This window comes from Podarcis melisellensis (genome assembly GCF_964234715.1).
Source record: "Podarcis melisellensis genome assembly, chromosome: 13".
NCBI lineage: Eukaryota > Metazoa > Chordata > Lepidosauria > Squamata > Lacertidae > Podarcis > Podarcis melisellensis.
In genome coordinates, this window is record NC_138545.1 from 41,078,003 (window position 1) to 41,133,824 (window position 55,822).

The 55,822-nt window shown below is 46.6% G+C and overlaps 1 protein-coding gene and 1 long non-coding RNA gene across 2 annotated transcripts; one reads left to right on the forward strand and one right to left on the reverse strand.

Annotated features, from left to right (window-relative positions):
* The first annotated feature begins 1,260 nt into the window (after positions 1 to 1,260).
* DCAKD (dephospho-CoA kinase domain containing) lies at positions 1,261 to 13,566 on the forward strand. The gene is made up of 5 exons (XM_081884451.1): positions 1,261 to 1,397; positions 3,983 to 4,100; positions 6,358 to 6,561; positions 8,810 to 8,897; positions 12,357 to 13,566. Exons 2-5 carry the CDS (start codon positions 3,989 to 3,991, stop codon positions 12,640 to 12,642), a joined length of 690 nt encoding a protein of 229 aa, XP_081740577.1. The 5' UTR covers positions 1,261 to 1,397; positions 3,983 to 3,988; the 3' UTR covers positions 12,643 to 13,566.
* Positions 13,567 to 15,118: 1,552 nt separating this feature from the next.
* LOC309354453 lies at positions 15,119 to 18,417 on the reverse strand. The gene is made up of 2 exons (XR_014162315.1): positions 17,720 to 18,417; positions 15,119 to 17,491 (listed from the first exon to the last, which is right to left on the reverse strand). It is a non-coding gene; the product is annotated as an uncharacterized lncRNA (long non-coding RNA).
* Between the last annotated feature and the right edge of the window lie 37,405 nt (positions 18,418 to 55,822).

A 55,822-nucleotide genomic window follows, 5' to 3' on the forward strand; every position in this document is an offset into this window, starting at 1 on the left:
AAATATGAGGGGGTGTTACTGAAGCCATTTTTTTGCTTTCAGATTTAGCAAATGGTATCAAATAAAACATCAGTTATGAATATGTGATTCTATTTCTGCCTTGGCTGGCAGCAGTGCTCCAGAGCCTCACAGAGCCTCCAATCACCTAAAATCCTCTTTTAACAGGAGCTGCAAAGGATTCAGTATTGGGTTTTATTTATTTCTATGTTTATACCTCCCTCCCTCAGGGAGCAACAACCAGAATACTGTATATGCCCCAGGGAAAGCACAACAATTTCTGCGAAGTTTGGCTGAGTGAAGGTCATCCTGTTGAGTAGATATTTAAACCCGATTTCCCCAGCCAAAGTCCATCAACATTCAAGACACCACTACACTAACTAATCTACTTGGGGCAGCGAGGGAACTAGGTGTTTTTGTGTTTGTTTTCAAGTAAGTTGTCCCAAAGCAAGAAGGGATAATGTCCCCCACAAGTCTATAGTGTTTTGTTTTGAAGTTAGACACTAGGTGAAAATACAGATTTTTACATTTCAGGACCTATCAGAAACCACACAGCTCTGCCTTAAATTCTCTCTGGACCCATCAACAATTTTAAATTCAAGAACTGGCAACAACCCTAAGTTTACCAAGGGAGGGAGGGTAGTGTGCATTCAAAGAATCTACTCTGCCACAGAACTGCCACCCAGCTGCCTCTGTCGGCTGGGATTTTGTCCCAAAGACTTTCAAGCAACCAGTCGATACGACTAGTTTATTTATTTAATAAAATTTATATACCGCTTGATTGTAGGGGAAAGCCTCAGAGCGGTTTACAAAAAAATAATAATTATCGCTTTAAAAATTCGTACCGTAATTTAAAAAACACAGAGTTAGAAACCCAATAGAATAGGGGTTTTTGTAGTCTTTGTTTGAAATGCATTCCTGTTTCTTGGTTGTAAGCATGATTTGTTTGTGTGTGTGGAAAAGTGGCATATAAATAAAATGTATGAATGAATGAGTGATTGAACAGACTCAAACAAGTTAAAATTCATACAGGCTTTCTAAATCTCAAGGTAGGCTTGTTTAAATAAGAATGCCTTTAGCAGGCGTCGAAAAAGAATACAGTGAAGGAGCTTCAGTCTTTCTCGCTGGCGAAGAGGAGCAGCTTTAAAACTAGCTTTGACCGCCTAGAAACCTTTCGAATTCTTTGCCCATTCCTTGCGCTCCTCGCCTCTCTCTCCCTCAAATCGCGACACTGGCTTCGCGCTTGGGGAAGCAGAGCCCAGCCTCGGTGGCAGCGATTGGTTGGGTTTCCCAGCGTGACTTCTCTCTGCCAATAGAAAGTCGGAAAACTTAGACACGGGTGAAGCCGACGAGAGGGTGGGAAAAAGTCTCAGTCAGCATTTGGTGGCGGAACCGAACTGGTAAGTGCGGGATGTTTTCGCGAGGATCGGGACCCTTCCTTCGCTGAACCCGAGGGCTGGGAGGGTAGGCATATCCCATGGGAGAACAAGCTTGTTCGGGTTTATTTCCTGCGCGGCGTACCGAGGGTTTCTGAGAACGTGCAGAGTTCCCGCGCCGCGTTCGCTGTTGAGCCACCGCAGTCAAGTCACAGCGCCTCTGAGATTAAGTGGAAGGGATTCCAGGGTAGCCAGACAGTTCTATCCTTCAGTACTTCTCTCTCTCTCTCTCTCTCTCTCTCTCTCTCTCTCTCTCTCTCTCTCTCTTTCTCTCTCTTTTAAATAGAAATTTTGGAGGTGTAGGTGGCAGGGGGCTCCACATCTGTGGCAGAAGACAGCAGTGAATTATATTTGTTTTCTCCCGGTTTCTCTGGAGGAATCTCCCTTTTGCAAAACTCCAACTCTGCCTTTCCAAAGTTAAATGATTTATTGCCAGTTTTTGCTGTCTCTCTCTCTTTTAAGAGCCACAGATTTCAAATACAAAGTCTGTACTGATTAGTAATGATAAGCTGGGATAAATATGAGATACTGGAGGTAGGACACGGTAACATATTGCAGGCAGCCTGAGCCATGCTCTTGTTAGGACCTAAGGTAAGGTTACCAGACGTTCCTGTTTTCCGGGACAGTCCTCGGATTTACAGATCAGTCCCCTGACAAAATCCTATCATTTCTGCTGAAATTGAAAAGTGTCCCCGGATTCATTGAAAAAAATCTGGTAACCTTGAAAGGGTTCGCCTAAATCCCTGTTTAAAAACACAGTGACTTCTCAGGGTCTCTGGCTTTGCCCTGAAATGGTATATTTTGAAACTTCATGTCATATACCTTCTTTCAGCCCATGGCAGTTTCAAATTTTAAGACGCTATAGATTTCTCTATGTTTATTATTAACATCATCACACTCCCAAAATAATAGTAATAAAATTCTATTTATATCCCGCCCTCCCCAGCTGAATCCGGGCTCAGAGGAGCTAACAACAGTTAAAATAATACAGCATTCTAAAATCAATTCATTATAAAATTTTATAAAATAAGATTTCCTGCTGCTGCCGCCACCACCACAAAATTGGCAACAAAATTCACAATCCTACCCTAATGGAAGAGTATTGGTATTTTGCCACCTTTGTAGAAATGGCAAAAGATTCTTGCATTGCAGGGGATTGAATTAGATGACACTCACAGTCCCTTCCAACTCTACGATTCTATGCTAATCCTTAGGTAATATTTCTGCTTGTTACAGAGGTGTTGTTTTTTACATTATGTGGAAGAAACCAGAAAATGTTAATCTGGTGATTTAACTCCATGCCCATTGACCAATCCCCCTAATCTTTCATATTTGCCTTGAGAGAGCTTGGGTTTTGACCTTTGAAACTCTAAATGGTTCCGGGTTAAGTTATTAAATAAAGGACTGCCTGTGTCCACCATATGAAGCTTCTCCTGGATTAAGACCGGCACTGGCTCACCTTTAAGATCCATTTAATTGGACAGCCATGAGGAGAAGGGATGGTCCCTTCCTTATGGAACTCACTCCCAAGGGATCTGTCATTGGCTGTCTCAGTATTGAAAGGCTTTGAACTTCTACCTCTTTCAAATGACATTTAAAACGTGTGCTTTATTGGTCATGCATGCTGCTGTTTTAAAACTACGGATATGCTGGTTGAATTGCATTTAAATGTATTGTTGGTTTTTTGTGTTTTTATTTTTCTTGTAACGATAGGGAGCAACTCAAAAATATAGTGATTATTTTCTCCCTGTTGTGATTTTTTAAACATCTAAATTCCAGATAAGATGGATAAAAATCAATGATTTTTTAAAAATAAAATTTAAAAATCGGGTTTTTAAAAAAAATTAAATCGGATTTTTTAATTTAAATCAGATTTTTAAAATAAAATGCTTTTGGAGGAAAAATCTTTCTAAAGATAGTTTTCTGTTTAAGTTACATTGTAGACCAAAGGCTTTTAATCAGGAAAGAAGGATTTGTTTTAAGTTTTTCATGTGTATAAAACTCAGTCTAAGTTTTTGTTTTTTAAAAAAGTTTAACCACATCAGTTAACAAACATGGATACATATGCTATAATGTTATTGTTTTAGTTAAAGAGATTGCTTAAATTGTTATTAAGGAAATGATTATTTTTCTCCTTCCAGTAAAGTACAGCAGAAAAGTTGTCCAAATATAAACAGTTAACTTACTAAACCTCACAATAATTTCATAATTATCTGTCTATGTATTTCTAATAGTATAACCAAATCATTAATTTTTGATATAACTGTAAAAACTACAGTACTCTGAAAATGTATTATTCCAAAAATGAAACCTCAATCTGGTTGTAAATATTAAGATTATACCAGCAAGAATGAGTCTTTCTATTAAAAAATGATTTAAATCAAGTCTTACTGATTTGATTTAAATCAAATCCACCCTGATAGGATGTTAGGTGGCGAGGTGGGTTGAGGGGAAAAATTAAGCTCTTCAGAACCAAGTTACAAATGACCACAAGCTGAGTTTTACATTTATTTTGTCGCTTAATGTTATTTTTTTTCTTTTCCATCCAGGGCAAGATGTTTCTGGTAGGACTGACAGGTGGCATTGCGTCAGGGAAAAGTACGGTGGTTGCTATGCTGCGAGAACTGGGCTGCGCTGTCATTGATGCTGATGTTATAGCCCGACAAGGTGAGCCAGCCTGTTCTCCTTGGTATGAGGGTGAACAGAAGATGCACTTTTGTTCGCCAGTGGACCGCTGGCCAGAGGCAATAGATCCTCCAGGATCCCCAAGGGAGTTGTTGTTGGATCTACTATTGGGTTCTTGGCCTGGATCCATTTGTGGGATAAAAATGAGACTAAATAGATTCCAGGCCAATGCCGCTTGCCATACAGTCTTCCAGTTGTCTTGGGGCCTACCCACATACTGGTTTCCTTCCTCAAAAAGAAACTGCTGAGGCAGAATAGATGGTTAATTTGGATTAGGCCTGCAGCACTGGGGAAAAGGTAAAGGTAAAGGGACCCCTGACCACTAGGTCCAGTCGTGGCCGACTCTGGGGTTGTGGCGCTCATCTCGCTTTATTGGCTGAGGGAGCCGGCGTACAGCTTCCGGGTCATGTGGCCAGCATGACTAAGCCGCTTCTGGCGAACCAGAGCAGCGCACAGAAATGCCGTTTACCTTCCTGCTGGAGCGGTACCTATTTATCTACTTGCACTTTGACGTGCTTTCGAACTGCTAGGTTGGCAGGAGCAAGGACCAAGCAACGGGAGCTCACCCCATTGCGGGGATTCGAACCTCCGACCTTCTGATCGGCAAGTCCTAGGCTCTGTGGTTTAACCCACAGCATAAGCCAGGGGTCAGCAAACTTTTTCAGCAGGGGGCCGGTCCACTGTCCCTCAGACCTTAGTGGGGGGCTGGACTTTATTTTGAAGGGAAAAAATGAATTCCTATGCACCACAAATAACCCAGAGATGCATTTTAAATAAAAGGAAACCTTCTACTCATGTAAAAACACACTGATTCCTGGACCATCCACGGGCCGGATTTAGAAGGCGAGTGGGCCGGATCTGGCCCCCGGGCCTTAGATTGCCTACCCATGGCTTAAGCCAGGCTTCCTCAGCCTCGGCCCTCCAGATGTTTTGAGACTACAATTCCCATCATCCCTGACCACTGGTCCTGCTAGTTAGGGATCATGGGAGTGGTAGACCAAAAACATCTGGAGGGCCAAGCTTGAGGAAGTCTGGCTTAAGCGCTGCAGCTCTGATCCCAACACACACACACACACACACCCTGAGAGGCACTGTTGACCTAGAAAAACTATCTCTGCAGAAACTCTGTACCTGTAGGTGCGATGAAAACTCGCCCCCCCCCCATCAATTGCCTTTTGAAAAGCAAAATAAAACTACGTTGGGAGTTTTAAATCATGGAATTGTAATGTAATATGCCTGTGAGCTTCTAAACTTATTTGACTCACTGCTGCTGGAAAGACAGAATGCTGATCTACTGGTCTGTTCCGATAGAGCAGATCTTGTGCGCTTGTTTGTTAGCCTGTGGATCGCTGCTGGAGGCAGGAGCTCTAAATGCAGAAAGCTTGGGAGAGCTCATGTGGCTTTCTGCTTGCGAGGAAGAGAAGCTGTGTTCATCCCTCCGTCGACAGCACTTGGAAACTGTCTATTTGCTAGTTGAAGGACCTCTGCAAATAGTTTGGGCCAGTTGAAGCTAGGGCTGCTGTGGATTCTGATGCCAGCTGATTTGCAATTGCTGGACTAATGTGCAGCTCAGAATGTGGTTATCTGTCAGATTTCACACATCTCCAAATTTCTCGGCCCAAGAAATGAAAAGGCTCAGTATGCGTTATAAATGCACGTGTTGTTGTTTAGTCGTGTCCGACTCTTCGTGACCCCATGGACCAGAGCATGCCAGGCACTCCTGTCTTCCACTGCCTCCTGCAGTTTGGTCAAACTCATGCTGGTAGCTTCGAGAACACTGTCCAACCATCTTGTCCTCTGTCTTCCCCTTCTCCTTGTGCCCTCAATCTTTCCCAACATCAGGGTTTTTTTTCCAGGGAGTCTTCTCTTCTCATGAGATGGCCACAGTATTGAAGCCTCAGCTTCAGATAAATGCACATATTAGGATAGAAACGCATACATCGAGACGCAGTGCATATTTAAATATGCATTCTGTGGTAGAAAGCATATTTAAAATACAAATGTTCCTACGGGTTTTCCAAAAACAAAATTTGCAAATTAATGGGCAACTGGTACAGATTGGATTCATGAATGAGTGTATGTAGGAACTGACACAAACTGTCTTATCGCAAGCAACACTTCTCAACTTGCGGTTGGTCTCTGCTGTCCCCCTTGGCTCTGATCGAGTTTCCCAGTGCTACCCCTGACAAAAAATTGAAAGCAACTCTGGTGGAGTCTTAATGTTAACCCCTTTCCTCAGTGGTCCAGCCACACTTCCTGGCATACCAGCGCATCGTGCATTCCTTTGGCCCCGAAATTCTCCTGGAGAGCGGCGAGATCAACCGCGAAGCTCTGGGAAGCATAGTTTTCTCTCAGCCCGAAAAGCGTCGGCTGCTGAATTCCATCACTCACCCTGAGATACAGAAGGAGATGGTAAAACAGATTTTGAAATACTTTATGCTGGGTAAGCTACTGGTGAGGTTGGTTTTTATTTTTATTTTACTTTGCGGAATCCTCGGGGCATCGATACACGCTGACAAAAGCTGCATCGTCTCCCTTTGCCCTGCATTTTATTTTATTTTTCTTTGCCGGCCAAGAGGGGACGGACTGTAAAAAGGCCTCTGAGCTGCTTCCTTTGTGCCGTGTTTGCGCTCATCCATTCACTGCTTACATCCTGAGAATCCTTCCTTCTTTATCCTTGCCCTTTGCATTTTTGCTCCCTTAACGTTGCCTTTAAAGAGCACACACAAAAGAGTCTTTGGGAAGTATTGTGCATAATGTCACACCTTCAGAAATGCTCGCACGCACCCCCAGCCCCCCCCCCCACTTTTCCCGGGCGCTCTTATAAAAGCTCTTTTTGAACTCGATAAGGTAAAAGAATGGTTTGACAGCTGGGATTTCTCTATTCCCTTTCATTCCTCTGATAACTGTAACAAATACAGCTGACAAATCTGTCTAATCAAGGGCCTGATAATATCGCTGGCTGCTTTGGAGGTCTCGGGGTAGCAGAGAAGGGTCTCCTCGCAAGGAGGAACTCATTGAAAGCAGACAGGGTGGGAGGGAGAGCCAGAGCTCTCTGTTTTCCAGTTTCTAAGGCCAATATAACCCCCTTAGATGAGAGGGGAAAGCGTTTAGGGAACTGGGAAAATAGCCTCACTGGTGATCTTCAAAGCTTTGTTCTTCAGAAGACCTAAACTTTTCGGCAAATTAAGGTAATTGGAGTAATTCAACTCCCGTCATTCAAATTAGTGGCAATATTATAAAAGCGACTCCTCCTCTGAACTGCACACTATAATGCTGGAACTTCCCTTTGCTTCCAAAGGAGTTTGCCACATGAAGCCAGAGGAGGGGAGCGTTCCCTGGTCAGAAAAACGACATCACAGTGCCTTGTTCGGTACATGGATCCTGGCCCAATTTTGTTGTTGCTAAATAATTTTTATTAATTTTCAATTACAAAAATCCAATACAGTGGTACCTCGCAAGACGAAATTAATTCGTTCTGCAAGTTTTTTCGTCTTGCGAATTTTTCGTCTTGCGAAGCACGGATGCACCCTGGTATTAACAGTTTTAAGAGAAAGGAAACAAACTTGCAAGACGTTTTCGTCTTGCGAAGCAAGCCCATAGGGAAATTCGTCTTGCGAAGCAACTCAAAAAACGAAAAACTCTTTCGTCTTGCGAGTTCTTCGTCTTAAGAGGCATTCGTCTTGCGAGGTACCACTGTATGCACCATATTATATTAACGTCAAATAAAGGTAAAGGGACCACTGACCATTAGGTCCAGTCGTGGCCGACTCTGGGGTTGCAGCGCTCATCTCGCTTTATTGGCCAAGGGAGCCGGCGTACAGATTCCGGGTCATGTGGCCAGCATCTGCTTCTCGCGAACCAGAGCAGCACACAGAAACGCCGTTTACCTTCCCGCCAGAGTGGTACCTATTTATCTACTTGCACTTTGACGTGCTTTCAAACTGCTAGGATGGCAGGAGCAGGGACCGTGCAACAGGAGCTCACCCCATCCCAGGGATTTGAACCGCTGACCTTCTGATTGGCAAGTCCTAGGCTCTGTGGTTTAACCCACAGTGCCACCCTCGTCCCTCTCAAATAAAGGTACCTTTTACCTTAAACACCAAATAGTGATACTAATTCAAATACAAATCAATTACATAGCCAATTATAAATGTTGTGGGGCTTCCCAGTTGCTGTACTTCAGGGTCTGACTCCCTTTAATTCTGCCTCCAGACTCTTGCTCAAACGAAATACAATCCATTCTTGATAAAATCCCTTATACCACAGCTACAAAAGTTAACTTCAGTTCGCATTAACACATATAATAATTTGTAAATTCGCAGGTGAAGTTCTCCTTTCTTCTCCTGTGTGAGGTTTTAATTTCTGTCAGTTGTTCCGTTAATTCTTTATCCAATATTATGTCCATATGAGGCCTTCTGGCTTTGTTGACTCAGAGTTATTCTGAAGAAATCTCGCTCTTTGTTCTGATTGCAACTGGAAAATTCCACTTTCAATTTCAGGCAGGGAGCCACCCAAATTTTACTCCAGAATCTGACAAGGGGATGAAATCACCCACACTCTTGAATTTGCAGCGCTTTACACAAAACTCCTTGTGCAGTTATTTGTGTGTGTGTTTGTGTGTGGAATGAATGCTTGCAGTTTCTACAACGTTTGCGATACAAAATTCACCTCCCTCCTCCCTTCCGCAGGCCATCGGTATGTGATCCTTGATATCCCACTCCTTTTTGAAACCAACACGCTGATCAAGTTCATGAAACACACCGTTCTCGTGTACTGGTAAGGGTATCACAGGGAACGATGTCGTTATGTCACAATACAAAAGCGCCAGTCAGTCTGACAGAGGATGCTCATTGGAATTCATTGGCTCCTGAACTGAGTCAGGAATCATAGAATTTAGACTAGGGTCATCTAGTCTAACCCCCTGCAATGCAGGAATCTCAACTAGATCATACATGACAGATGGCTGTCCAACCTCTGCTTACATGGAATTTCCACGTGACCATTCAGATGAACCAAATCCATTATAACTGGTTGTTCGTACAGTCGTACTTTGGAAGTTGAACAGAATCCATTCTGGAAGTCCATTCAACTTCCAAAATGTTTGGAAACCAAAGTGCGGCTTCTGATTGGCTGCAGGAAGCCCCGTCAGACGTTTGGCTTCCAAAAACAGTTTGCAAACCGGAACAGTCCCTTCTGGGTTTGTGGCATCTGGGAGCTAAAAATTTGAGAACTAAGCTGTTTGAAATATAAGCTAGGTGTCAAATGGCTCCTTAAAACCAGGGTTACAGTCGCTAAAATGAAATGCCTCCTTGCCATTTTGGGGGCAGACTCAAAATCTGTGCAGATAAAACATAACAAATAGAATTCTACAAGTGTGTGAAAACAGGCAAGATCCAAGGTTCTCCAGGCATACACCTCCATATGGCAGGAGACATTAGGAACCATCCTGGCGCCCAGGCATCTTTACCTGGTTGCAGGTGGCTGATAGCCAGGTGCAATATGCACCTGGCAGATTCCAAACTCTGTTTCTGCCGCATTTTTTAGGGCAGTACTGAAAGGGCCACACAGAATATTGTTGTGCTTCCGAATGGACTGACCCTTGGAAAGGGTTGGAGCTCCTGCAAACCTGTGAAAATAGTTAAATAAAAAGTTTATTTTGTAGGGACCACAGTCCTGACTGGGTAATGTTGCCGAGGCCGCAAGCCTCTGATGGACGAAGATAGAGCTAAAAGTGACCAGAGCAACAAATGTAACTCTTACCTTTGTGTAATAGGCTAATGTCTGCACGCACACACATATACACACACACACCAGGCAAGCAAGGGACGTTATCAGAGTTTAAGGACCTGGTCCTGCCATGCAGGAACAATCACGAACCATGCAAAGCAGAACCAGTGATGGGGATGGTCTGGGAAGAGGGGTGTGTGGCTGGGAAGAGACCCAAATTCCAGAGGGAGAGGCCCCTGAGGGCTGCTTTTTGCCCCCAAGCCTGAGGTGTCCCATCCTCAAGTTAGATGGAGAAGGTAAAAGCATCTCTTCAGGGAATTCATTGGGAATTAATTAGCTGTTCCTGTTAAACCACAGGGCTTGCCGATCAGAAGGTCGGCGGTTCGAATCCCCACGACAGGGTGAGCTCCCGTTGTTTGGTCCCTGCTCCTGCCAACCTAGCAGTTCGAAAGCATGTCAAAGTGCAAGGAGATAAATAGGTACCGCTCCGGCGGGAAGGCAAACGGTGTTTCCGTGCGCTGCTCTGGTTCGCCAGAAGCGGCTTAGTCATGCTGGCCACATGACCCGGAAGCTGTACGCCGGCTCCCTTGGCCAATAAAGTGAGATGAGCGCTGTAACCCCAGAGTCGGTCACGACTGGACCTAATGGTCAGGGGTCCCTTTAGCTTTACCTATCCTCCGACAGGTTTTTTTGTGTGTGTGTGTTTACTTTTTCCTCAGCAGATTTGCCGGTTGAGGTCCTTGTCCTTCACCCCTCAGAACTCAGCCTTGATAACTGAGCCCACTCTGCTTGGCCATGACCCTTCCCACTGATCTCTTCGGAGGCCACGTTCACACCCTAAAGCACTATGACACTGCTTGAAAGAGTTGTGGCTTCCCCCAAAGAATTGTGGGAGCTGTAGTTTGTTAAAGGGTGCAGAGAGTTGTTAGGGGTGGCACTTGTTCCTCTCACAGAGCTACACTGCTGACTGTTTTAACCGTCAACCCCTCTTCACAGGGAACTCTTGAGAATTGTAGTTCTGTGAGGCATCCAGTTGTTGTTTTTTAAAAAATGATTTATTAAAACTATATGCTGCCATTCATCAAAAGATCTCAGGACAGTTCGCAGAATAAACTACAAGATAAAACACAAGTAAATAATTAAACCAAAGCAGCAAAACAATAACAGACACATTTAAAAGGCTGTGGAATATTAATCGGCCAAAGGCCTGGTTGAAGAGGAACGTTTTCTTCTGGCGCCTAAAGCTATATAATGAAGGCGCCAGTCGAAGTATTCCACAAATGGGGAGCCACTGCAGAAAAGGCCCTTTCTCATGTTGCCACCCTCCAGACCTCTCAGCAAAGTACAGCTCCCAGATATATATATTTTTTTTTGGGGGGGGGGAGCCGTGACTGTTTAAAATGGTATCGTAAGACTTTAAACATATATATATATATATATATATATATATATATATATATATATATATATGCAGGTTTTGGTGTCCTCGGGTGTCTTCCCGTGTAAAAGTTGGGGTGTCTAGGCGACGTTTCGACGAGGTCTCACTCGTCATCTTCAGGCTGGTGCTTTCGGCTTCTTGTTACTGGAACAGAGCGAGTGAGACCTCGTCGAAACGTCGCCTAGACACCCCAACTTTTACACGGGAAGACACCCGAGGACACCAAAACCTGCATTCCTGTACCCGTGAAAATCTACGAAAGCATATATATATATATATATATATATATATATATATATATATATGGTATCGTAAGACTTTAAACACACACACACACACACATATATATATATATATATATATATATATATATATATATATATATGTTAAAAGTCTTACGATACCATATATAGATATATATGGTAAAGGACCCCTGGACTGCTAACAATTGCTAGCTGGACCAGTCTGTTTCCAGCATATCATTTTTCCTGCTAGATGACCGTTGGAAACCAAGAGGAGGGCATAAAGATAAGGTAGATATAGATATAGGTATAGGTATAGAAGAAGGTAAAGGACCCCTGGATGGTTTCAGGCCAAGGGAGCCGGCGTTTGTCCACAGACAGCTTTCTGGGTCATGTGGCCAGCAGGACTAAGCCGCTTCTGGCGCAACGGAACACCGTGACAGAAACCAGAGCGCACGAAAACGCCATTTAGCTTCCCGCCACAGTGGTACTTATTTATCTACTTGCACTGGTGTGCTTTCGAACTGCTAGGTTGGCAGGAGCTGGAACAGAGCGACGGGAGCTCACCCCGTTGCAGGGGATTCGAAGCGCCGACCTTCCGATCGGCAATCCCAAGAGTCTCACTGGTTTAGACCACCCGCATCCCATACATATGGTGTGTATGTGGCCATAGTCTCTCCCTGCTTCTCCATGTCTTAGCTGTGCTGGAGTGTGTAAGAGCAGCCGGAATTGACTAGATAGATGGGAGGGCGGTGTACACACACACAAACACACACACCTTTCTGACTTTCTCTCTGAGCTCAGTTCCTCTTCCCTTCCTTTTCCAAGTGACCCACAGAGCCAGTTGTCCCGCCTGATGCGCCGGAACGGGTTGACCCAGGCGGAGGCCGAAGCGCGCATTGCCGCCCAGCTGCCCCTGGACCAAAAGGTCAAGCTGGCCGGCCACGTCATCGACAACTCGAGAGACGTCGAGACCACGAGGAAGCAGGTCTTGAAGCTGCACTCCTCGTTGGAGGACTCCATGGACTTCCTCCTGGTGCGGCTCCTGGCCCTCACAGCAGCAGCTGGGGTTAGCGGCTTGCTGTATTTCCTACTGCGGCAGCTCATGTCTTAACTTGCCCTTGGTGGTAATGACGGGGGAGGAAAGGGGGACCGAACCCTTCCGTGTTGGGAAGGGCAATAGAAACCCAGAACCTTTCCCTACGTTTTGCAGCCCGAACGACTCAAAAGACCTCAAAAGCCAGGCAGCAAGCCTGTTGTCTTTCTGAACGCCTCTGGAAGTGAAAAGAGGCATCATTCATTCCAAAGCGGCTTTCGGCTATCTTTGTACGCGGCTCCCTTGCAAAAGATTTTAGTCGCACCTGAGGGGTTGTGGGTGTTGTTAACTAAAGCTGGTAGGAATTTTGGTCTGCTGGGCCAAGGGGCTGTGGGTGGGGACGAAACTTGCTGGCTACTACTGCAGTGTAAAAACGCATCCTATTAAATTTGACATGAGGGTAAGCCCACAACAAAGTTGCTTTTTTTAAAAAAAAAGGGGGGTACTGTGCACCTCTTGCCCCTCCCTCCCTCTGATATGCCATTGACTGCATCCTTGAGAGCTTCCTTTTCAATGGGTCTTCAGGAATGTGGTAAATATTGAATATTGCTTGTGGGGCACTCAGCCAAAATGCTCTCTGTGGGGAACCAACAAGGAAAAGTCACTTCTCGGAGGTGTGAAAATACTGTATCCTGGGAAGTTGGAGAGGCTGTTCCTTTTTTTTTTCTTCACCTCTGGAGGCTGTTTGGTTACTGCATTTCATTTAACATCAATTTATCTGTATGACTCATACAGCTCAAGCGTTATGTACTACAGTCTTACAATATAGTATTTGTAATTATGAACTGGAGCTTGTAGGGTTTTTTCCGCCCCTCAGCGCCTGGCTTATATTCAGACAGATCATGATGATGATTGTTATTTATGGATCTTGTTATTTATGAATCGTGTCATGTTAAAGCATCCGGAAGCAATCTGCAATGCAATTAAAACCTATATAAAACACACACACATACATACATACATACATAGGTAAAGGGACCCCTGACCATTAGGTCCAGTCGTGGCCGACTCTGGGGTTGCTGCGCTCATCTCACTTTATTGGCCAAGGGAGCCGGCATACAGCTTCTGGGTCATGTGGCCAGCATGACTAAGCCGCTTCTGGCGAACCAGAGCAGCGCACAGAAACGCCGTTTACCTTCCCACCAGAGTGGTACCTATTTATCTACTTGCACTTTGACGTGCTTTCGAACTGGCAGGAGCAGGGACCAAGCAACGGGAGCTCACCCCACTGCAGGGATTCGAACCACTGACCTTCTGATCGGCAAGTCCTAGGCTCTGTGGTTTAACCCACAGCACCGCCCGCGTCCCTATGTATATACATACAAAGCAGTTAAAACAATTGCATATATAAAAACACACACATTTAGATAGATACATACAGTACACATACATACAAATGGAAGGAGCTCTAATGGTCTGCTTATGGCATATGGAATGGCCCTCCTGATAGGATGCCCTCTCCTGCGAAAATGCAGTGATTGGTCAGGTGAGATGACTAACACATTCCAAATACGTGGTTTTCAAACTTCTGCATTTAGGGAGCCTTTATACTGTGTACTGAGTCCAAGGAGCCTTGCTGCAGTCCCTGCACATAACATATTAGCGCCGATATGCATTGCATGGGGAAATCGGCAAGGATGGAAAAATCTATGGCGTCTCTGCACTTTGGAATACTGTTTAAAGTTCTGGTTTTCCCTTCTCAAAAAACATTGAGGCGGAGGTTCGGAAAAGGGCAGCCGGAATTACCATTCCGTGAAGAAAGTTCCCAAGATTTGGGCCTTTTCCGTTCAGAAAAAAATGGTGTAACAATAGAGGTTTTTTCCTCTTGAAATGCGGGAACCCAGAGCTATCCAATGGAGGAGAGGCGGGAGAAAGTGCTTCTTTTACACCTTGCCTAGTTAAACTGTGGAACTAGCTGCCACAAGATGCAGGCCCGGACGTCAACCTAGATGGCTTTAGAAGCGCTGCAGACAAATTCATGGAGGATTAGGCTATCGATGACTTGTAGGAGCTGCGGTGACTAGGTGGTACGTCCTGTGACAGAGGTGTGCCTTTGAATCCCAGGCATTGGGGAACACAGTAGGGTAGGGGGCAGCAAGGTTTACCTCGCCTGGGCCGGTTCACTCCAGTGGAGATTCCTCCATGGGCCGCATTAAGCACATGGGCCCGCAATTTTTTGCGCATGCGCGAATTTCGTCGCCGTGGAAGCGAGTCTCCGCACAATGCTGTGTCAGTTTAGTGCAGCGTGCGAGGAGTTGCCGAGTGGGCAGCTCGGTTGGGGGTGGCTCGTGGGCCGGTTAAACCAGGGGTAGGCAAACTAAGGCCCGGGGGCCAGATGCGGCCCAATCGCCTTCTCAGTCTGGCCCGCGGATGGTCTGGGAATCAGCGTGTTTTTACATGAGTAGAATGTCCTTTTTCTTTAAAATGCATCTCTGGGTTATTTGTGGGGCCTGCCTGGTGTTTTTACATGAGTAGAATATGTCCTTTTTTTAAAAAAATGCATCTCTGGGTTATTTGTGGGGCACAGGAATTTGTTCATATTTTTTTTTCAAACTACAGTTCAGCCCCCCACATGGTCTGAGGGACGGTGGACCAGCCCACGGCTGAAAAAGGTCGCTGAAACGACCCCCGTGGGCTGCTTGTGGCCCATGGGCCTTAGGTTGCCTACCCCTGCAGTAGGGAGACTGCTTTTGCACTTGTATGCCGCTTGTGGGCTTCGTCCCTGGTTGGCCAGGGCAGATATAAGAATCACAGAATCACAGAGCTGGAAGGGACCATGAGGGTCTTTATTCCTGCAATGCAGGCATATTTCATCTGGCATGGGGCTCAAACCCATGACCCTCAGATTAAGAATCTCCTGCTCTATGGACTGAGCTACGGGGTGGTAGACTAGAGCCAGCAGGGCCCTTCTCACCCTCTTAAGCAGGCTTCCTCAACCTTGGCCCTCCAGATGTTTTTGGCCTACAACTCCCATGATCCCTAGCTAGCAGGACCAGGGGTCAGGGATGATGGGAATTGTAGTCTCAAAAACATCTAGAGGGCCAGGGTTGAGGAAGCCTGGCTTATGCCATCGGTAGGCAAACTAAGGCCCGGGGGCTGGATCCGGCCCAATCGCCTTCTAAATCTGGCCGCGGACGGTCCGGGAACCAGCGTGTTTTTACATGAGTAGTATGTGTGCTTTTATTTAAAATGCATCTCTGGGTTATTTGTGGGGCCTGCCTGGTGTGTTTACATGAGTAGAATGTGTGCCTCTTCACTCTTGACATCGGAAGCTGTTCACTTCTCAGGACAGGATAAAAGGAGACCATTGCTCCTGAAGGTTGTCGGCCATTTTGTCTTCTTCAACCAGCTCCGATTGCAGGTCACAGTTCCACCAGGACTTTCTCCTGTGAAACAGATGCCTTCTTTGTTGGAGTGCTTTGAGGAAGTTGACAGAAACAGAATTGCTCTGAGGCTGGCTGGGTTTCACATCCTTTCGATATTGATGCCTCCACTTCCGCAAGCGAAAAGCAGAAGGCAGAAGTCATCCGTAAATGGCCGGAGGCTTGCAGCCAATATTTTGTTTGGTAAATTCCAACCCACACAAGAAGAAAATCTCTACCCAGCTTCAAATGCACCTCTCCCATTCACCTCTCAATGTCCCTCCTTGCTTCTTGCCTGTGTCCTTTAAAAAGAAATACTGTAAACCATTGATTTTTATTCAAAGGTATACAGAAATACACACCCATTACAAAGTATCTGTTTATAATATATACAGCCACTTAATCTGAAGAGGAAGAAAATACAAGAAAAGGAGAAATCTGACGAAGGAGAAAGCAAGAGAGAAGGAAAAGAATGAAAAAGCCAAAGAAAGATAAGAACAAAATAAAACGGCATCCGACTCTCTGTAGAATGAATATTATATTCATTCTTTAAGATCCAACCACTCTCTCTTCTATGAACTAGTATTTTTTCAGTCTTCAAATCCAGATATTACAAGATCATTTTCTCTGTCACGCGAAAAGCATACAAAATTTCTAGCCCTTCAGCAATGGTAGTAATGATTTTTCTCTTTATCAAACATACTGTATTAGCCATCTCCGCCAAGTCCAACAATTTTGCCTGAGTTTATCCTGATTCATGCCTTGGTGATGGCTCTCTCATAGTTTGTTGTGTGTGTGATGGAGGGGCACCTGCCCATCAACAAATGTGTCAGCTGACAGCTTCAAATGGTTGGGAGATTTGATTTGCATGATTTCCCTCTCTGTCACAGGAGAGGCACTGCTTAAGTGGAGCTTTCATGTAAGCAGGTATCACAGGCAGAATGCCTGGCTCAGATGTTCTTGGAAGGCGAAAAGAATATCGCCTCCAGCCCAGGGAACCAGGACTTCCTTTGCCCTACGCAATCTCCAGTCCCTTTTCCTCCTCCTTTAGGCAAGTGCTGTGGGTGTTGTTTTTAAAGAAGAAAAAAATAAAACCATTGATTTTCAACAAGACATGCAAAAAGATTACACCAATAAGCACAGTGCCGTGTAGAATATCAGACAAAGTCTCCCCATAAAAGTGATAAAACAAACATCCAAATGCAAAGTTGATCGATCCAGCAATGTAGAAACGAGATACATAGTGGACTCTCGGGTTGCGGACGTGATCCGTGCGGGATGCACGCGTGGGTTGCCATTCGGCGCTTCCGTGCATGTGCGCCAAAACCTGGACACCCATTCCAGTACTTCCGGGTTTCGGCGGGTCCGTAACCCGAAAAAATGCATCCTGAAGTTTCTGTAACCTGAGGCATGACTACTTACAGAAAAGGGGAGAAAAAGCATAAAGACAAAATATATTTACAGTATATTATTCTTGCCATGTAAATAATACTATACAGTGGTACCTCGGGTTAAGTACTTAATTCGTTCCAGAGGTCCGTACTTAACCTGAAACTGTTCTTAACCTGAAGCACCACTTTAGCTAATGGGGCCTCCTGCTGCTGCCGCGGCACCAGAGCACAATTTCTGTTCTCATCTTGAAGCAAAGTTTTTAACCTGAAGCACTATTTCTGGGTTAGCGGAGTCTGTAACCTGAAGCGTATGTAACCCGAGGTACCACTGTATATGAGCACCTCTTACATGTTCATGGGAGACAGACACAGAAAGGAAAAGTTATTATTGCAACTAAAACCTTGGGAGAGCCCATTCCCCATGGTTGACCAACATAATAAAATGGTACCCAACAGAAAGAAATCTGTCTCTCTTCATTTGACCCCTCGGGACCCTTAGCTGATAAGTCGGTTTTTTCTAAAAGTGCCATTTCCCAAACTTTAGAATACCAGAATGCAACATTAGCACCAGCAAGATCTCTCCAGAACCGGGCTGTTGCAATTCTCGCTGCTGTAAGTAAATAGATGATCAGTTGTTTATTACAAAGATTCCCTTCTCTGTGTGTTAAAGCTTCACTGCCACGTGCGCAAGATTGTACGAGACAAACGGATTCTCCTTTAAAGCTGAGAAACGGTTGTGACATTTCTGGAGCACCCCACCCAGAGCTCACAAAGCAAGCTGCAGCAGCAAAAGGACAGCAAAAACCCCTGAACTAAGGAAAAAAGGCTAGGTATTGTTGACAGGCCGATTATTTCCAGAGGCAAGCCGAGGTTGCTACTTCAACAGGAAGAAACAGCTAACCCTGGCTCCCTAATGAGCGTACATGTGTTTGCAAGTAAGTATGTCTCTCCTTGTAGCTATTTAGTTTTTTCAAGTGTGTAGTTACAGTATCTATAATTATATTTTGCTGGTGGCCGCGAAGTCTCTGATGCTGGATTGCCTGCGGCGACTGAGAATTTGCTCTCAGAACCAGTTTGGAAGAAGAAGAAGTAGTAGTAGAAGAAGAAGAGGAGGAGGAAGAGTTTGGATTTGATTCCCTGCTTTATCACTACCCTAAGGAGTCTCAAGGGACGTGGGTGGCGCTGTGGGTTAAACCACAGAGCCTAGGGCTTGCCGATCAGAAGGTTGGCGGTTCAAATCCCCGCAACGAGGTGAGCTCCCGTTGCTCGGTCCCTGCTCCTGCCAACCTAGCAGTTCGAAAGATGTCAAAGTGCAAGTAGATAAATAGGTACCGCTCCAGCAGGAAGGTAAATGGCGTTTCCATGCACTGCTCTGGTTCGCCAGAAGCGGCTTAGTCATGCTGGCAACATGAGCCGGAAGCTGTACTCTGGCTCCCTCGGCCAATAAAGCGAGATGAGCGCCGCAACCCCAGAGTCGGTCACGACTGGACCTAATGGTCAGGTGTCCCTTTACCTTTTTTTAAGGAGTCTCAAAGTGGCTAACAATCTCCTTTCCCTTCCTCCCCCACAACAATCACTCTGTGAGGTGAGTGGGGCTGAGAGACTTCAAAAAAGTGTGACTAGCCCAAGGTCACCCAGCAGCTGCATGTGGAGGAGCGGAGACGCGAACCCGGTTCCCCAGATTACGAGACTACCCCTCTTAACCACTACACCACACTGGCTCCCAGTAATCCTGTGAGGGAAGGGAAGGTAGTTGGTTTGGCTGGGACTATAAACATGGCTAAGGGTGAAACTGTGAAGAAGCCATGGGAAGCTAATAGGCAGTGTGTATGGAGGTCTTGGACAGCCTCAGTGTTGTGGTCCAAAGGAAAGCAGAGCAATATGTTTGGCACCATATTGGTTGCAGGAGTTGCCGGAAGGAAGCGTAGAAGGCGCCTTAGGGACTCCACTCAGAAATTGTGTAGGGTTTTCTCCTTAGCCTCTTCTTCTCTCGAAGATATCCCGCAAGACAGTGGAGGTTTCGGGTCAGAGTTTTCCTTCTCCTGGTTGGGCTACCTTCCCAGGTTGATGGGCCCCATCTGCCCCTCATGTTCCTCTATGGCAGGGGGTCAGCAAACTTTTTCAGCAGGGGGGGCCAGTCCACTGCCCCTCAGATCTTGTGGGGGGCCGGGCTATATTTTTTTTTTGGGGGGGGGATGAACAAATTCCTATGCCCCACAAATAACCCAGAGATGCATTTTAAATAAAAGCACACATTCTACTCATGTAAAAACACCAGTCAGGCCCCACAAATATCCCAGAGATGCGCTTTAAATAAAAGGACACATTCTGCTCATGTAAAAAAAAACGCTGATTCCCGGACCGTCCGCAGGCTGGATTTAGAAGGCGATTGGGCCGGATCCGGCCCCCGGGCCTTAGTTTGCCTATATAATTAATAATAATAATAATAATAATAATAATAATAATAATAATAATAATTTATTATTTATACCTTGCCCGTCTGGCTGAGTTTCCCCAGCCACTCTGGACGGCTTCCAACAAAATGTTAAAATACAATGGTGTGTTAAACATTAAAAGCTCCCCTAAACATGGCCTGCCTTCAGATGTCTTCTAAAAGTCTGGTAGTTGTTCTTCTCTTTGACATCTGGTGGAAGGGCATTCCACAGGGCAGGTGCCACTACAGAGAAGGCCCTCTGCCTGGTTCCCTGTAACCTCACTTCTTGCAGCCCTCGGAGCTGGATCTCAGTGTCTGGGCTGAATGATGAGGGTGGAGACGCTCCTTCAGGTATACTGGACCGAGGCTGTTTAGGGCTTTAAAGGTCAGCACCAACACTTTGAATTGTGCTCGGAAACGTACTGCTCTATGGCGTGTGCAGAAACCTCCTTAATCATTGGATCCACTATTGGTCTGGCTACTCAATCCTACAGAGCCCATCTTCACATGCAGGGGAAATCCCTAACTCACCCTGGGTTTGAGACCCATCAGCTGCCCTGACCTGGTTTACCTGGCCAGTTGAAGCCATCTTCCCAGGATGCTGCTGTCACATGCTGACAGCTTCTAGGATCCACAGGTGAGAGCTGAGTGCAGGGTGGGACCAAAGGTGGATAAACCACCTCAGAAGGAGCATGATATGTCCCCCACCAGAGGGACCACCCCTCCCCTTCATCACATGGCACATAGTTAAAACTATAGAACTCACTTTCATGGGAGGCAGTGATGGTTCCCATCTTGAATGGCTTTAAAAGAGAATTATAGAGGTTCACAGAGGTTAAGGCTATCTGAGAGCCTTCTGGAGGTTTCCTCACGGCAAGACATGAAGCTACAGGGAACCAGGCAGAGGGTCTTTTCAGTAGTGGTGCCCACCCTGTGGAATCCCCTCCAATCAAATGTCAAGGAGATAAAAAGCAACAACACTATTTGACTATTAGAAAACATCTGAAGGCAGCCCTGTTCAGGGAGGATTTTGTTGGGCACTGCCCAGAGTGGCTGGGGCAACCCAGTCAGAAGGATGTATTATTATTATTATTATTATTATTATTATTATTATTATTATTATTATTATTATTACAGCATTGTGACCCATAAAACCCCAAAGAGGCAAAAAGGGCCTTAGAGCTGTAGACACAGAATTTCACATATCAATAGGAACTAGTCCACCAATTGCTGTAGGATGCATGCAATCAGTCAACGACCCCCAACTAACCAATTTGAAAGTCTGGGGGCGGATGGTACTTCGCTCCCCCAGCAGAGGGCAGTGCCAGCCCAGTTTCGCTCTGGCAGGGTAAAGCAATTAAAGAGAGAGACATCGGAGGTGTTTGTGGATGTCTGCACGCCCAGCCCGCAGAAGCTGACGCTCCATTTTTTCCAGAAGTCCACCTTGTCAATTGTTCTCTCTTGATTAAACATAATAAGGGCAGAGAACCCCTATATCCGTCAACTTAAGTTTGGTCCCGTCTGCCGGAGATGTGAGAGGAATAGAGAGACGGCGTTTGGCGGGCTCCGCTCACATCGGAGGATTTTGGTGGGCAGGGATTAGGTTAAGTCGTTTGACACTAATTCGCTTTGCTACATCTCTCTCTTGGCTTAACTCTTGCCTTTGCCATCAGCACACTGACCCATCTGGATGGCGAGGCTGCAAGACGGACGCCGCTGCCGCTCTCGGGTCCCAGCTGTTTTTATTCCAGGCCAAACTGGATCAATCACTGTCTCGCAGTGTGAGAAGCCAGGAGGCATGAAATATTGAGGAAGGTGGGAGATAGGGAGGTGGACGTGAGAGAAGCTATAGCAGAGGAAGGAGGTCACCAGAGGCAGTGGCGTAGCGTGGAGGGACGGGGACCCGTGGCCCAGGCACAAATTTCTGAGGGGCCACAACCAGACACCTCCACAACAGGTTTCCCCATCGAGGCAGGAGCCACGGGGAGGCAAGCTGCTCCGGAGCCAGGCCTATGTGGCTTCGGTAGCGGCAGTGCCTGCTTCCTGTGGCTGGCAAAGGGATGCCCACACTTACCACACCCCTGGGATGGCCAAAAAGGAGGGAGGGTGCCGCCGCTGCTGCTCATCAAGGAGGGAAGACAAGGAGGGCAGGAAAGCACTGCCAGAACCATGTGCATTGCCCAGAGCACCTCGCTGCAAGGGCAGGAGGACGAGGAGACACAGTGGTGCTCCTGGCTTCGCATTTCTCTGCCTTAGCTCTGCTTCCATGTTGGGGCTTGTTTTCAAGGAGAGACTCCCTAGACGCTGGCCGGTGAAGGGACTGACTGCTGCGCCCCGGGCTCTGGCAACCCACGCTATGCCCCTGACCAAGGGTAAATGAGGATCCCCACAAGGGTGTTGGGTTGACTGACTAGAACACCTACCCAGCCACCCTGGTTGCCAGGAAAACTGCCGGGTCTTGAGCCTTGTGGCGATCACACAGGGTCCCCGGACGTTTCCCCATCTATTGATCCCCATGCCACCACTTTATTTCTCGCTGCCACCACCCAGGCCCTACCTGGTACAATACTGAGTCCAGTCAGGGTTAAATTGGAACATAAACTTCTGTTTATTTATTGCAGTTTAACAAGCGTGTGGCTTCATAAACGGTATCGGTCAATTACATTCATGGGGTGCCTATCCAGACCTATAACTTCCACTACCTGCTCTCACTCACTAAACCACCTCTCAGATATTACTTGTCTTACTAGCCCCTAACTGTTCCTGACTCAGCTTATTTCGCTACACTAACTCAACCTACCCACAAACTCTATCCCAATTCACTCCCATTCCAACCAACCACCCAACAAACTCCTCCCTTCGCCCCTCTCAGAGCTGGTTTTATAGTCCCTCTGACTCCACCCCCTGGGTTCTGATTGGCTAACTTGATTAACTATTTCACCTCCAGCACTCTCATATGTTAACATCACAAGCCCAGGGGAATGTCAAGCAGGGCTTGGGCCTTATGCCATTGCCATGTGATACTGGCAAGTTGGAAACGACCAACAGGATCAGGCCTTGTGTCCAGCAATACATCAGAGCACATCACATGGTGATAACTGATGCACCTCTATAAGAGCTTCCTAACCAGGCTGGTTCTTTGACCTGAGCAACAAGATATTGCTGAATTTGTACACAGAAGAATTTTTATTTTTTTTATTTTTTAATGACATAGCTTTTTGTGTGCAAGAAACAACAGGCAGGTAACAGCCTAGTTTTGCCACTTCCAGAACAGGTGTGCTTCCTGTTCCTCTATGTGCATCACTGAAAATGTAGAAGAGAAGGGAAGATCAAACCCACAGGGCTATCCTGCCCCATTTCCCCTGCACTTCTTTGTTGTTGTGAACTGAGTCTGCATGTGTACAACTTGTACACATAAAGGCTTTCTCTGAATAAACAGAAACCTGCATTTTCCTGGTTCGTCTGTACACCCAAAGGCTCTGTTCATAAAAGAACAAAAGGCCCAGGGAGGTCAGGGCATGGATGCTATGGGTCAACCTGCAATCCTCTCATCTGGCCATTCATTGCGTGTACTTCCTTCAGATCCACAATGGCACTGAAAGCTGTTTTCCAGTCACAATGTATTATGCTTTCACACACAAAAATGTACAAACATTTTGTGCGTTCCGCCGTCATAAACATATAACAATTGCTAGCTGGACCAGTCTGTTTCCAGCATATTGTTTTTCCTGCTAGATGACTGTTGGAAACCAAGAGGAGGGCATAAAGATAGCAAGGTAAAAAATAAAAAAGGTAAAGGACCCCTGGACAGTTAAGCCCAGTCAAAGGCAATTATGGGGTTGCGGTGCTCATCTCGCTTTCAGGCCGAGGGAGCCAGTGTTTGTCCACAGACAGCTTTCCGGGTCATGTGGCCAGCAGGACTAAACCACTTCTGGTGCAACGGAACACCATGACGGAAACCAGAGTGCACAGAAACTCCATTTACCTTCTCACCACAGCGGTACCTATTATCTACTTGCACTGGCGTGCTTTTGAACTGCTAGGTTGGCAGGAGCTGGGACAGAGCAACGGGAGCTCACCCCGTCCCGGGGATTCAAACCACTGACCTTCCAATTGGCAAGCCCAAAGAGGTTCAGTACACAAGTAGTCACAAAGCCACTTTTCTCATGCAGCTATTTTTGTGAGCGGGTAGGTTATGCAGGGCTGTTTGCAAATTCTACTTCCCTTTCACCAGCTTCTAATAACTCTGTTTTCCTTCCCAAGGAAAGCCCAAAGAGGCTCAGACCAGACCAGACCAGAATGAATACAAAATATTAGAATGAGAATCAATATAACAAAGCATAATACATCGAAATACATCTGTGCTTTTGCTCAGCACAGATTACCTCACAGGGATGGAGCAAAAGTCATTACAGGAACAACCCCTAGGACCTGGGGTAAGACACCTCCTTCTGGTTTTGTTTTTCAAAGAGCCTTAATTGCAAATGTAAAGAAACAAAATCAAGCAGGGAAACCCCCACCTCGACCAATTATAAATCTGGCACAGAGATCAGGCAGACTTAATGGTGAAGATACCATAGCTGGATTGTTGGATGTGGAATGAGGTCTCTCAGAAGCGCAATAAATGATGCTTCAAATAAACAAAGGAATAAGGAGGCAGTCTGAACAGGAGAGGTTTTTGTCAAGGGGTGTATAGAGAAGGCCAGAAGTCTGCTAAGCTGCCACTTAGGAATGGTCAAATCCACAGTGAAATTATTCAGATTCTTTTGTTGATTTAGTCTTAAGTACTTATAGGCCAGGGACACGGGTGGCACTGTGGGTTAAACCACAGAGCCTAGGACTTGCCGATCAGAAGGTCGGTGGTTCGAATCCCTGCAACGGGGTGAGCTCCCATTGCTCGGCCCCTGCTCCTGCCAACCTATCAGTTCGAAAGCACGTCAAAATGCAAGTAGATAAATAGGTACCGCTCCGGCAGGAAGGTAAACGGCGTTTCCGGTGCTGCTCTGGTTCACCAGAAGCAGCTTAGTCATGCTGGCCACATGACCCGTAAGCTGTACGCTGGCTCCCTCGGCCAGTAAAGCGAGATGAGCGCTGCAACCCCAAAGTCAGTCACGACTGGACCGAATGACCTAATTACCTTTACCTTTTACTTATAAGCCCCTCTATAACTTAAGTTCTCTGGGTGGCTTGCAATAGACTACCCCACTTTTTTGGGGGTGAACACAAAATTTGGATGTCGGTGTTGCACTGCAACATGGTATTTGGAGTGTTTAACACAGAAGCACCGGTGGCTATACACTCACATTTCTTGCATATGCATGCAAGATTCACTAATCGAGGAGACTGGCATCAAAGGATTGGTGTGGAAGCTTGCGTGAATTGCAGACCTGATTCTTGCTGGGGTGTGCGAATTTTCATGGGTGTGCCAAAAACCTGTGAGATTTGGGGGGATAAGATCTGGATTTAGCAGTTTCTGACTAAATAGAGTGAGTGGAGGCGCCCGCACTTTCCCCATTAGCAAACCTCTATGCAGCCAGGTGACATGACGGACTGATCAATGCTCAAAGTCCTCATCATTACTGGCATTATTTATAATTAGACAAGTGACTCTGCCTCCATCAATCATGGACAAGACTTACTTTCCAGGTTAACAGTCCTCCTCTCATAGTATTGATACCAGGATCAATGAAAGGCAATGCAGAGGGAGGGAGGGTTGTCTGGTAACTGTGTGTTCATAAGAGAGAGAGAGAATGATAGAGATTTTGTTTTAATATACATGCCAAGGTCAAACAGCTGAACTGAGAATGTGAGGTCTATTTCCTTAGCCTTGAATTTCATCTATCCTCTGTCCCCACAACATTACCCATGATATAGTCCAGAAAACCGTACACAGAACTGTAACTTAGTGCATATGGCAACGTATTCGTTTAGACTGTTTCCTTAAATGTCTGCTAACCGTACCATTCAGAAACATCTAATCATGTTGCTACAAGGCTGAAGCCTGTTTGAAATCTATTGTTCGGCTGTCTACCCCACAATTCCCTCCCTGTTATTTTCCGCTTGGTTCGTTGGCACACGGAAACGCAGTCCCCTTGCAACAACTTAGCTTCCCAAAGCTTGGATTTAGGAAGATTTGTCCCAAAAAGTGGTTAAGGGCTTTCAGAAGGTGACCTGCAGGCCTTACTGCTTAACAGTCCTGCCTCTCTGCTTTGGCTTAATTAGATAGCAAAGGGCCTGGCTTTTGCATGAGACGTTTGGGTTTAGTCAAGCATCCCAGGTTCTGCAAAGTTGCTCTTAAGCAGTCTGAGGACCTGAGCTTTCCTGGCATGGCATTCTGTGCTGTTTTACCAAGTACACTTGTGACAGCGTACCTTAATTGCCGGCAAGGCTGAGGTGGCTGTTAGGAGACCAGGGAAAGCCAACTTCCTTCTTGAAATAGGTAAATTCGGCCTCTGGGAGATGAAAAAGAATCTAGACCTTTCTCTTGGTTCTTTCTTGCTACGCCAGAGTTTGTTCCTGAGTTAGAGCAGAAAGTCAGTTCTGTTCCTGAGTACTGCAGCAGCATACTCTCCAACATTTCTCTGATGAAAATAGGGATGTCCGATTCCATAGTACCTTGGTTCTCGAACACCCCGGAACTTGTACGTTTTGGCTCCCGAACGATCGAAAACTGGAAGTGAGTGTTCCGGTTTTCAAACATTCTTTTGGAAGCCGAATGTCCAATGAGGCTTCCACGGATTCTGATTGGCTGCAGGAGCTTCCTGCAGCCAATCAGAAGCCACGGTTAGGAAGGCAAACATTTCGGAAGGCAAACGGACTTCCAGAACTGATTCTATTCAACTTCTGAGGTGCGACGGTAATAATTTTATTATTTCTACCCTGCCCAACTGACTGCGTTGCCCCAGCCACTCTGGGTGGCTTCCAACATATATTAAAACATAACAAAGCATTAAACAACTTTCCTATACAGGGCAGATGTCTTCTAAAGGTTGTATAGTTACTTATCTCCTTGGCTCGGTTGCATAACTCCACACCCTCCAACATTTCTCCGATGAAAATAGGGACGTCCTAAGGAAAACCAGGACATTCTGTGATCAAATCAGAAACCGAGACAGCTGTGGTAAATACAGAGCTGTCCCTTGGAAATAATAATAATAATAATAATAATAATAATAATAATAATAATAATATATATTTTTTATACCCCGCCCATCTGACTAGGTTTCCCCAGCCACTCTGGGCTGCTTCCAACCGAATATTAAAAACAATACAGAGTCAGACATTAAAAACTTCCCTAAACAGATCCGCCTTCAGTTGTCTTTTAAAAGTAAAATAGTTGTTTATTGCCTTGACATCTGCTGGAGGGTGTTCCACAGGGCAGGTGCCACTACCGAGAAGGCCCTCTGCCTGGTTCCCTGTAACCTCACTTCTCGCAGCGAGGGAACAGCCAGAAAGCCCTCGGAGCTGGACCTCAGTGTCCGGGCTGAACGATGGGGGTGGAAGATGCTCCTTGGAGCGTCTGCAACAGCGCTTTCCCCACTAGCAAATCTCATCAAATGTTGTTGCTGCGTTGGGGAGGCCTTGCATACAGCCTGCTGGCTGGAGGCTACTCACCCCTGGCTTAATGTGTGCCTTTGGGGTGCTTTGAAATGCCCCAAGGAACAGATCCACTAAAGCTTACTTCTATACCATATTTTGCAATGGCTAAAATCTTTGTACCTTCTGACAAGCGAAACTGACATGGGCTGCAGATACGCCATGCATTAAAGGTGTTAAGTTGTGGGTGAACATATCAGACGACACAGCGATTCTTCAAACAGCTCTTGTTTATTCACAGGCCAGAACAGAACTGAACTGAAGGGTTCAGCCAGCCTGCTTATATAGAGCTCCACTACATCGCAACAGTAACCACTTTCTGTAACTATCCAATCACTGAACGTCACTTTCAATCCCTTATTTGCATATGTGGACCTGAGTGAAAAATATCTACAGTATCTCCCTGCTGGCCCAGGGTGAAAACTTCAGTACATAACAAAAGGTACACTCCCACCCCTTCAAAGCATCCAGGGAACAGTAGTTTGCCCCCATGGCACTACAGTTCCCAGCACCCTTCACGAACTGCAGTTCCCATGATTCTTTGATGTGCTTTAAACGTGTGGTGTGTATGTAGCTGTGGGCTCTCGGGCAAGACAAGGCATCCCTTCTGGACCCACTGTCCTTCATGTTCCTGAAATATCATCTCTGAAATATCAGAGGTGCCATTTGAAGAAATGCACATCCTGGTCTCCCTTGGTTTTGCCACGGTGAGCCCCTGCCAGGGTATCTGGATTAACTGGGAAGAGTTATGGCAGCAGAAGCAGGCGGGCAATTTTTGGTCAAGGGGTGACCTCTTTCGGATTGTTAAGCATTGGTTGTTCGTTCGCTGGAGCGGAGGCAAGGAGAATGCCACAGCATCTCTCGCTAAAACCTTCCCGGATCGATCGGCTGTGTCTGGATCTAAGAAGACGTGGTGGCGGCGTTAGCAGTGGTCCCTCGCCTCCCCTTGCTGCTCCTTTCCTCCTTAATTGAAGTTTGTTTGAGCACATCCTGAGAGCCCAAGCCAAATATTTAGTTGCTGCAAATTGGCACTCCGGATCAATTACTAGCTGACTTGACAAGTGTCACTTTCCACCCTCCCTACGCCATCCCTTTGGGCTCAGGAATCAGCATCTTGCCGCATGTGGGTCCCTCCCCTTCACGAGCCCAGATCTGCTGCTCCCTCTGCAAGCACGTTTTTCATCAGGCTCAGCAATCTATCACCTGAGCTAAGGCGAGATTTTCAATGAAGAAAAGTTCTTCTTTGCTAATTCTCCCCGTGCAGGCCCGTGTCTGCCGGGAACTTTCCCCCCTCTCTCTCCCTGGACTTTGAAAGTTGGAGAAAAATCGGCTGCACCCTTGCGCATTTATCACTTCGGTTCGTCCGTGACTACAATGCAACAGGCCTGGAGTTAACGTATTCTTTCTGAAACCGGGAGACATTTGCCGAGAAAAGAGGTTCCCCACCCTTCTCATCATCTCGGAATTGCTGTACTTCGTCCTTGTTGTTGCATAAAAGGTAAAGGTAAAAGGTAAAGGGACCACTGACCATTAGGTCCAGTCATGACTGACTCTGGGGTTGCGGCGCTCATCTTGCTTTATTGGCTGAGGGAGCCGGCATACAGCTTCCAGGTCATGTGGCCAGCATGACTAAGCCGCTTCTGGCGAACCAGAGCAGCGCATGGAAATGCCATTTACCTTCCCGCCGGAGCGGCACCTACTTATCTACTTGCACTTTGACGTGCTTTCGAACTGCGAGGTTGGCAGGAGCAGGGACCAAGCAACAGGAGCTCACCCTGTCACAGGGATTCGAACCGCCGACCTTCTGATTGGCAAGTCCTAGGCTCTGTGGTTTAACCCACAGCACCACCCGCGTCCCAGGTCCCAAAATATGCTGCAGTCACAACTTTCCTCTGCGCAGCCATTCTGCTTCTCCCTGTCCCAGCTTTGAAAGCTGGCTTCCCTCCCAATGTTGCCTTTGCTCAGATTGACGTGGCCTTCAGTATAAATGACCGGCAATGAAGGTGTTCAGTTTTGCCATGGTTTAAAGCAGGAATAGGGACATGGGTGGTGCTGTGGGTTAAAGCACAGAGCCTAGGACTTGCTGATCAGAAGGTTGGCAATTCGAATCCCCGCGACGGGGTGAGCTCCAGTTCCTCGGTCCCTGCTTCTGCAGAGAAGTCCCAAAGAAAATTACAATCAATATCGGGTGGCAAAATGGGTCTGTCTACTAACCAGAAAGATGGTGGTTCAAGTCTAACCAGGGATGTCTGTGGGCGGTGAAATGGCAAAGTGATGCATGTCAAGGCAAAAATATATATCTCTTAATTTCACATAAACGTTTTTATATTTAATCCAGGATTTTCTCTTGCCATGGGAAATCTGTCAAGTAAAATTAATCTGTTATACAATTGCAGTTGCTGCTGGTGCGAAGCTCATTAGCGCACTTTTTGGCTGGGCGGTTTGTCACACCCGTGGTGATATTTTGGGGTGGGGTGGCTCATACCACCACAGCTCCATATCCTGTTTACTCCTCATCTGAGCACAACATAGCTTCTTTGATTCCAGTCACCCAAAATAATATAAACACGTCTATTTCTATCTATGTTGGAATTCTGACAATGAGGTCTGTTCTCTCAAGATCTCAACACATTGGAGCAGGGATTACCTTGGAGGTTACAATCACATCACACACGTACATCTGCACTTTTTAAAACCTAGAATTAATATAGGGGTCTTGTGCACAACCTCTTTAGCAGGATTTTGACAGGGCTAAATATCAGTCTTGTGCAATATCTGTGCATTCATTAAAGTAAAAAAAAAAAAAAAACCAATACAACATCAACTGGAAATGGATATTGTTGTCACCACCACCAGAAGCAGGAACCTCCATTTTGCTCGTTATGAAACATGATAAATGGGATCTGGTAAGCATGGGTGGATCATAAAATTGTAGTGTTGGAAGGGATCCTGAGCATCATCTAGTCGAACTCCCTGCAATGCAGGAATATGCAGCTGGTCCATACGGGGATCAAACCTGCAACCTTGGTGTTATCCGCACCATGTCCCGCTTTTCCTTAAGACATCCCTTTTTTCATTGGAGAAATGTTGGAAGGTTTGGAGTTATGCAACCACTGAGCCAAGGAGATAAGTAACTAGACAACCTTTTGAAGACATCTGAAGGCAGCCCTGGATAGGGAAATTTTTAAATGTTTAATGTTTTATTATGTTTTTATATATGTCAGAAGCCACCCAGAGTGGCTGGGGAGACCCCAGGTGTATTATTATTATTATTATTATTATTATTATTATTATTATTGAAGAAAACGTCGCTATTTTCATTGGAGAACTGTTGGATGGTATGGATGGTATAGCCTATAACAATCGGCTAGGAAGCTGTGTTTCTTTCAGAATATCCCTCACCCAAACACAGAATTGATGTTTTATACTTTTACCCAGTGCTTTTTTTGGGGGGGGGGGACGCAGGGGTTCATATACCCCTAACCATTTTGTGAATCTTTGTACTTTTGTCCATTTACTGTATTTATTTCCCCCGATTTGAACTATAAAATGGTGGTTTTCTTGAGTCAAAATGAGAGTACCCCTAAACTATTTTTTTTTTTTAGAAAAAAAAGCACCGCTTTTACCATTCGGTAGCCAAATAGGAAGCAAGACTTGTTTGTAGAAAGCAAGATTCTAGTCCATATGAGTGCACCTTTCTCTACCCTGTTTCTCCTGAGCTTTCGGGTTTTCTGAGTCCGAAGGTTGTGGGAGACAATACTGGCATTCTCACCGGGGGAAGAGCAAATGATTTACAGTGGTACCTCAGGTTAAGTACTTAATTCGTTCCGGAGGTCCGTTCTTAACCTGAAACTTAATCTGAAGCACCACTTTAGCTAATGGGGCCTCCTGCTACCACCGCACCACCAGAGCCCGATTTCTGTACTTATCCTGAAGCAAAGTTCTTAACCTGAAACACTATTTCTGGGTTAGCGGAGTGTGTAACCTGAAGCGTATGTAACCTGAAGCGTATGTAACCCGAGGTACCACTGTATAAGGAAAGCCTCATCGCCAATGAGCAGCAATTTTTGTTCCGTGCATAAGTAGAGGTGCAGGGGGACCGACAACAAGAGGAGGCAGTTTTAGGCGGGAGGCGCAATTATTTTGTGAACTGAAGTGCGATGCAGAAGATTAAAGTGCATTTCTGAAGCGAATCAATAAGAGAGAAATCTAGGACAACGTATAAGGGCCCTGCGCGGGAACAACTTTGGTCCGTAACATATCTTTCCTGCCCTTATGTCCGTGTTTTGTTGCTGTGACCAGCTAAAAGGAAAAGGAGGAGGAGAAGGAGGAGAAAAAGAAAAAGACCTCCGTTCGCCTTTGTCCCTCTGTATGGTTGCTGGGCAACAGGAGCCTAAAAATGGTCTCATAATGGCTCCAAGATGGCTCACCCCTTTTAAACCTTTGAGGCCAAGAGTCAGGAGCCCCCTGAGCCCTCCGTACTAAACGCTTTGGTGAGGACACAGCCTCTCTTGACCCCCTTTGGGGGATGGAAAACAAGGACACACAGCTTTTTTCTGCCTTAGCCTGAATCTCCCGCTAGTGTGTACTTTCAGATGCGTGGCTCTTGGCACTGGAGAAGAACCTGGACGGATCAGGAAAAGCTTGCACCTAGTTCAGGATCCTGTTTCTAAAAGAAGCCAGAAAATGAATCTGGAATTCAGGGGTGAACTGCAGGCCCGCCAAGGATCCCTATTTTTCAGTTTCATTGTTCTGCATGGGACAATGACAATAAAGATATCGTATATCGTATATTTTTTAGGGACAGTCCCAGGTTTACAGAAGCCGTCCGAGTTTCTTATTTGATCCTGGAGTGTCCCGCTTTTCTTTAGAACGTCCCTGTTGTCATTGTAGAAATGCTGGAGGGTATAGAATAGGACATCCCTACTTTTGTCAGATAAATGTTGGAAGGAATATCTCTTATTTTCATCAGGGAAATGTTGGAGGGCATGGAATACTGCAGGGGTCAGCAAACTTTTTCAGCAAGGGGCTGGTCCACTGTCCCTAAGACCTTGTAGGGGGCAGATTGTATTTTTGGGGGGGGAGATATGAATGAATTCCGACGTGGGTGGTGCTGCGGGTAAAACCACAGAGCCCAGGGTTTGCCGATCAGAAGGTTTGCGGTTTGAATCCCTGTGACGGGGTGAGCTCCTGTTGTTCGGTCCCAGCTCCTGCCAACCTAACAGTTCAAAAGCACGTCAAAGTGCAAGTAGATAAATAGGTACCGCTCCGGTGGGAAGGTAAACGTCGTTTGTGTGCACTCCTCTGGTTCACCAGAAGCAGGGAAGATTCTGGAGCAGATCATTAAGCAAACAGTCTGTGAGAACCTAGAAAGGAATGATGTGATCACCAATAGTCAACATGGATTTCTGAAAAATAAGTCATGTCAGACTAACCTGATCTCGTTTTTTGACAGAATTACAACCCTGGTAGATGAAGGGAACGCAGTGGATGTAGCCTACCTTGATTTCAGCAAGACATTTGACAAGGTGCCCCATGATATTCTTGTAAAGAAGCTAGTAAAATGCGGACTTGACTATGCTACCACTCAGTGGATTTGTAACTGGCTGACTGACCGAACCCAAAGGGTGCTCATCAATGGTTCCTTTTCATCCTGGAGAAGAGTGACTAGTGGGGTGCCACCGGGTTTTGTCTTGGGCCCGGTCTTATTCAACATCTTTATCAACGACTTGGATGATGGACTCAAGGGCATCCTGATCAAATTTGCAGATGACACCAAACTGAGAGGAGTGGCTAACACCCTAGAGGACAGGATCACACTTCAAAACGACCTTGACAGATTAGAGAACTGGGCCAAAACAAACAAGATGAATTTTAACAGGGAGAAATGTAAAGTATTGCACTTGGGCAAAAAAAATGAGAGGCACAAATACAAGATGGGTGACACCTGGCTTGAGAGCAGTACATGTGAATCTAGGAGTCTTGGTTGACCACCAACTTGACATGAGCCAACAGTGTGACGCGGCAGCTAAAAAAGCCAATGCAATTCTGGGCTGCATCAATAGGAGTATAGCATCTAGATCAAGGGAAGTAATAGTGCCACTGTATTCTGCTCTGGTCAGACCTCACCTGGAGTACTGTGTCCAGTTCTGGGCACCACAGTTCAAGAAGGATACTGACAAACTGGAACGTGTCCAGAGGAGGGCAACCAAAATGGTCAAAGGCCTGGAAACGATGCCTTATGAGGAACGGCTAAGGGAGCTGGGCATGTTTAGCCTGGAGAAGAGGAGGTTAAGGGGTGATGTGATAGCCATGTTCAAATATATAAAAGGATGTCACATAGAGGAGGGAGAAAGGTTGTTTTCTGCTGCTCCAGAGAAGCGGACACGGAGCAATAGATCCAAACTACAAGAAAGAAGTTTCCACCTAAACATTAGGAAGAACTTCCTGACAGTAAGAGCTGTTCGACAGTGGAATTTGCTGCCAAGGAGTGTGGTGGAGTCTCCTTCTTTGGAGGTCTTTAAGCAGAGGCTTGACAACCATATGTCAGGAGTGCTCTGATGGTGTTTCCTGCTTGGCAGGGGGTTGGACTCGATGGCCCTTGTGGTCTCTTCCAACTCTATGATTCTATTATTCTATGATTCTAAGCGGCTTAGTCATGCTGGCCACATGACCTGGAAGCTGTACGCCGGCTCCCTCGGCCAATAAAGCAAGATGAGCGCTGCAACCCCAGTCGTCCGTGACTGGAACTAATGGTCAGGGGTCCCTTTACCTTTACAAATAACCCAGAGATGCATTTTAAATAAAAGCACACATTCTACTCATGTAAAAACACCAGGCAGGTCCCACAAATAACCCAGAGATGTATTTTAAATAAAAGGGCACATTCTACCCATGTAAAAACATGCTGATTCCTGGACCGTCCGCGGGCTGGATTTAGAAGGCGATTGGACCGGATCCGGCCCCCGAGCCTTAGCTTGCCTATCCATGAAATAGGATGTCCCTATTTTCACTGGAGAAATATTGGAGGGTGTGGAACAGATCCTGGCATTTCCATTGGAAAATAGTTACTGGGAGCAGGACCCTCCTTTTTTAGGCCTTTTACACTTGATCATAGAATCGGAGAGTTGGATGGGAACCCGAGGGTCCCCCAGTCCACCCCCTGCAATGCAGGAATCTCCGCTAAATCATCCACAACAGATGGCCTGCTTGAAACCTCTGCTTAAAACCCACCAAGGAAGGAGAGTCCACAACCTCCCAACAGAGAGACTGTTCCTTAAATTATTGGGCAGTGGGACTGCCCTCCCACCACCCACCAGTGCCAATGGGCCTGATTCTGCTTTACATGTGTATTGCAGATGGAGCCTTGGAGCAGAATTGTGGTGATGGGCTGAGATCTCTCTCCCTTCCACATCCCTGTATAGAAACAACTTCAGACGCCTTCTTGTCTCACTCTCTCAATATATGCCTGCTTAATCTTTCTTTGAGAGACAAAGGCCTCTCGGAGCTGACATTTCAATATCATGTTTGTTTTGCACTGGGGTGGGTGAGATGCTGCTCCAGGAAGGATATATGGCTACAATGCCATAATAATATTACTTGGGAAGAAGCTGGAGATTCCTCCGCTCTCTCACAACAGCAAAACCCCCGCCCACCCCCAATGATTCAAATCAACTTGTGTAACTTTAATATTGGCGCTTATGGCACCTTCTGTGTGTCGAGGTTTATTGTTAACGCTGATCCTCAAAATAGGTGTCGATGCAAGATGGTTATTGGGTCGCTACCTTTGATTGGCACATAGGTAAACATAATAAAACCTGCAAGCAAGGGCGGGGGGCGGGGGGAGAAAGAGTTTGCCAAGGTTGTGATCAGCTAGAAAAATGCAAGCTGTGCTGCTGATAGAAGTTGTGCGACTCATGCAACACGCTGGCGATTAATATACACAGAACAATAATTATACACACTTCATCGACCTTCTGAGAAAAATACAAAACATTAAACAAAGCCACAAAGGCTTGCGAACTACCCAGCCTAAAATGAACTTATAATGTCTGGTTTCAATAGATTTTTCAAATGCTTAACTCAGGCTTTTAGATAAGTTCATGAAGAGACCAACAAAAGGTAAGTTCGGTGATATTCACAATACTGAGAGATGCTAGTAGAGTTGTAAAGGTAAAGGGACCCCTGACCATTAGGTCCAGTCATGGCCGACTCTGGGGTTGTGGCGCTCATCTCACTTTATTGGCTGAGGGAGCCAGTGTACAGCTTCCGGGTCATGTGGCCAGCATGACTAAGCCGCTTCTGGCGAACCGGAGCAGCGCACGGAAACGCCGTTTACCTTCCCGCCAGAGTGGTACGTATTTATCTACTTGTACTTAGAAGTGCTTTCGAACTGCTAGGTTGGCAGGAGCAGGGACCGAGCAACGGGAGCTCACCCCGTCGCGGGGATTCGAACCGCCGACCTTCTGATCGGCAAGTCCTAAGCTCTGTGGTTTAACCCACAGCGCCACCCGCGTTCCTAGTAGAGTTGTAGATAGATGTTAATAAAGTTGTAGACAATGAAGTTGTAGACGACAGGGTGCTGGCATTTTGCACCTGTTTCGCCCTGGCAGTCCAAATAATCAAGAGGCTGCTGTTCGCCCCCAATGGGGCCCTTTAACTGGGGCTTGCAGGTAGCACACTCCCAAGATAGTTTTCTGGGCTTCTTCAGTGGTCTAATCTCAGAATCACGTGTATTGATATTCAATCTTATACAGACTACTCTTTCTTGACTTAAGCTTAAGAGACTGATTTGCTTGTGATCAGGGCCGTCTTAAGCATATCTGGCGCTGTGGTGCAAAGTTCCCTCTGGTGCCCCTCCCCCCGTTTCCCAGAGTTGTCGACCTTTTTAAAGGGGGGACCCCAAAATTGTTGATATTTTAAAGAAAGGCTGCTCCCGCCCTTGCGCTGCTGTCCCGTGCTGCTTGCGCACGGCTGACCATTGGCTCCCGCTGCAGGATCATGGTGTAGGGCTGGGAAGCCAGGCGCGATGGGGGCGGCACGTGAGGCAGGCGGGGGTCTCGTCTGGGCAGGGGCAGGCGAAGCAAGCTGGGACATCCCCGTCACCACAGCAGAGAAGCGCGCTCACTCAGTCGCAGTCTTGCCGTCCTTGCTTGGGTGGGGGGGAGAGAGAGCGTGACTGTGAGGGGATTGGGCAGGGGAAGGAAATGTGGTTTGTGTGAAGGAGTGCAGAGGTGGGGGGGCAGCGGGAGGAGGCAGGATCCGTGCAAGGCAGTGGAGAAGCAGGGGAAGGAGGGAGGGGCGGGACTTCCGGGTTAGCGCCATCGGCGAATGGCGGAGTTCCTCCAACCGGAGGAACTGGCTCCGTGGAAACTGGGTCTTCCCGCCGTGATGAAGGTGGGGACCCGCTAGAAATCCCAGGTGGAGGAAGCCTGGGAACGTGGGGTTCGGCAGAGCACCAGGAGCGCCTCCCCTACTCACGGGGAACCCCATTTTGGGGCTCCGGAGCGAAGTAGGGTGAGCGGCGCAGTGCTGCGAACTGATTGCTACTTTCACGGAGGGAAGCCGCATAGCCATTGCCGGAGAGCGATGACTTTTTCCGTCGACAATTGGACTCTAAACAAGTACCCGTGAGTAGAAACGGAAAATTGGATCAAGAAACACCCTAATTTGGTACCGAAGCGGGAAGGTTCAAACAGGAAGTCCGCCTTCCGCTTTTTGTAAATAGACTGAAGCAAAAACCTTGTAAGCTAATAGCCTGGAAAGTTGTTTTGTAAAGGTCGAAATTTCCTTCATTTATATATATATTTTAAATAATATTTTATTAGATTTTAACAAGAAAAAAGGTTACAGAACAACAAGCAACAAAAAAACAAACACCAAAAAGTACGGAAACCAAAAGATTAACACACACAAAAAGGAAAAGAGAAAGAAAAATAAAAATCCCTCTTTTCAATTTCTCATCATTCTTTTACTTATTTTCCTGACTTCCTCACACCTCCCTCTTTGTATTCCATTTAAAAATTTGTTCAGCAAATTCATTTATATGTCCCAATATAATATTACTTCACATTTTCATTTATCAATAATTTTATCTTGTCCTCAAATCATTAAAGTTTCAAAATTTAAACCATATTTTAGCTTCTAACCTTTCTGCTAAAGCCAATTACTTCCTTTCCAACCTCTTTTAATATTTCATTAGTATTACACTAATTTCATAAATATAGGTTTATTACAAAAAGCATTTCTCATTCTAAATTTATCCATCGACCGTTTTCCTGGTTCCGGATAATGTCAGTCCTTATGTCGTTGTATCCTCATCAGTCAGGTGTTCCAATATCCGAGGCTCTCAGGTCACTTCCTGCAGCAGTTGCAGCGTGTTGCCTTGAGTGTGGGGATCTTTCAACGTAGAAGAAGAGTTTGGATTTGATATCCCGCTTCATCACTATCCAAAGGAGTCTCAAAGCTGCTAACATTCTCCTTTCCTTTCCTCCCCCACAACAAACACTCTGTGAGGTGAGTGAGGCTGAGAGACTTCAGAGAAGTGTGACTAGCCCAAGGTCACTGAAATATACTTGGAGTCGAGTGTGGATTTCATGCTCTTGATTCAGCTCATAGCAGTAAGGAATGGAAGTTCCCCCGAAATGTCTGCTTTATATACATTATTTACACAATGAGCCCCATGTGATTGGCTAATTCCGGGATTATCCTGTAGGCCAATCAGGTTGCGGATTCACTTCCACCTGGAGTTGGATTGGGAGGCTCCTGCGGACCAATCAGACTGCTGCATTCTGGAGCCTATTGTTCTAGGACCAATCAGACTGCTGCATTCTGAATCTTATAGTTCTAGGACCAATCAGACTGCTGCAATTTGGATCCTATTCAACTCAGTACATAACAGTCACCCAGGAGCTGCATGTGGAGGAGCAGAGACGCAAACCTGGTTCACCAGATTACGAGTCTACTGCTCTTAACCACTACACCACACTGGCTCACTGGTAGAGTGGATGGGGGGAGCGGTGGTAGAGTCACGTTTATTATGCGCATTGCTTGGGATACAAGCATACACCACGCAACCAAGGAGGTGGTGTGTCGTGGAGCCAGCGGAGATACCTCCGGACTGCGGAAAAGCATCCGGAACCTTCCTGCCTCCGACGGGCGCTGGAGGCGTGCAGGAACCAAGCCCCTGTTCCACCTCACTTACCTCCCCACTCTCCCCTCCCCAGACTCTCCGCCTGGCGCCCTCCACTACTTGGTGCCCTGGCTCGCCGCGCCACTACGCCCAATGGTAAAGACGTCCCTGGTTGTGATCAAGAGCACACGTCAACTGTGAAAGAAGCCAGTGTGTAGAAAAAGCCAGTGTGTTGTGATGTCTGGGGCTGCAAACACACCCTATATTTAAAGCACCTCCCCGTTGTAGTTTGCTAAGGGCACTGGGAGTTGTAGCTTTGTGAGAGATACGCTGCGGTTCTTTCGGAGAAGACTTGTGCTTTAAATGTACAGTCATACCTTGGTTTTCGAACAGCTTAGTTTTCGAACGTTTTGGCTCCCAAACACTGCAAACCTGGAGGGGACTGCTCCGGTTTGCAAACGTCTGATGGGGCTTCTGATTGGATCAGAAGCCGTGCCTTGGTTTCTGAATGCTTTGGAAGTCGAATGGACTTCTGGAACAGATTCTGTTTGACTTCCAAGTTACAACTGTACAGTGTAGAAGCAGCCCTGGGTCTCTGAGGTCTCTGTAATGCAAGCAAAGAATGAATACTATTTGGAATCCCACTTTAACATTTAAAGCAATGCTTCCCTAACTGTCATTGTAGGGACTGAGGAGGAGGAGGGATTCAATTCAGCTTGCATTTAAATCCAAATTTATTAAATTCGTGCTTTCTGAAACAATGTGAGAGCCAAAACACAGCAGTCCTTGAAACTTTCTGCCTATCTGAATCTTGCCTTGCAGTTGTCCGGCCAGCCAATGTTTACAAAAATGCACATATTAGCATATAATGTGCATAGAGAAGAATATATTGCTGAAGAATAACAGGCAGAAATGCGTCAGATTGGGGAAAACTGCTTGCAAAAAAGTGTATGTTAGTCGAAATTACGTATAAAATGCGCCTATTTGGAGAAATTCGTGCTAAAATGGTGAATAATTTTCATGAGGTTTTGTTTGTTTGTTTGTTTTGCAAATTTCTGCATAAATGTGGAGAACTGAATGTGGAAAACTGAAACTGACAGATCCTTTCTCCCTTGCTTCACAGTGAGGATCAGGTCTCCTGCCATTAGCTAACGAAAACCAAGATGCCTAGCTGCCTGTTCTATTTAAATGTGTTCGAAGAAAGTCAGTACCAGCACAGTAAAGGAGGCAGCTCAAGCTATAAATCCCATTACACAATTATTTTCATCATTATATTGCTTTCTTCCTTATTTGATGAAGCAGCCTCAAGCCTACAAAAGCTTCTCCCAGAATGTCAGGCACTACCAGATTCTTGCAGCTTTCATTTTTACTGCAGCGGAGTTAATGTGGCTGCTTGTCTGAACTTCTGGATACTGGGAAGTTCACAGTGACTTTACACATTCAAATGGGAGAGAGGTGGATGTGCAGAGTTTTAAATGTGTGACTTAGAAGCTGAAGTCACTGCAGAGTGAAGGACCATCAGCTGGAGACAGACAGACTAATAATAAGCAAAAACAGATGAGAGCGAGTTTGAGGAGGGAAGTTGTCATCTGCTATTTTTCCAGAAAAAGAGGTGCCAGAACTCACCATGAATGCCTATGTTGTTCTCTTAGAATGGCAATGGAGCCCACCTGAGAGGTGTCGGAACAGAGTTCCGGCGAGTTCTGGCTGAAAAAAGCCCTAATTTTAAACTAGACACCTACAATGCAGAACCTACACTTTTGGAAATTCAAAATGTTCTCCTCAAAATTTGACCATAAAGACTTGCTGTTTTTAATCTCCCCATTGCTAAGGGCACATTTCGACTTTTGGAATAAATGACCCTTCTCTCAAATAACTTTTCCCAGAGCTGATTTAAGGACCGGTCAAAGTTTAAGCCACATGTTGCTGTCTTACATGGCTTTGGCCCCACATACCTGAAGGAGCATCTCCACCTCCATCATTCAGTCTGGAGATCCAACTCTGAGGGCCTTTTGGCATTTCCCTTACTGCAAGGTTACAGGGAACCAGGCAGAGGGCCTTATCCGTAGTGGCACCCGCCCTGTTGAATGTCTGCCTGTCAGATGTCAAGGAAATAAACAGCTACATGATTTTTATTTTATTATTTTATTTGTATATAATTGTTATTAAATATTCTGTTTTACAATTTAAAGTACTCATTTTTACATCCTTTTACATCAGTGACTTCCCTTCTTCTCTTTCCATGGTTCATTTTACATATCATAAATCCCTGCATATTTTACAAAAACCATACCATTCAGTATTCTGTTATTGCATCCATCAAAACTTATTTACCCTGTTGAATTTATCTTAATGCTGCCAGGAATTATTTCCCATATATTCAAAAAAAGTTTTCCAATGTTCTCCAAACATACGTTCTTCTTGTTCTCTTCCTCTGTATGTTAAGTCTGCAAGCTGCGCATATTCTATCAACTTAAGTTGCCATTCTTCTTTGGTTGGGACCTCGCTCGTTCTCCATTTTGGGGCTAACGAAACACGGGCCGCAGTAGCGGCATACATAAATAACCTTTTTTGACACCTGGGAATTTCAGTCTGATTTATTCCCAACAGAATGGGCAGTTACATGACTTTTAGAAGACATCTGAAGGCAGCCCTGTCCAGGGAAGTTTCTAATGTTTGATGTCTTGCTGTGTTTTAATTTGCTGGAAGCCTCCCAAGGTGGCCCGGGCAACCCAGTCAGATGGGTAGCATGTAAATAAATGAATCATTGTTGTTGTTGTGGTTACTACCACCACTACTACTACAGCTCCCATCATCCTTGGCTTTGCTGGCTGGGGCTGATGGGAGTTGGAGTCCAATAGCATATGGAACAACTGATTGGTTCAAAATTGGGAAAGGAGTACGACAAGGCTGTCTATTGTCTCCCTGCTTATTTAACTTACATGCAGAATTCATCGTGTGAAAGGCTGGGCTGGATGAATCCCAAGCCGGAATTAAGATTGCTGGAAGAAATATCAACAACTTCAGATATGCAGATGACACAACCTTGATGGCAGAAAGTGAGGAGGAATTAAAGAACCTTTTAATGAGGGTGAAAGAGGAGAGCGCAAAATATGGTCTGAAGCTCAACATAAAAAAAACGAAGATCATGTCCACTGGGCCCGTCACCTCCTGGCAAATAGAAGGGGAAGAAATGGAGGCTTTCTTGGGCTCCATGATCACTGCAGATGGTGACAGCACCCACGAAATTAAAAGACGCCTGCTTCTTGGGAGAAAAGCAATGACAAACCTAGATAGCATCTTAAAAAGCAGAGACATCACCTTGCCGACAAAGGTCCGTATAGTAAAAGCTATGGTTTTCCCAGTAGTGATGTATGGAAGTGAGAGCTGGACCATAAAGAAGGCTGATAGCTGAAGAATTGATGCTTTTGAATTACGGTGCTGGAGGAGACTCTGGAGAGTCCCATGGACTGCGAGAAGATCAAACTTATCCATTCTGAAGAAAATCAGCCCTGAGTGCTCACTGGAAGGACAGATCCTGAAGCTGAGGCTCCAATACTTTGGCCACCTCGTGAGAAGAGAAGACTCCCTGGAAAAGACCCTGATGTTGGGAAAGATAGAGGGCGCAAGGAGAAGTGGACGACAGAAGACGAGATGGTTGGACAGTGTTCTCAAAGCTACCAGCATGAGTTTGACCAAACTGCAGGAGGCAGTGGAAGACAGGAGTGCCTGGCGTGCTCTGGTCCAGGGGGGTCACGAATAGACGACTAAACAACAACAACAACAACAACAACAGGCATACAGACGACCACAGGTTCTCCGTCCTTGGCTTAAGCAAATGGGAGAGAAGTGAATGAATGACAAGAAAGCCATCAATATCTCCAGCCAGCTCCTCCTCCTCATTGCAAAGGCAGGATTGAAGGGGGCTTTGTATTGGGGTACTGACGCCTGCCACTCACCCACCCACCATTCTCCATAGAGTCTTGACAGCTCCATTAATCATACAGAGAAGCTTTCTGCATCATTAGCACCACAATATACCGTACTCCCCCCTTTCAAAGCTGGCTCTTTGTCAGAGCTTAGGAGCAGCATAACACAACTGGCTCCTCCCTTCCCTCTCATTACAATCTCTACAACCCACTGTAGGTGTCCCCATACGTGACACCATTTGTGTCAGGTTCATTCAGCAAAGACACGGTGAGAGAATCGTCTCCCGCTTAGGGATTTCCCTTCCGCCGCATAGTGGCATCCTGGATGGGGTGGGTAGGGCACTCCCCATTCTGACCTTGGAAGGCAAGGACCTAGGGCAGCTGTTTCAGCAGCAATATCGTAAGGTTCCGAATACAGTGGTGTCCCGCAAGACGAACGCCTTGCAAGACGGAAAACCCGCTAGACGAAAGGGTTTTCCGTTTTGGAGGCGCTTCGCAAAACGAATTTCCCTATGGGCTTGCTTCGCAAGACGAAAATGTCTTGCGAGTTCCTGCGGGTTTTTTCTCCTCCCCCCCCTTTTCTAAGCAGCTAAGCCGCTTATCAGCTGATCCGCTAAGCTGATAAGCCGCTAAAAGCCGCTAAACCGCTAATAGCGCTAATCCGCTAAGCTGTCAATGGGCTTGCTTCGCAAGACGAAAAAACCGCTATACGAAGAGCCTCACGGAATGGATTAATTTCGTCTTGCGAGGCACCACTGTATAAGCCGCACATAAACTTTTCACGGTTGGAATTTTGAAAAAAAAAAAAGTGTGGCTTCTATTCGAGCCACGACAGTATGTTGTGTTTTTGTAAATTTTTTAAAGCCACAGCAGAACTGGAAAAACAACAACTCAGGAATCAAATGGCCTGATCACAAGGCTGTCTGGATGCGCTGTAAAAGCTGAGTGACCGAAAGGTGGCAATCCCATTGCAAAGGGCTGGGTCACCCTGCTTTTGGTGGAGGGGGGGGGGGAACTGTCCCAGGGATGATCCTTTGCTAAATAACTTCAGATCAGAAAGGGTTTTGTTCTCCATTTGGCTGCACCAGGCAGCTCTTGTTCTAACTGCCTGATTTATGGGCCACAATTAATTGACTTCATTGCTTTCCAATGATGGGAGGTGGACGCTTGGAGTATCTCAATAAGCAGCAGTGATGAATAGGGGTCAGGCTCCTGAGCACCGCTTCTCGGTCTTCGGAAGACCATTTCTGTTGCGCCTTGCCATAATAAAATGTTGAACTCAGTGGGAGGTCAGGATGTGGTTCCTAAATATTCTAGTGCCGAATACTTTCAGCTCCCTTCTTGGCATCCTCTGTCTTGCTATTGATCTCCAGTGCTTGGTGTGAGTAATTATGCCATGTGGCTCACCTCTCTCTCATTTCTGACGCAAGTGACACCCGTTTTCTTGAGTGGCATAAAAAAGGCTGGATACAATATGGGGGGTGCTTCACTTCAGTAAAGGACTATTCTGTGCTTCTCCTTGAGGGATTTAGGATTCTGATCTAACAATGAGTCAAAAGCTGTGAATACAACACCCTTTCACATTTCTGTCATAGGAAACAGACCAAAAAAATGTTTTGGTGCAAACTAAAGTTGGATGTTCAGATTTAGAGAAGGAAGGAGGGAGAAAGGGGAGGCATTTTGTTTAAAGTTTTCAGTAGATTCTAGGCCAGCCTTCCAATTTTTAACTGCAACTTCCATCAGCCCCAGTCAGCACATAAAATTTCTCTCCCGTCTCTACTTGCGACCAGACATGTACAGTGGTACCTCGGGTTACATACGCTTCAGGTTACAGACTCCGCTAACCCAGAAATATTACCTTGGGTTAAGAACTTTGCTTCAGGATGAGAACAGAAATCGTGTGGCGGCAGTGGGAGGCCCCATTAGCTAAAGTGGTGCTTCAGGTTAAGAACAGTTTCAGGTTAAGAACAGACCTCCAGAACAAATTACCGTATTTTTCGCTCTATAAGACGCACCAGACCACAAGACGCACCTAGTTTTTGGAGGAGGAAAACAAGAAAAAAAATATTCTGAATCTCAGAAGCCAGAACAGCAAGAGGGATCGCTGCGCAGTGAAAGCAGCAATCCCTCTTGCTCTTCTGGCTTCTGGGATAGCTGCACAGCCTGCATTCGCTCCATAAGATGCACACAAATTTCTCCTTACTTTTTAGGAGGGAAAAAGTGAGTCTTATACAGCAAAAAATACGGTAAGGTCTTAACCCAAGGTACCACTGTAAAGGCTTCCAGAGTAAAGTTATCATAGAAAATCAGCAGTACAGTGAATGAAAAATAGCCTCACATCATATTCAAAATTAGCCAAAGGCTTTTTTTGAAAGGAAAGCATCTATATATGGGATCTAAAAGCCAGCAATGACTGGCAGTAGTGTAGCATTGATTGCTGGTGCCCGGGGTGCACTCATGCACTGCTGTCGCCACTGGAGCAACCCCACCCCCATCAGAGCAAAGTGGGGTTGTGCTGAGCAGCCTGCTCGCCCAGCCAGCAGACAGAGAAGTACCAGGCTGGGGTGTGCTGCGGGCGCCTGATTCGTGCCTCCTCAAGAATTGTGTGCCCAGGGCCTCAGCCCTTCTGCACAACCCCAAGCTATGCCCCTGATGATGACTAGGCTTAGTGTATCCTAGTTCCAAAGGAAAGAAGCCACTACTTTGAAAGTCTTGCTGCTGCTCTCCTCTAGCCCAGGGGTTCCCCGACTGTGGTGCATGAACCGCCGGTGGCCCACAAGCTGAATTCTGGTGGTCTGTGGTGTGTCTGTGGATTTGTGGTTGAACACAAATCTGTGGTGTGTCTGTGGATTTGTGGTTGAATGCTTGACCGTACACCCACCACATCGAATATTCATATTGGTTTTTAATTGTGTTTTATTGCGTCTTTTATTACTTACGTTGCACTTCCTTGTATTACAGTTTGAATTGCATATACGTATAGTGGAACCTAGGTTTCTGAGCGTCTTGGAAGCTGAACATTTCGGAACCCGAATCATAGCTGTCAACTGACAGATTTGAAAATAAGGGACCAGCAGCCTCGAAAATAAGGGATCAGCAGCCAAAATAAGGGATTTTCCGAACACAGGTATGTTCAACTTCTGAGCCACTCCGAGCCAAAGGCAGAAAGCCCAGCCAGCAGCCAAACGAAGCCTCAAGCGGTGGTTCCCACAGCGCAGCAACCCAGCAAAGGGGATACAGCAAGAGAAACCACTGTCACCTCTCTGCTGGGAAGCGCTGAGCAAAGGCGAGTCCCCAGGCAACGCGTCTGATTTGATCGGCACAAGGCATGCAAGCTCCACCCCCCCAGTCGTTCTTAGACTCCTTATTGGTTGAGCAACACAGCCAAGCAACACAGTTGGAGCCTCCCTCCTCCCTGGCCGGCAGGGAGGGAGGGAGAGGAGCTGCTTCCTTTGATACCTGGGAAATTTAAGGGACATCATCAATAAGGGACAGCAGCGGGACATGGCGCTGGGATAAGGGAATTTCCCGCCAAATAAGGGACGGTTGACAGCTATGACCCGAATGCCAAAAACCTGGAAGCATTTCCTTCCATTTTTGAACGCTTTTTGGAAGTCAAATGGCTTCCAATGTGCTTTCTATCCCCCCCCCATTTCCCCCATTGAGTTTGCCAACTGCCCTTTGTGCCTCGGTTGTTGAACATTTTGGAAGTCTTTCGGAATGGATTAAGTTCGACAACCAAGGTTCCACTGTACTAGATCTAAGAAATAAAAGATTCAAACTAAAGTTGCTCCAACAGGCAGAAAAACCATGAAGAGGTGCATCAAAACCCTCAGCAATTTTCAAATGGTTTGTGGGGGTGGTGGCGCAAGGAGTTTGGGCACCCTCTACTCCAGCCTAATTTCAAAAAGTCATGGCACTCGGTACTGGAAATCAATTTCCACCCCTCCTCCACCAGGAGCTCAGGTTGGCATCTTTGCTGACCCCCATTTTATCCTCAAAATAACTCTGTGAGGTAAGTTAAGCCAAGAGACAGCGACTGACCCAAAGTTACCCAGTGATCTTCATAGCTGAGTGGAGATTCGAACCCAGGTCTCTGCGCTCCTAGTCCAACAAGTGAACCACTGCACCACATCAACGATGCTTCCAGACAATTTGTTTATTGAGCATTCATCCTGATTTGTTTGCAGGGAAGTCACACCCTTGTGCAAATTAATTGAAACAAAGCATGTTTTCTATCTTACTCGTAATCCTGTACTCAAAACAAAGTCAGTTGATCCTTATGGTGTCGGAAGCCTGCAGCCAATGGAAGGAATGATGCGCTCACCACAATATATTGAGGTTCTACGAAAAAGAGTTATTCCAGAGCTGGAAAAGAGGTATCCTGACAGTGCTGGGATATTGCAGCAGGAACTAGCCCCTGTCACACATCGAACGTGGTGAAGAAATTCATGTAAAGGTAAAGGTACCCCTGCCCGTACGGGCCAGTCTTGACAGACTCTGGGGTTGTGCGCCCATCTCACTTAAGAGGCCAGGGGCCAGCGCTGTCCGGAGACACTTCCGGGTCACGTGGCCAGCGTGACATCACTGCTCTGGCGAGCCAGAGCTGCACACGGAAACGCCGTTTACGTTCCCGCTGGTAAGCGGTCCCTATTTATCTACTTGCACCCGGAGGTGCTTTCGAACTGCTAGGTTGGCAGGCGCTGGGACCGAGCAGCGGGAGCGCACCCCGCCGCAGGGATTCGAACCGCCGACCTTTCGATCAGCAAGTCCTAGGCGCTGAGGCTTTAACCCACAGCGCCACCTGTGTCCCATAAGAAATTCATGACAGAGCAGCAAATACAGGTACTTGATTGACCAGGGAATTCCCTGGACGTAAATCCCATTGAGAATTTGTGGGGTCTATGCAAAAGTCACCTCTGTGCTGTAGACTGTAGGACTATGGAAAAACCCCGAAAATCAACAATGACTGTTGGAAACTAGTGGACTCCATGCCAATACTAATGTATGTATATGTGAGTTTTGTACATGTATATGTGAGTTTTGTACAATAAACCACATTGTTTGTTTCAATGAATTTGCACAAAGGCATAGATGATGATGGCTGTTCAATGAGCATTCATCTTTATTTCTTTGTGCGGAGGTTCGTTGATGCTACGTCAAAGCCCCCAGGCGTATTTCCTCGTCCTTTTCCTTATTGCAGAGAGTCCAATCTTTCAGGGAAGTGAGTTTGCCGTGCAAGATCTCCCAACTGACTCTTCATTGGGCAACCTGAAAATAGTAACAGCCTGGAACCCCCTCCATATGGGAGAAGCGCCTTTCGCCACACGTTTCCATTGATGGTTTGCAGTGCCAAAGTTTGAGAACCTGAGGTTAATAATAATAATAATATAAATATAAATATAAATAAATTATGAAACTTTATTGTCACTTTGTCACCTATGTGCAGTGAAATTAAACAAGCCCCCTCCCCCCACATACACTCAGTCTTGTTCGCTCTCTGTGTGCTTGTCGGAAGTCAATTGCTCCACTATTTTTTTCCATTAAGCAGCCCAACAGCCCACGGATAAAAACTGTTCTTTACAGTGGTACCGCGGGTTAAGAACTTGATTCGTTCTGGAGGTTCATTCTTAACCTGAAACTGTTTTTAACCTGAGGTACCACTTAAGCTAATGGGGCTTCCCGCTGCCGCCGCACGATTTCTGTTCTCATCCTGAGGTAAAGTTCTTAACCCGAGGTATCATTTCTGGGTTAGAGGAGTCTGTAACCTGAAGTGTCTGTACCCTGAAACATATGTAACCTGAGGTACCACTGTAACCTGTTGGTGCGGCTGACCATACTTCTGTATCTCCTGCTCAAAAGTAGGAGATTAAAGAGGTGCTGGCCAGGGTGTGAGTCATCCCTAAGAATTTTCCCCACTCTCCTGAGGCAGCGGTCTCCCGCAATCTCATCTAGCAAACTCCGGGGACAGCCCATGATATCATGGGCTGTATTCACCACCCTCTGTAGGGACCTGTCCGTGGCTGTCAAACCAGCGTACCACACTGTAATGCAGTATGAAAGGACACTTTCTATTGTGGCCCGGTAGAAGGAGATCCAGCATCTTGAGAAGTAGAGACATCACCTTGCCAACAAAGGTTCGTATAGTTAAAGCTATGGTTTTCCCAGTAGTGATGTATGGAAGTGAGAGCTGGACCATAAAGAAGGCTGATCGCCGAAGAATTGATGCTTTTGAATTATGGTGCTGGAGGAGACTCTTGAGAGTCCCATGGACTGCAAGAAGATCAAACCTCTCCATTCTGAAGGAAATCAGCCCTGAGTGCTCACTGGAAGGACAGATCGTGAAGCTGAGGCTCCAGTACTTTGGCCACCTCATGAGAAGAGAAGACTCCCTGGAAAAGACCCTGATGTCGGGAAAGATGGAGGGCACAAGGAGAAGGGGGCAACAGAGGATGAGATGGTTGGACAGTGTTTTCGAGGTTACCAGCATGAGTTTGACCAAACTGCGGGAGGCAGTGGAGGACAGAGGTGCCTGGTGTTCTCTGGTCCATGGGGTCACGAAGAGTCGGACACAACTAAACGACTAAACAACAACAACAGAAGGAGATCATCAGTTTTTGTTTGACGTTGTTCTTTCGCAAGACCCTAAGGAAATGGAGTCTCTGTTGGGCGTTACAACCACCTGGGTTGTTTTGATTTCCCACGTGAGATCTTCACTAAGGTAAACTCCCAGGAATTTAAAGGAAGAGACTCTCTCCACACAGCCCCCCCCCCCGATATACAACAGGGCTAGTTCCCCTCTCTTCCTCCGAAAGTCCACCGCCATCTCCTTTGTCTTGCTGATATTTAGGTGCAAGTTGTTCTCTAGGCACCATGTGGAGACTTTTTGAACCTTCTCCCTATACACTGATCCATCTCCACCTGTAATTAGACCCATTATGGTGGCATCATCTGCAAACTTAATCATTGCAGTGGATGAATCACGTGAAATACAATCATATGTATACAATGAGTACAGGTAGGGACTCAGCACGCATCCCTGTGTTACACAAGGTTACTCAAGGTTACACTTGCCCACGCCCTGAGTAAGCACAGCACATCCCTTACTCATCTGGGATGGCTTTAGGGTTTCTGAAAGAGGCACCATGATTCTGCAACAAGGTCTCAGCACTATTCTGGTCCAGAAGTCCTGGCTGCGTTGACTTCTGTCCCTCCCACCACCAAATCCATCTTAAGCCGACCGAGTGCCAGAGCTACACAGGGGGGAAAGCGTGATTCCCTACCCACCAACAGTGGTAGGAGCCGGTCGTTAACTGGCAAGTGAAGAGTGATTTTCCATCAATCAAGAAGCCTCTCATCTAATTAAGTATCGGTCTTCCCATCCTTTGATTAAAGATGATCCTGGAAATAATTCTTCCCACCTCCCTCAGCTCTGATGAAACTGTTAATTAGGGTGGTTTTTTTTATTTTCTTTAAGGCAAATGCTGGCAGATGGCCCTGTCATTTAAGAAAACTGGTTCAAGACCTGCCACGCTAGGGGTTAATATCTCAAAAGACAGGGTTGGAGGTGTGTGTTAAATGTATGCTGTGCATACACATCCCTCCTTGCTGATTGCTGAACGTGTTGGATACAACTCTAAATGGGAGTTGGAGTCCATAGGTCCTCCATCTGTGCTGAAGGGCATTATGGCGATATCTATCCAGCAGGCAGAGTCTGATAATGGACCGCTATGGATTGGTCTGCATGGTTCAAAGCTGACAATAGGTCTGTCTTCCATGGCTCTGATCCTTCTGACACAGTGACGTAGCATGGGGTGGTTGCCCCAGGCACAAAATTGCTAGGGGTGCTGCCTCAATACGGCTTTGCAATTCCATTGCTTGGCTCCGTTGAAAACGGCTTCTCCATACGAACCAGGAAGTGACCTCTCCAGACCAGGAAGTGACCTCTCCAGATGACGGAACCGCTCTTTTCTTATCTCTGCGGCTGCGATCTCCTGCACGGCGCAGATGGCGTTAGGGCTAGGCATTTGAATGTGAATGTGTACTCTGCCTTGGGCACTGGCAACCCACGCTACACCACTGTTCTGACAAGCCGTTCATTCCACCCGCCATGAATCCTGTGGTCCTGAATCCCATAGGTTGGAAGTTTGCCTTCGCCTCGCCATTCACCTGTTGCCCTGAGATCAATTGATCTCTCTCTCACACACAAACAAATCCCGCCATAGCCAACCAAAGACAATCAACATATGCCCTCGGCCACCTCAAACTCTCTCACCACCAAGGAAATATAACAAGCAAATATAAAGAGAGCCTCTCCAAGTGACGCTGGCTGTGATGGCCTGGGAATCCGATTCAGAGGCTGAACTGGAGGAATCCCAGCCTGCACAGGAGTCCCTGCCTCCAGGGCCGGCTGAGCTGGGGCAGGGCCTTGATCCTGAAGCACCTGCACCTGTGCCGGATCCTCAGGAGCAGACACCAGGTGAATCAACTCTGGCTCCAGAGGCGATTGAGGACACATTGCCTACAGGTGAGCCTCTCCCAGCCCTGTCAGGGGAAGGTGAGTCTCTCCCTGGGTCCAGTAACCCACTGGCCTCTCCTGAGCTGCAGAGGCTCAGGGCAGAGAGGCGGAGGGAACTGGTTTCTCCCAGGAGGAGTGCTCGCCTTAAGGCCAGGAGAGGCGGGTCTCCTGGGGGCCGGGACCGCCCCTGGCCTCAGAGATGATAAAGGCCAGTCAGCCCGGTCCCAGGTTGCGGGAGCAACGTCGTTGAAGAGCTGTTTCGGCCAGCACCCAGTCCTGTTCCCCCAGAGTTCCTGTCCTTGCCCGGCTCCTCGCTGTGGATCCCGCTTCGCCCGTGGAAGACTGTCTGCCAACCCTCAACTCAGGTCCTGAACCTCGCCCCACGGTAACCTCCCCCTGGACCAGCACAGTGGCACAAAAAACCCACACATACACTAAGTAAGAGAACATCAGCTTTACCACCACCACCCCTCTCTCCTGTCTCCCCCACTCTTTTCTTCCCAACAGTGGTACCTCGGGTTAAGTACTTAATTCGTTCTGGAGGTCCGTTCTTAACCTGAAACACCACTTTAGCTAACGGGGCCTCCTGCTGCTGCCACGCCGCCGGAGCACGATTTCTGTTCTCATCCTGAAGCAACGTTCTTAACCCGAGGTACTATTTCTAGGTTAGTGGAGTCTGTAACCTGAAGCATCTGTAACCTGAAGCATATGTAACCTGAGGTACCACTGTAGTCAGGCAATCTCCCCTGATAATATTATTGCCTTAACCTCATCGCCATTGGGAGAGTGGCTGAAATAATGTATGTGGTTACACTCTGGTGACAAGGAAGCACTTCTTTCAAGGCACAGTGTTATTAAATGAGTTTTTATTAAATGTCAAAACTAGGTTCACCCACTACCAAATTCAATACCATATCTGAGAGATAAAGATGCCAGACTCGGCCACCCCCACCCCCCTTACTCTTTTTTTGGTGTGTGGGTGGCTGATCTCCAGCTCCTACTGCATCAAACAATAAGGACCAAGGTTGAAGCCCTTCATCAGCCAAAGCCGAATCAAAGAGTCTGCATGGAACTTGTGCTCCAAGAAGCTAGGAGGCAGGCACCCAGCAATGAGGCTGCTTTCTGATGTAACGGCCAGTTCCCTGCTTTGTTTTGGGGTTTTTTTCTAGCTCCAAAGCCGCTTCCCCTGTAGGATGGCTAGCTCATGCCTTTGGCCGGCTTACCCCCACCTCCTGCCAGCGTTCCAGACCTCTGACAGCGGAAGAAAAGGGTCGGCTTGGGGTTCCCGCTGTCTAAGTCTCCATAACTCGATGCAGCTCACACACAAATGCCTGCTGATGGGCTGGAAAAATGTGTATCGATCGGTTGGACTTTGCAGACAGGTTTGATCAAGGAAAAGAGCGTGCAAGTTGTGTGTGTGTGTGTGTGCGTGCTTGTATCAGTGCGTGTGCATGCAGTATGCCTCATCCCTACCCCCTACGCTGCGGACAACACAGGGAGTCGGCCTGCCTTGCCTCCTCCTAAGCACTCTGAGAAAGCAAGCATCTCTTTAATGGAATCCTGTACCAGGAGGGTCTGCGACAAAGTTTTGCAGTGTATTTCCCGCCCCCAAGAATGCTTTTGCTCAGAGATCCGGCCAACCAGCCTGGAATTGGAGTCTGGTAGGGCCGTTCGGGCCTGGGGAAGGGAACAGCGGGATGGGAGTGGTTAAGGAAAGGGAAAATATGGCTATCTTGCAAGCTTCCAATCCCAAACGTGAGCATTTTATGTATAGCAAGGGAAATGGGGTAGCTTTGGGGAGCAGGAAAGGGGAAAGTGTTTTCTCCCTGTTCATTCCTCCTGCAACATTCCCATATAGCACAGCTGTGGGGTATATTTGTGTGTGTGTGTATGAATGGGGATGCGGGTGGCGCTGTGGGTTAAACCACAGAGCCTAGGACTTGCCGATTAGAAGGTCTGCGGTTCGAATCCCCACGACGGGGTGAGCTCCCGTTGTTCGGTCCCTGCTCCTGCCAACCTAGCAGTTTGAAAGCACGTCAAAATGCAAGTAGATAAATAGGTACCGCTCCAGCAGGAAGGTAAATGGTGTTTTTGTGCGCTGCTCTGGTTTTCCAGAAGCGGCTTAGTCATGCTGGCCACATGACCCGGAAGCTGTACGCCGGCTCCCTCGGCCAATAAAGCGAGATAAGCGCTGCAACCCCAGAGTCGGCCACGACTGGACCTAATGGTCAGGGGTCCCTTTACCTTTACCTATGAACAGTTGTAGAATTATAGAGTTGGAAGGAACCTGGTGTGGGGAGTTTACGTTTACGTTCAATGATTCTATGATTCTAACAAAAGCGCTCTCTGTTCACAGAGGCAACGGGCTTCTCTGGACATGGCTGTCGCTTTATACCAGGTGATGGCGGAAACTTTGGCCCTCCAGATGTTGCCAAACCACAGCTCCCAACGTCCCTGGCCATTGGCCATGCTTGCAAGGGCTGGTGGGAGTTGTAGTACAGCGGCATCTGGAATGTGCAAGGTTTTCCCCGCTCCTGCTTTGCGCTTTTCCGGGCATGTGATCTCAAACGAATTTTCGAGTGCCAAGAGACCCACGGAGAAAAAGTTCCTGTATCATGTTTATCTTGCCAGTGGCTGGATAATAGATCATCTTACCCTGATTATCTACATCTCGAAATCAATCTCTGCCCAACTCCCAAGCCGATCTGTCATTCCTGACGGGCCACTTTTGTCCAGTCACTGTGCTTCCTCCACTGGCATCAATTTATCTCAAAGAGCAAATTTGTTCTGTTTATTTGCATTAGATGTCCAGTCCGTGCCTGGTTTTCCCACTTCAAGCTTCTGTCCTGTCCACCCTCCCAAAAGCCAACCAGTTGGGGATGCACACCCCTTCCATGACAAATCGATACCCTCCAACATTCCTCTGATGAAAACAGGGACACCCTATTCCACAACAACAACATAAACAACAAGAACATTATTTGATAATTATACCCCACCCATCTGACTGGGTTGCCCCAGCCACTCTGAGTGGCTTCCAATATACAGTGGTACCTCGGGTTCAGTACGCTTCAGGTTACAGACTCCGCTAACCCAGAAATAGTACCTCGGGTTAATAACTTTGCTTCAGGATGAGAACAGAAACCGCGTGGTGGCGGCGGCAGGAGGCCCCATTAGCTAAAGTGGTACCTCCGGTTAAGAACAGTTTCAGGTTAAGAACAGACCTCCAGAATGAATTAAGTACTTAACCCGAGGTACCACTGTATATAAAACATAATAAAACATTAAATATTTTTTTAAAAAACCTTCCCCATACAGGGCTGCCTTCCGATGATTCAGGAGTCAGATAACTGCCAGGGGTCAGCAAACTTTTTCAGCAGGGGGCCGGTCGACTGTCCCTCAGACCTTGTGGGGCACCGGACTATATTTTGAAAGAAGAAGAAAAAAGAACAAATTCCTATGCCTATGCCCCATAAATAAACCTGAGATGCATTTTAAATAAAAGGAAACATTCTACTCATGTAAAACACACTGATTCCCAGACCGTCCGTAGGCCGTATTTAGAAGGTGATTGGGCCGGATCCGGCCCCAGAGCCTTAGTTTGCCTACCCATGGATAACTCCATACCCTCCAACATCTCTCCTATGAAAATAGGGACATCCTACCATATCCTCCAACATTTCTCTGATGAAAATAGGGACGTCCTAAGGAAAAGTGGGACATTCTGGGATCAAATCAGAAACCAGGACAGCTTCCGTAAAACTGGGGCTGTCCCTGGAAAATATGGACACTTAGAGGGTCTGCAAATCTGCAAAGGTTCACGGTGGCCCAATCCCGAGGGCAACAGACTGAGGGATTTGCTAGATAGGCACACGATAGGAGCTGAAGCTCAGAGTTTTCCTGTGAGTTTGCTAGAGAGGGACATCCTCTTTTTATGTCACTTTCCACCAAGCCAGAAATGTGAAAATATCTGCTCCAATGCTCAGACACAATGTTAAGCTAGAGACTAAAGTATGTCTTTGTAACCGAATTGCCATTTTAAGCCTGCCTGAACAAAGCTGCTGTATCTGTTACTCATCAGCAAGTATTCTGAGTGAGTAAATGTTATTCTCACCATCTGCAAAATTGTTTGTGTGATTATTGTTTTAAGGGAGAGATAAGTCCAGGAGAGAAAAGTCTGCCTTAAAGCACCCTGGATTTTGTTGTTTAGACGTGACCCTATGGACCAGAGCATGCCAGGCACTCCTATCTTCCACTGCCTCTCACAGTTTGGTCAAACTGGATCTTGACCCAGCAGTTGAAGACCACTAGATTAAGCAGAGAGCTCTAAGTTGGTCCCTCGGAGTTGGCACTAAACCAGGGGTCAGCAAACTTCTTCAACAGGGGGCCGGTCCACTGTCCCTCAGACCTTGGGGGGGGGCTGGGACTATATTTTGAAAGAGAATTATAATAATGAATGAATTCCTATGCCCCACAAATAACCCAGAGGTGCATTTTAAATAAAAGGACACATTCTATTCATATAAAAACATGCTGATTCCCGGACCAATTGTGGGCCGGATTTAGAAGGCAATTGGGCCGGATCCGGTTCCCGGGCCTTAGTTTGCCTACCCATGCACTAAACCCTCCCCTCCAGCACACGAAAGCATATTTTTTTCAGTGCAGGAAAGCCGAACACACCAGCTTATGGAAGAGATTGGATACCTCCTTGTATCACCCGAGACATCGGTGGTGACAGGGAATGCTTTGTGCGGGACTTTTGGGTGTTGGGAGCCAACCTGGAGCCTGGGGCGCTGTCAGTTTAGGTGCCCGGCGGCTGCAAAGATTCCCCCAACCG

Bases quoted from the DNA above. Each gene is read 5' to 3' on its own strand.
- DCAKD (XM_081884451.1), top strand. From the start codon at position 3,989: ATGTTTCTGGTAGGACTGACAGGTGGCATTGCGTCAGGGAAAAGTACG. The intron at 4,101-6,357 runs GTGAGCCAGCCT...CCCTTTCCTCAG, and splicing joins TGATGTTATAGCCCGACAAG to TGGTCCAGCCACACTTCCTG. The intron at 6,562-8,809 runs GTAAGCTACTGG...TCCCTTCCGCAG, and splicing joins TTTGAAATACTTTATGCTGG to GCCATCGGTATGTGATCCTT.